At 47.4% G+C, this 70,330-nt stretch overlaps 3 protein-coding genes across 4 annotated transcripts in view; 2 read left to right on the plus strand and 1 right to left on the minus strand.

The window, feature by feature from the left end:
• Window positions 1-2,288: 2,288 nt before the first annotated feature.
• FDXR (ferredoxin reductase) lies at window positions 2,289-12,821 on the plus strand. The gene is made up of 12 exons (XM_027873399.1): window positions 2,289-2,396; window positions 3,375-3,472; window positions 6,919-7,014; window positions 7,256-7,378; window positions 7,762-7,875; window positions 8,440-8,541; window positions 8,912-9,019; window positions 9,189-9,273; window positions 9,436-9,635; window positions 9,886-10,057; window positions 11,446-11,616; window positions 12,217-12,821. The coding sequence occupies exons 1-12, from the start codon at window positions 2,315-2,317 to the stop codon at window positions 12,345-12,347; spliced, it is 1,482 nt and encodes a 493-aa protein (XP_027729200.1). The 5' UTR covers window positions 2,289-2,314; the 3' UTR covers window positions 12,348-12,821.
• A 1,271-nt stretch (window positions 12,822-14,092) lies between these two features.
• On the plus strand, window positions 14,093-43,633 carry GRIN2C (glutamate ionotropic receptor NMDA type subunit 2C). The gene is made up of 13 exons (XM_027873100.1): window positions 14,093-14,214; window positions 19,775-20,204; window positions 21,744-22,342; window positions 24,224-24,338; window positions 24,861-25,072; window positions 26,817-26,982; window positions 27,689-27,842; window positions 33,856-33,981; window positions 37,867-38,096; window positions 38,616-38,776; window positions 39,183-39,370; window positions 41,351-41,583; window positions 41,864-43,633. The coding sequence occupies exons 2-13, from the start codon at window positions 19,791-19,793 to the stop codon at window positions 43,100-43,102; spliced, it is 3,837 nt and encodes a 1,278-aa protein (XP_027728901.1). The 5' UTR covers window positions 14,093-14,214; window positions 19,775-19,790; the 3' UTR covers window positions 43,103-43,633.
• A 5,442-nt stretch (window positions 43,634-49,075) lies between these two features.
• Window positions 49,076-70,330, minus strand: part of TMEM104 (transmembrane protein 104) — an 80,361-nt gene continuing 59,106 nt past the window's right edge. For both annotated transcript variants that reach the window (XM_027873401.1, XM_027873400.1), the window contains exon 10: window positions 49,076-51,719. In XM_027873401.1, the coding sequence (XP_027729202.1) occupies window positions 50,959-51,719 (761 nt within the window). In that variant the 3' untranslated portion in view covers window positions 49,076-50,958. The remainder of the gene's footprint in view (window positions 51,720-70,330) is intronic.

Consider the following 70,330-nt stretch of genomic DNA (forward strand, 5'->3'; position numbering starts at 1 on the left):
TAAGAGATTTAATAAACTGTTTACATCCTACATGGGAAGATGATACTTGTAACTTCTAAGAAATTTTTCTTTATTAGCCCAGTTGGAAGTGTATAGACAGAAAGCATGGGTGTGAGTTGACTATGATGGGATGACAGCAAAAAAAAAAAAAAAATTAAGGGGTGAGAAAAAGGGATGCACTGGGAGAAGGGGAAAGGGAGAGGCACAGTGGGATAAATAATCTGACATAAAAGAGGTGCGAAAGAGCTTTTATAGTGAAGGGAAAGATGGGGGGGGCGCTGGGCAACACTTGAACCTTACTCTCACTGGAATTGGCTCTAAGAGGAAATAACATACATACTCACTTGGTTATAGAAATCTATTTCACCCTACAAGAAAGTAGGAGGGGAGGAGGATAAGAGAAGGTGGGAGGGACTGATAGAAGGGATGGTGATGGGGGAGGCAGCGGTCAGAAGCAAAATACTTTTGAGGAGGAACAGGGGGAAAGGAAAGAGAGAAAAGGATAAACAGTGGGGAGGGAAGGGGGAGCAGGATGGAGGGAAATAAACAATTAGTAATCATAACTGTCCTGCACCCAGGGCTCAGGCCCAAGGGCATATGACTTCCCAGAGCTGAAGAGTACTTAGAAGTACCCATTTTACAGATGAGAAAACTGAGACCCACAGTACTGAAGTGGAATTGTCCAAAGCCACACACAGCTTTTGTCACCTTGGTAGAACTGGCGCTAAACTTCAGGGAATTTTTCTGTCCCCTTCTCAGTGAAACCCTGGAGCCTTTGTTTTTGAAAATAAAAATAACAGCTCCCATTTCTGTAACATCTGATTTATAAAATGCTTTCCTTCCAACAGTCCTGGGAGACAAGTAGCAAATATGCTAATAACTTCCTTTTCTTTGACTCATTCTTTAGGATCAGATTATTTAGTTTCCAATTAATTTTAATCTATGTTTCCATGGCCCTTTATTGAATGTAATTTTTATTGCATTTTGATTTGAAAAGAATGCATTTAATATTTTTGCTTTTCTGCATTTGGTTGTAAGGTTTTTATGCCCTAATACATGGTCAATTTTTGTGTAGGTGTCACATACTGCTGAGAAAAAGGTATATTCCTTTCTATTCCCATTCAACTTTCTCCACAGGTTTATTATATCTAACTTTTCTAAAATTCTATTCATTTCTTTAACTTCTTTCTTATTTGTTGTTGTTGTTGTTAGATTTATCTAGTTCTGAAAGGGGCAAGTTGAGGTCCCCCACTAATATGGTTTTACTGTCTATTTCCTCCTGTAACTCATTTAACTTTTCCTTTAAGAATCTGGATGCTATACCATTTGGTACATATATGTTTCATATCGATATTACTTCATTGTCTATGGTACCTTTTAGCAAAATGTAGTTTCCACGTTTGTCTCCCTTAACTAGAGCTATTTTTGCTTCTCCTTTTTCTGAGATCATGATTGCTATTCCTGATTTTATTTTTCTTTACCTGAAGCATAATATATTTTCCTCCTACCCATTGCCTTTACTCTGTTATGTGTCTTGTAAATTACGTGTTGTAGGATTTTGATTTCTAATACACTGTGCTGTCTGCTTCTATTTTATGGGTGAGTTCATCCCATTCACATTGACAGTTATGATTACTAATTGTTTATTTCCCTCCATCCTGCTCCCCCTTCCCTCCCCACTGTTTATCCTTTTCTCTCTTTCCTTTCCCCCTGTCCCTCGTCAAAAGTATTTTGCTTCTGACCGCTGCCTCCCCCATCACCCTCCCTTCTATCAGTCCCTCCCACCTTCTCTTATCCGCCTCCACAGGGCACTAAGCGCCCTTTTTAGGACTGGCTGGAACTGGGCTCGGTCTAATCCTCACGATGAATCATAAAGAAAAGAGAGGAGAAAAGTCTTTATCTTGCGCCCAATCCCCACCACGTCAAGGAAAGGGCGGGGCAAATCAGAACGCTCTCTTTTCATTGGCTGAAGTCTACGCACAGAGCCGTCTTGGAGACAGGGAAAGAAGTGAAGGGAATACTTGTCCTCATTCCCTTTTCTCCTGATGATTGGCTCAAATGAGCATTAAGGCGGGCCTCTGCCCCGTCAGTACTTTCTTCTTCCGGAAACTTGGCTGGGGGCGGGGCTATGCATGATAGAGGGTGGAGCCCAAGGACGGTCCCGTCCCAGAAGGGGGCGGGGCCGTGATGACCCTGAGATACCGGTGCGGGAGAGGCGGGGCCTGGGTCGTGACGCAAAGGTGGGCGGGGCGGAGCCTCCGGAGGCTCCAGGGTCTCGGTCTCCCAACCCGCAGGTGTTTGGCCCTAGCTCTCCATGGCTCCCCGGGGCTTGGGCTGCTGGCGCTGGGCGGCGCGGCCTCGGGCCCTGCTGCTTCCTGGTGCCGCCTTTCCCTTCGGTACGAGATGGGCACCAATGGGGGGCGGAGGTCTCCGGGGGGGGGGGGGGGGGAAGAGAAGAAGGCCCCTCCCCTTCATCTGCAGGTGAGGAAACTGAGTCCCAGGGAGGTGAAGGGATCTGGCTGCCCGACGTCACCCCCGGCGAGTCAGGGGCCAGGTCCAGGCTGGAGCCCAGCCCCGCTGACCCTCGGCTCAGAGCCCTTTGGAGAAGGGAGGGAGCAGAGGGAGGGAGGCCCACCCCCCCACTTCCCCTCCCCCATTTAGGGGGGAGTATGCAAGATATGGGGGAGGGGCATCGGGCATTTCGAGGGGGGGAATGGAAGTGACACGTGACAGTGTGGGGCATCTGCCTTAGAGAGAGTAGCCTGATGTGGGCACGGGAGGACTGAGAGTGTGTGTGTGTGTGTGTGTGTGTGTGTGTGTGTTTGTGTGTAAATAGAATATGTGTGGAGGTGGGGTATAAGGGCCTTATGGAGGAGGGAGTGAAAGTGAAATAGAGAGAGAGAGAATGTGTGGAGGTGAGATAAGGTCCCTGTGGCAGTGAGGAAGGAGAAAGAGAGAAGAATGAGTGAATGGATGCATGTAAGGGGAGAGAGGGAGAGGATGGGAACAGAAGAGAGAAAGGTGAATGAATATGTGGAGGTGAGATATAAGGGCCCCATGTATATATGTGTGTGAGGGAGAGACAGAGAAACAGAGAGAGAAAATAGGAATGGATGAATGAATGGTGGAGGTGAGGTGTACAGCTTCTCCCTGTATGGGCTGCTGACTTTCCCTGGGCTTTGAGGTCCAGGACTGGCTGGAGATTGGGTACAGATAAAGTGACAAGACAAAGTATATAAGCTACAAGGGAAGGAGAAGGAGGAGAAAACTGTGGTATCTATAGCAGGTTGGTGCTGAAGTTTGCTTCTGCATGTGAGGGGATAACCTGTGCATGAGATGAGGTGTGTCTGACCTTATCCCCTCCCCACACCCAGGGTTCCGCCAACTATTCTGTACCCTAGAGCTGGCCCCTCACATCTGTGTGGTAGGCAGTGGCCCAGCTGGTTTCTATACAGCCCAACACCTGCTGAAGGTATGTGACTCTTCCTTATCTCTTCTCTTCCCTTGGCCCAGCTCTTTCAAGAGTTTAAAGACAGAGAAGCTCTGTAGCATCCTATTCATGGAAGACACTTTAACAGATTTCCCAGATTCTGAAGGGTAAAGGACACTTTTTTTTTTCTCCAAGCTTCAGGCTTCTCATATGGAAAAGTAGGGTTTTGCAGCAGATGAGCTCTCAGGACTCTTCCAGGCTTAATAATCCTGTTTCTGTGGATTCTTCTCACATACCCCCCTCCCATCTTCTCTGCCCATCTTGGAGCACCACAGATTCCCCCAGGGGTCTTTAGGAAGGTATCTGGCCTGGCTAATACTAGTATGGTGGGGTATTCCCATCTGTCCCCTGGTGCTGGCCTGTGTGATGGAGAGGTTTCCTAATTTAGGAATTTCCTAATTCCATCTTTTCTCTTCAACTGTCCCGTTTCTGTAGTCAGCTCCTGTTCTAAGCCTTCTTTATCTCCCCCTCTTCATCTCAGAACTGCCCCAAACCACCCCTCATCCAAGCCCTACTACTGTGTCCTTTCACTACAGTCCCTAACCTTAGGATCACAAACTGTTAAAACTCCCTAAGACCATAAAGACCATCTCATCTAACCCCTTCATTTTACAGATGAACCCAGAGAAGTGAAAGGAATAATTTAGAGTCACAAAGTTAGGTGGTGGTAGAGTTGAGACTAGAACCCAGGTCTCCTGATTCCCAGGCCAGTATGCTTTCTACTAAGACCTTGCTGCTTCATGACTCATCCTCTCCCCCTTCCTCATTACGTTTCTCTGGTTCATCTTTGTAGGTGAAGGCTGAGCTCTTCATGCTGAAGTCACTGGCCTTGGTAGACAAAGCCCCAAGGCTGCCTGTTTCCCTTGAGCCTCAGGGCCAGCTCCCTGCTGGGGGAGGAAGGGAGGACGGTGGGAGGTAGGAGTCAGTAAGGAAGAGTCAATATGGCATAATTAAAGTGTCCAGAAAGAAGCCCATACTGTGCTCTGAGCATCTATGGGCAAAACAGCCAATGTGGTCCCTACCCTTAAGGAGCTTAAAATATATTGGGGGAAATAGGGGAATAGGTGAATCTTGACTGCATCAGAAAGGGCAAACAAAGAAAGAAGCCACAAGAAAAAGGCCAAAGTTTGGGGGAATCAGGTTGAGTCATTCAGACACCAAATCTGCCCCCTGCATTTTGGCTTCCTAATCATGTATGGATTTCTGTTTCTGAGCCCTTATGAGCTCTACTTTGAAGGAGAAAATCATAAACTCAGGGTCGTGGATGGAGAGGGCTTGGTTTGGGGAATCATGAATAGGTATTTACTTAATAACTATTTTATGGAGCATAGTGCTTTCCGAACAAAGAGGTGCAAGACAGGATCCCTGTCCTCAAGGAACTTAGAATCTAGTCAGAAAGACAAGACATGTAAAGGTGGAGTCATCAGTTAAGCAGTTAAGAGAATATCAGTACCACATGCTCAGGTACAGTAAGGAAGAAAGAATACACAGAGTAGGCCTTGTGAGACACAATCTAATAGGAAAGATAGGATATGTTATAAAAGAAAAACATGGATGAAAAATTAAAATTCATTTTATATATTGATTTTCTCTAGTCACTTGCAAAAAGATAATGATGGCTCAAGGCAGCATATATTGTTAGATGAATGGTGCACATAGTAAATGGAATTCAGAGAAAGGAGGAAGAGATTACTGGGGGCTGGGATGACCTGGGAGGAATGTGCAGAGAAGGTGGGGCTTAATGTGGACCTTGAAAGATAGACTGGACTTAGATAAGTGAGGGGATGTTGGGGAGGGCATTCTTGACTGGGGGAATGTCAAAAGCAAAGTTATAAATGGCATACGTGTCCTAGGGTCATGGGAAATAAGAGCTGGAAGAGGCTTCAGAAATCATCCATTCCAACAGATGAGGAAACTGAGGCCCTGAGAGAGAAGTGAAGTCATTCAGCTGATATCTGGATATGACACTTCATGTTGTGTATTTTGTGGGAAGCCCATGAATAGGTCAGTTTGCAGAAAGGGATTCACATGGAGGTGAAGTGGGAGAAAAGGTTGGAGAGTGGGCAGGAGCCAGACGGGGGAAGGTAAGGGTTTGTACTCAATTTTGTAGGACAGTAGTGAGGCCATTGAAGTGACATCAGGTCTATGCATTAGGAACACCAATCTGGCAACCCTGAATAGAGCAGTTGGGGGGTGGGGGTAGCAGCTGAGAGGAGGGAAAATCATGGAGGAAAGGACAACCTTTACCAGACTGTTGTAATCATCTCAGTAGGTAATGTTAAGGGTCATTAACTCTGAACTAGGGTTGTGATAGTGGGAAAGGAAAGGAAGGGGCAGATTTGAGAGATAGTGCCAAGGAAGGATCAAGGAATCTTGGTGACTGGGTGTAAAGTTAGAAGGGAGGGAGGATCATGACTGACTCCATGCCTGGGGGAATGGTGTTCTTAAAGGCCAGAGTCCTTTGCTAAAAGTCATGTTTGAGCACACTGTATATTTCTGTCATGTGATGGGCAGGAGTATTAGAGCTTGGTTCCTGGTGAGGTGATCGGAGTTCATTGTCCATTTCAAAGTAATATTTCAGTTCCTCCATGTGCCTGAGCCGTTATCCAAGCCTTCTTTGTGCTTCAGAACAGGGAAACGCCTACCTCACTGGGCAAACCCCTGTGATTCCCCAAACTCCAATAAAAAAAAAAGAAAAAAGCCTTCCTGACATGCTCATGATAACATCTCAGTTTGTCCTGCTGTCTTTGCTGCCTCTTGGGTAGACCTCAGTGCAGATGAAGATTTGCTGGGCCCCTAGTCCTTCCTGTAGGCCTTAAGGGGCAGTGTGGTGTAGGGCAGAGATATCTAACAACTTTAGAGTGCTGCCTGAAACAGATGAAAATGTAATTGGGAAATGTTTAACAAAATAAATAAAAATACAGTACAGCATAGATATTAATTTGTGGTTTTCTAAGTCGATATGAAGCCCACAGGGATCTGAATTTGACACCACTCCTATAGGAGACAGAGTGCTAGTCTCAGAGCAGTGTGAAGAGCTTGGTTCTGATCACACCTCAGATAGTCCTAGCTGTGTGTGACCCTGGGCAAGTCTCTTAACTTTTCAAAACTACAGTTTCCTACTCTGTAAAAACAAGGATGATAATAATAATACATTTCCTATAGCTGTTGTGAGGATCAAATGCAATAATGTATTAAAGTGCTTTGTAACCCTTGAAGCACTATCTCAATGTGAATTATTATTATTAGAGCCCTTCTAAGACTTAAGACCTGGTTTTTTAATTTTCTGATCTGTTTGAACTGAATTCTCTCAGGAGGGAAATGTAACGACTCATCCCTTTCAGTTCTGCTGATGGTGGGGGAGGGGAGGAGGAGTCTCTGTTCAAAGGTGCTCTCCAGTCGCTGTAGCTGCTGCCATCTCTCCTTAGCACCATCCTCAGGCTCAGGTGGACATCTATGAGAAGCAGCTGGTACCCTTTGGTTTGGTCCGCTTTGGAGTGGCTCCTGATCACCCGGAGGTGAAGGTGGGTTCCTGAGGGCTGAGGGTCCACAAGGACTCAAGTCAAGATGAGAAAGAGGCAGCAGTTCTGGCTGGGCACTGACTCTTTGCCTGGGCAGCCATGCTCCAGGGCACCTCTGGTGCTAAGACCCCCCCCCAAGAGGTTTCCTGACTCTAGAGCCTGCCATGTGTCCATATGATATAGAACTGAGGGTGGCATAAGGATGGCTGGTCCCATGACACTTACTCCTCCTTCCCTCTGGCAGAATGTTATCAATACCTTTACCCAAACTGCTTACTCCCCTCGATGTGCCTTCAGAGGCAATGTGACTGTGGGACGGGATGTGTCCATGTCAGAGCTTCAGGAAGCCTACCATGCTGTTGTGTTAGTAAGTAGAAGGGATGGGTGGCTTGTGAGAGTTTGGGGTGGGGAGATCATAAAAGTGAAGACGTTAGAAATTTGGAGAGGTGGGGCATTTGGGATTCAGTGTGGTTGTGGGGTGAAAGTTGTGGGTATAAAGGAAGGTAGGGGTGAGTTGGGGATGCAAACAGCTTAAGATATATTTGGATGTGAAGGGGTAATACAAACTTCTGGAGAGATGGGCAAATATACAAAGGGCTAGAGTACTCGTGGGAACAGCAGGAGATAGTGGCAGGAGTCGGGGGAGTGGGGTCAGGGAAGAGGAATATGGCCATCAGTTGATCTGACCTTCCTAGTAGCCAGTGGGTATTGTGATTTGTTCAAGGACCTGGGACTTGTTTTCTTTTATAGAGCTATGGGGCAGAGGATCACCGGACCCTGGGCATTCCAGGTGAGGAGCTGCCGGGTGTAATCTCTGCCAGAGATTTTGTGGGCTGGTACAACGGGTTACCTGAGAACCGTAAGGTGAGTGTTGGGGGGAGGAGGCATGCCTGGCTCCTCCAGACTTCTTGGGGAATATAGCTCTCAGGCAAGGGCCAGATGTAGCCAGCGATCATCTCTACTGTGTTCAGACTGGGGAAGGAGTTTGGAAAGAAAAGTAGGGGTGGGGGGGCGAACCTCTCAGTCTAATAGGGAAAACTAGACACATAAGAAAGATAGAAAAAACTCAATACCTAAAGTACAGAGTGGACATCGAGGAAAGGAGCTTGATCAGAAGGAAGTGGTGTTCACAAGGAAGGCCTCTCAGAGGACGGGACAGGTTTTGAAGAAGCATATAAATTGGCAGTGAGGATGGGGTTGATGTTCTAGCAGACAGAGGCAGAGTCACAGAGATGGAAACAAGCAAATGGCTTGTGTAAACAAGTAAACTAGCCTAATCAGAGCATAGAGCTGAGAAAGGGATGGAGGAACTATGGCAGGCAGAGAAAGGGGAATCCAGGACCTTCAGAGAGAGAGGGCTGGGGTGGACATGGAGGGACCAGCTTTGGCCTGTTCAGAGTCCCCTTTTCTGAATCATTTCCTCCTCAGCTGGCACCTAACCTGAACTGTGATACGGCATTGATTCTGGGACAAGGGAACGTGGCCCTGGATGTGGCTCGGATCCTATTGACCCCAACAGAGCTCCTCGAGGTGACTAGTGCTGGGGGGGCAGGGATTGTGGAGGATGGATGATGTGCAGAGGGAATGCTGCCTGGAGAGCTCATGTCTCACAGCTCCACCTTCACCCCCTTCAGCCTAGTCCTGCACTTCCATCTTCTCTTTGTGCAGTGGAGGTCTCCGCCTTCTGTAGGGACAAGAGCAAACTGAAAATTAGCCGCTACCTGCCCTGGGTTTAGTTGAGCTGGACACAGCACTGACTATGGCCACCAGGGGGAAGTGGTGCAGTTTCTGACCAAGCTGTCGTATCTCTAAGACTCTGGGTTTAGGAAGCTGAGTGGAAGGAATTCCTGCCCCTTGTTCCTCAGTGCCAGAAACTTTCAAGGGTCTTCTTATCCTTCAGAAAACAGACATCACTGCCGAAGCGCTGAATGTGCTGGAACAGAGCCAAGTGCAAAGGGTGTGGATTGTGGGCCGCAGGGGCCCCTTGCAGGCAGCCTTTACCATCAAGGTGAGAAGGGTTGGGGAAATGGCAAATAGGGTTCCTCAAAACTGGAATGTTACCTCCCCCCCACCCCAGAATGGGATTGGACTGGTCTCAGGGAATTGAGATCTTGGTCTTTCTCTTCTCTTGATACCTTTCACATTCCTAATCATGTTCCTAATCATGTGGCCTCTAGGAGCTCCGGGAGATGATTAACCTACCTGGGAGCCAGCCCCTTTTGGACCCTGCAGATTTCTCAGGTCTGGAAGAATTGATCAAAGGTAAGAGGCATTGAATCTGGGTTTCTCTGGTGATTGGAGGGAGGAAAGTCCAAGAGAGACATTGAGTTCCAGAAGGAAGTTGCTTGTCCAGGCTGGTCCAGGGCTGAGCACGTGGCCCAGGGGAAAGGGAGCGGTCTCAGAACCATTGGATGTTATTGGCAGTGGCTCCCCGTCCAAGGAAGCGGCTATTGGAGCTTCTGGTACGAACAGCACTGAAGCCACCAGAGGCCAAGGGGATTGATAGGAGAGCTGAGACTCCTCGAGCCTGGGGCCTCCGCTTCTTACGCAGTCCTCAGAAGGTGCTGGCCTCTCCAGATGGGGGTCGAGTTGCTGGGATCCGCCTGGCTGTCATGAAACTAGAGGTAAGTATAGAGCAGGCCCTCTGCTTTCCTTCCCTCCCTGCCTGTAGGAGCTCCTCACGCTTCCCAAGACCTCTAGGGAGTCCTTAATGGGAAGGATAAGGTAGGAAATGCCATGACAGCCAGCACCTTGCATTGATTCTGGTTATGAGGCTCAAGTCCCTGCCTGGTTCTTAGATGGGGTGTGCTGTTGGCATTTTATCTGAATGTACACTCAACCCTTTTCATGGTGTGTCCCCTTTATTTCCTGTAGGGCTCCGGTGAGAATGCCCAAGCAGTGCCCACAGGGGCAGTGGAGGATGTGCCGTGTGGACTGGTGCTGAGCAGTGTTGGTTACAAGAGCCGTCCAATTGACCCCACTGTGCCCTTTGATCCCAAGCTTGGAATTATCCCCAACAGTGAGGGTCGTGTGTTAGGTGCACCAGGTGTGTGTGAAGGTGGTAGTTTAAAAGTGGGAGGGGGAAAGAGATATGAGAAGGTACTGAGGTGGGGGACAATAGGTATGGAGCACTCTAAGGTCAGACTTTTTCAAAGTATTGCTTAGCTTTGCTGAACTGTTTTTTCTCCGTTAAAAAATTATTTGTTACATGGGATGGCTTTCTGGCAAGGGGATGGGGAGGGATACTTTGGAAAATATAGGTGGGGCAGCTAGGTGGTGCAGTGGATAGAGCACTGGCCCTGGAGTCCGGAGGACCTGAGTTCAAATCTGGCCTCAGACCAGACGCTTGACATTTACTAGCTGTGTGACCCTGGGCAAGTCACTTAACCCTAATTGCCTAAAAAAAAAAAAAAAGAAGAAGAAGAAGAAGAAAGAAAAAGAAAAGAAAAATATAGGTGGTATAAAATAAAGATCTATGAAAACTTATTTTTCAAAGGAAAGGAGGAGAGAGGATGGATGACTGTTTCTTAGGGAGAATCACCCTGGAGTGAAATGTGTAGACACGGATGAAGAGGTGGGGTGGATATAAAGGGGAGGAGGAGAAACAGTTGGATATAGGAAGGGAGAACAGCTACAGAGATGGAGATACCTGGAGATAGATTGGGGCAGACAAAATTAAATTCAACAAATATGCACCTACTGTATGCAGAACACAGGTAGGTAACCACTGGCGAGATAGAAGATAGGCTTCCTTTTATGTGCTGTCTTCCCCCATTAGAATGTAACCTCTTTGAGGGCTGGGACTGTCTTTCTGCCTGTATTTGTACTCTGTTCCCAACCCTTAGCACAGTGCCTGCGCATAGGTGCTGAATAAATACTTGTTGATTGATTGACGGACTGACCTCATGGACCTCATGGGGAAGTGGTAGATTGGGGGATATGACACAAATAACAGTAACTATGTAAGACATTTGAGGGAAAGGTGATTACTTCCTCTGAGAATCAGAGGAGTTTTATAGTCTCAGCAGGGCTTCTTAAACCTTTTCCACTTGAGACCCCTTCAGTGCTTGGTTGAGACCTACAGTTTAAGAAGCGATGATCACCATTTGATTTGATCTTTAAAGGATGGGTTATAAATCAACAGGTAGCAGATGCATCATAGGAAAGGTGGTGAGGAAAGCATAAAGGTGGGGAGACAGAGTGTGTATGAGGTACAGGCAGCCATCATTTGGCTAGAGTATCATGTAGGAGCAGGGGAGTGTAAGATGAAGTCGGGTGGAACCAGGTTGCATAGGGCCTTGAATGCCAGAGCAGGCCAGGCTGTCACAGATGTTGTGTGTCTGTGTGGAAGGTAGTGGAGGAAGCAGAATTGTTAGGCATGTGCCCAAACTCATGTTCTCAATTCTGTTTGTTCCATTTCTTGTCTGTCTCTAGGTCTGTACTGTAGTGGCTGGGTTAAGCGAGGTCCCACAGGTGTTATCGCCACCACCATGAATGACAGCTTCCTTACTGGCCAGGCCCTGCTCCAAGACCTTGAGGAAGGAGTGCTGCCTTTAGGCCCCAAGCTTGGCTACGCCATGATAGAGCCCTTACTCAAGAATCGAGGTAGGATGGGTGGCAGCCCCTGGCAGTAGAAATTGGGAGCCTGCCTAATTTGTCGGATCATTGATTTAAAGGCCATGGAGCCAAAAGGCTGGGAAGGACTGTAAAACAATCTATAGGAAATAAAGGAGAATGGGAGAGAAGAGAAACCTAGTCCTGAATCAGTCTCTTGTTTGGAAGTCCTCAGCCCTTTTGAGGTTAGTGGAGATTCTGGGGTGGGGTAAGGAGCAGGAATCGATCAAACAGACTTATATTGTGCATATATTGTGTGCTTGGAGTTACAAAGACAAATCTGAGAGACTCATTGGGAGACCATTGTAAAGTCAGATGTTATAGAGAAGATAATGGCAAAATTTGGCAACTCTTAGATAAGAGGGGCAAGGGAGAGGAAGAAAGAGAGAATATGGCCCAACTTGTGAATATGAGAGAAAGGAAGGGGGGTGATGCCCTAACAGAAATAGGGAAGTTTGCAAGAGAGTGGGTGGGAGATTTGTTCTGCACATATTGTGATGAGGGAGCAAAGGTAGAAAGGTAGAGTGAAAGTGGCTAGTGGGGTAGTTCTGGCAGACTTGACCTGTGTGCCCCTTTTTTTCCCTACTCCAGGGGTCCAGCCTGTCTCCTTTGAGGACTGGGAGAAGCTGGATGAAGAAGAGGTGGCTCAGGGCCAGGTAGCTGGGAAGCCCCGGGAAAAACTGGTGGATCCACAGCAGATGCTACGAATAATAAGACACTGACTCTTCAGATCTGACCTGGGCCAGAGTGTGGCAGGGCCAAATTCAGGGGTGGGAGTGATCCAGCAACATGACTGGCCTGGGCTGGACCAGAGAAGGGACAAGGAGGGACAAAGTACAGTTTGCCCTAGAGCTCTGTGCTCAGTGTACCTGGCCGCCCCCACCCCTCTTTCTCAGGGGTCCCTGGCCTATGCCACTGTCTCCGGTGCCCTTTTGAGCAATTTCTCTGCCTCCCTCCACTGTTTTTTTTTTTTGTTTTTAGCATGTTATGTTTTAGCCACCAGCGTTTGGATCACTTTATGTTGGGGCAGGTCAGAGATTGATCGGAATCCCCAGAAGCCTCAGTTTACATCTGTGCTCTAAACCACAGCATAGATGCCCACTGCTGTCCTAACTCATCCTTCATCTGACATGCCTCAGTGGGCCACAGGTATCAGAAACCAAGGTGGAAGTAAAGAACTGGAATAAAAGTCGTAGTAGAAATAAAGAGCTGTGTGAGATGGGTTCTTTGGATCCTGCCCAGGGTTACCCTGTCAATAGCCCTTGACCCATGGCCACCAGGTGGCGTAGTGTCTCCCTAAGAGGGATGCACTATCATATTTGGCTTGGAGATTCTTGCCAATCCTCGGGAGTGGTCTCAGTGAGGGACCCAGGCGCCTTCTCCCCCCAATTTTTTGCTGCTCCCAGTCTTCTGCCCTTGCCTCCAAACAGCTTTTTTGGTGGCTCGGGTTCCTTTGGCAGTGTGGGTGAAGGCTAGGGACCTCTACTCAGAAGAACGTTTTTAAATAATGGAAAGTCATGCTAGATTTCAGTTAGAGGTTCATGAAAATGAAGATGTAAATGTTTTCCCCTCTGAGTTTTCAGGGGCTGCAGGTGAAGAGCCCTTTCAGTAGAGGAGGCCAAGGAGCCCCGGTCAGCCCCATCTCCCTCAGGTTTTCGTTGGCTTCTCCCAGGCTGTTAACACTGGGATTCAGAGGAGGAGGAGAAGGAGCCAGAGAAAAGGCAGAGCTAGGAGCTGGCCTTTCCCCCTCCCTGTTCCCAAGGGCTTGCTGTGCAACCTTCCTGTCCATGGAGGGCACCCCTCCTCCTGGCTGGGGCTCCAGCCCTTTGCCGTCATTAATCGTGCTTTCCACGTGGGTTTCCAAGCCCCCTTTGAAGTTGGGGGGTCACTCCGAGAGCCTGGGGAATGGTGTGTATTCTAGAAATGAAGAAGAGGTCCAAAGCGCAGAAGAGAAGCCGGGAGTCCTGGCCTGCCATGTCGTTTCCCCCCCTGATTTCCCCCTCCCGGTAGCTTCCCTGCCCGGAGTGAGGTTGGGGAGAGAGCAAGGAGGTGGACTGAAGATATCGGAACATCCGCGTGAAGGCTGCGTGCAAAGTGGCTTGAGAAGCCCAAGCGACCCAACGCTGCCTTCCGGCTGTCTCCGGGCTGACTCTGGGAGCAGAAGGGGGGCTGCGCTCCGAGTGGCGGGCGGGCAGGCGGGAGGGGCGTGGAGGCGGAAGGAGTCGATGCCCCTACAGGACTTGCCGGGGACTAGGCAACAACCGCGGACGACTCAGCCACATTTAAACTGGAGAGCGAAGCGAAGCGAAGCTTGAAGCGGGCAGCCCAGCCTAGCCCCGGGCGCCAGGCACCGAGGGGGCCAAGGGCCAAGAGCATGGAGTCCCGGGGAGGGCCCGGCCCAGCACATCTGGTAGTGGCTCCGGAGCGCCTGGGCTTAGCTCCCAACTGAATGCTCGCGGTGCCCTCCCGGAGCCCCTGGCAGGGCGGCCGCAGTATAAGTCATAGAGTAGCGGGATTCCGTGAGGAGTCGGAGGCAAAGGCGCAGGAGGACAAGCGGGCGGGCGGGCGAAGCGCCCCTTCTCTTCCCGGGTGAGTGCACTGCAGGAGGCGGGGCGGGCCAGCAACCCTAGGTGGGGGGCGGCAACTTCGCCACCAACTTAGGGCTATTGGTGCTGGGATCCGGTCGGAGATGGGGCAAGGACGGCGGAGACCTAGACAGGAGGACACCCAGAGAACTCTGGAGCGCGCGCGGTCCTGCACTGCTCGAGGAGGAAGGGCAGCGAGCTGGAGGTGAGCACCCGGACCGAAGACCCGGGGGGTCTACCGGAGACTGTAAGCCGGTGGAGGGGAGCGCGGTGCAGAGCTGCAGAGAGCGAGGGGACATACAGGAGACAAGCGAGCTGGGAGGGGACGCCCTGGGGACGCGGGGAAGGACGTGAGCAGAGAGGCCCGGAGCAGCGCATAGTCCTGTCGGCCTGCGGGGGCGAGAAGGAATCCGAAAGTCCTTTCACTGGCTTACCCTGGGACAGGTGGTACTGGGAGGGGGCGGCCAGGGACCCAACTGTCCAAACTGCAATACTCGCCTCTTTTCCGCCCCCCATCCCACCCCAGCCAACTGTTGCAGGCAGTGAGGCCACAAGCTGGGAACCATGGCTGGATCTGACTCTAGTCCAGGCGATTGGGCCGAGTGGGAGGCAGAGAGTAGTTGGGGTTCCCTAAATCCATCTGTCTCCACCTTGGAACAGTCTCCTTGGGACGTTGTCGGATCCGTTCTCATCCCCGCCAGTTCGCTGTCTGCCTTTTCCCTCCAGTCTCCGCTTCTTTCCTCTCTCCTTCCTCCATCCCTCGTCCCTCAACGTATTGTATGCTTTCAGAAACCAGGGATTCTGCAACTTAGGGGGTTGGGGGTGGAGCGGAGAGGAGGTGTGAGATCTTCTTCCCCTCCCACCCCTAAAGACTGACCCTCACACTCAGGTATCCGAGGACAGGAAAGGAAGAAGTGAGGGGAAAGTGTGTGCTAGGCAGGCGCTGGGCACAAGGCTAGCTTGGTAGCTGCTGGGAGCTGTGGGTCCCTCTATTTCCTTCTGGCTTTCCCCCATTCCTGGTTTCCGCCAAGAGCCCCAAGGGTCCGTGGTATTGGGATCTAGATAGTGTCCAACTCGTATCGGGAGGGGTCTGGGAGAATTGTGGCTGTTACTGTCTGCTTTGTAATCTCCAAGCGCTAAACTGTTGTAGGACAATTATCGAAGCAAAGAAGAGAGAATCTAGGGTCTCTGGTTCCCGAAAGTAAGCTCCAGTCAAGACGGCTCATTTTCACATACACTCCAAATCTTCCTAGAACGGACTTCCACCCTCTATCTCTCCCCCACCCCACCCCCACTCCATATACTGTTTCCACATCCTAGGCTGATGGCTTACGAAAGGCGGAATTCTAGTAAGGAGAAAGGGCGAAATGGGGCCCCCAGCACCTCGACCCTTGTTCTCCTCTTACTTGATCCTCCAGTGCCCAGTAGGAACTTGTCCTGCCTGGCCTTAGACTCCTAGCCCTCATCCTCGCATTTTGCCTGAATCTGTGACTCAGTCCCTGGGAAGGCAGAGAGCAAGATGAAAGGGGTCTAGGGGCAGGCAAGGAGCCGGGCTCCAGATTTCTTTCCTAAAGTATCTAATCTTTCGGGGCTGGGGACGGGGGTGGAGGGAAAAGCATGGATCTGTAATACGCCTGGGGATCCTTGTTTGGAGAAGCAACCTCTCTGGGAGTGGGGATGTACTGGAGAACAGGGGTGGGGTGTGTGTGTGTGTGTGTGTGTGTGTGTGTGCGCGCGCGCGCGCGCGCACACCTCCCCCCCCCGTCCCCCCCCACCCCGAGGGTCGAGTCCGCAGGTAGCAGTGACGCTACTGTTTGGGCGGTCTTGGATTGACCGCCAGGACGGGCTCAAAGCCACCGCGGCATCGCTTACGTCCTTGAGCCGCCAAGTAGCTGTGGCCCTCCTCGCCTGCGCCCCTTCTTCCCATGGGGGGTGGGAGCAACCTGATGTCTCGTTCCCTATGAATTATTTATCACTGGCCTAAAAATACCCCGAACTTCACAGCCCTAGTGTCAAAGATCCCTGCTGGGGGTGGGTTGGGGAAGGGGTACACAAGAGCGCCTCGGGGGGGGGGGGGGGGATATAAAGAAGAGTTAGTCCTTAAGGGGAAAGACCACTGCCCGAGTACATGAGGACATCCTTCTGGGATGGGATGATAAGGGAGGGACGGGAGGGAGGAAGGAGAAAGGAAGGATACCTGCTTGCCGGGAACTGACTGTGAAACATCTGGATGCGTATTGGGGGTGGTACTCAGGCAGCCCAAAGGAACCTTCAGGGGAAAGCTCCTACTGGTGGGCAAGTGGGAGAGATTCTTGGGTTCTGCCCATTTTCTGTGGGATCCCCTCCTGCTTCCCCTACCCACAACCCAGCCCTTAATTTGCTTCTCTGGGCATCCATAAAATGTGGGAGAATAACTGGGGGGCAACAAAGGTATGGGAAGGGGAAAGTGTCCCACTACATTCCAATATTGGTTCTTTACTCACTGTATGCGATCTAGACAAGCCATTTAAATAACCACCCTAGACCTCAGTTTCCTCTTATGTAAATTGAGAGGGGGGTCAGGGGATTAGGCTAGGTTATCGGTAAGGTTTTAGACTCAATTCTATGATCTTATGATGGGAAGAGAGGGGTACCTGATGGAGAAAGAGTGGGGGGAAAGTCTTGGGGAGCCTCTTGAGATTGGCTAATCTGTGAAAAATAATGCTTACTAATGCATGGGGTGGGGGGGGGGGGAGACAGAGAAAGAGATAGAGAGAATATGAGAATGAGAATAGAGACAAAGAGAAAGATAGAGATCTTCCTGCTCCTTTCATTAGTTTCCAGGCCCCAAAAAACTATTTTCCCTTGCTCAGCTTACTGATGGCTTAAAACACCATCAGTGGGACTTTATTCCTTCAGTTTAAAATTTTGATTGTAATTAAAATACCAGTACCCTAGGAGACAAAAAACTTTAAACTCTATCTTTAAACTTTATCTCTCAGTTCCACCTTAGCATAACTGAGTTTTCTAGTCCTTTCTGGAAAACAACATTTGAAAAAGAATGAGAGCCCCAGGGAACTGAGGGTATGGGGATTGTGGTTTGTCCTTCATTCTCAAAGAGGACCATGCCATCAGGGAGATAATGACATGACTTGCAATTGACTTTGATTTGAGTGAGGCAGGGCTGTGCAAGGTCACCAGCCTCACTTTCTCCTCCAGAGCCATGTGGGTTCGGTGGCCAGATATTGATCAGGAGGACTGGAGATGGCCCCAGATGCAGTGGGAGACCCTGGCCCATTTAAGCTGTTTTTTCAAGTTCTCACTTTGAGAGGGTCTTCCTCTCCTAGTCTGATTTTTTTTAATTAAAAAATTATTTTTTATTTACTCACTCCTTAAAGAGACCTATTCACTGAATGGGCGTTGCCTCACTAGAAGGTTATGGGGAAGAGTGTTACTGAGAGTGACAGAGCTCAATGAGAGTTAAGAATGGTCAGTCAGTCAGTCAGTTGATACAACATTTATCAGGTGAGTGATAAACACCTACTTTCAGTCAGGCACTATGCTAAGTGCTTGATAGTGGAAGGTCATAGAGTGGTAGAGTTCATAGGATTGTAGAATCATGTATTTAGAGCTAGAAGGCCAGTGAGTCCAACACCTTCAATTTACAGATGAGAAAATTGAGGCAGACAGAGATTATGTGACTTGCCCAAGGGTCACACAGCTAGTGTCTGAGGCAAGATTTGAACTCAGGTCTTCCTGACTCCAAGTCCAGTGGTCTATTAACTATGGCACCTTGATCATTTTTGTTTATGTCATAATTTTGCCTGGGGGACAGCCATATTTTACAGTTCAGGGGTCTTAGATTGTCAGTTTTAAGAGCTCAAGAAAATTGTCTTTGTTGGCCCTTCATTCACGCTCAGATTAGGTTTGTTCCCCTGGTTCTTCCAGCAAGAATTAGTTTCAGCAAAGCAGCCAGAGGCATAGGTCTGAAATAAATCAGACTGAGGGCAAAAAGAAGTAGATTAGGTTATAGTAATAATAAGACTCTGGAGGACATTAATGACTCTACCCTAAAACTCCTGCAAACTTCAGAGGCAGCTAAGTGGCAAAGTTGGTAATGATGCTGGGCTTAGAGTCAGAAGGACTGAAATTCAAATACTCCCTCAGACACTTACTAGTTGTGTGACCCTAGGTAAATCGCATTACTCGTCTCAACCTCAGCGTTCCTTATCTGTAAAATGGGATAACAATAATAACTACTTCACTAGTTTGTTGTGAGGATCAAATGAGATGACATATGTATAGTCCTTTGCAAACCTTATAGAAAGAATGACTATGACTATAAATAGATGCCTCCCAGTTTAGACACCAATGACTGGATTGGCTAAGAGGAACACAGGAGATGGCTTCCATTATTTGAAAGGATGCCACATAGAAGCACATCCAGGTGCATTCTACATGTGGCTCTAGAGGGAAGACCTAGGACCAAGGATGGATTTCCACTGTCTAAAATGAAGGCCTTTGTAACAATTGTGGAGTCGTTTCAGTCATGTTCAACCCTTCGTGACACCTTTTTGAAGTTTTCTTGGCCAAGATACTGGAGTAGTTTGCCTTTTCCTTCTCCAGCTCATTTTACAGATGAGGAAACTGAGGCAGACAGAGGTTAAGTGACTTGCCCAGGGTCACACAACTAATAAGTGTCAGAGGCCAGATTTGAATTCAGGAAGATGAGTCTTCCTGATTCCAAGCTCGGTGCTCTATCCACTGTACCACCTAGCTGCCTTTGTAACAATTAGAGCAACCCAAAAGATAAAAGACCTACCTTGTGAGGTAATGAGTTTCCTGTCGCTGTACTCAAACAGAGGCTAGATGACCACCTAGGATGGCCAGTCCAGAAATGGATTCTTGCACTGGGTAGGACATTAATTAGGAGACCTCTAAGATTTCTGCCAACACTAGGAATACATAAGTATTCTGTGTATAAATGATACGTAAACCTCATGGTACATTAGACTCACCATAGTGAGTCAACAGTTCAGAGGCTTTTCCCAGTGTGTTGCAGCTCTTGCCATCCTGCCTAGACCTCTCTCACCTCCAGTACCTACTGGTTGTTCCTGTGTTCCTTGCCCCACCCAACCCTCACCTTGATATGAATCTCCTCAGGACCCAGACCTGACATTTCATCTCCTTGTCTGTCTTTGCACCATCTCTGTCTGGTTTTTTTTCCTCTTTCTCATTTTCTCTTTTTGAGGTGTGTGTATTTTCCTCTTCCTCTCCCTCCTTTCATTCTCTGTCACCTTCTTTCTGTCCTCTATCTGTATTTCTGTCTCCCTCTGTGGCTGTATATCTGTCTGTTTCTCACTGTGTGCCTCTGTCTCTCTGCCTGTCTCTCTCTGTCTCTGTCTTCTCTCTGTTTCTCCTGTTGGTCTTTGTCTCTTCCTTGGCTCTATCTCTGTCTCCTTTGTCCCTGTCTTTTCTTTTATGTGTCTCTCCATCTCTTTGGATGTATCTTTGCTTCCTTTCATCTTTCTATCTCCATCCATCTCTCCATGCTTCCATCTGTCTCTGTTTTTGTATCTCTACAGGATCTCTCCAGTGGACATGGGTAGAGTCTTGGGATTGGCCCTGCTGCTGACCACCCTCCTAGGCACCTGGGCAGGGATGGGGCCTGGCCGGGGGAAACAGGTGGTGACAGTAGCTGTGGTGTTTGCCAGCTCAGCGCCCCCATTGCAGGCCCAGGCTCAGACCCTGGCCCGTGCCCGCCTCACCCCCCAGAACTTCCTGGACCTGCCCCTGGAGATCCAGCCAATCACTCTGGTGGTCAATGACACCAACCCCAGCACCCTTCTCACCCAGATCTGTGGGCTCCTGGGCTCTGCTCGTGTCCATGGCATTGTTTTTGAGGACAACGTGGGCACTGAGGCTGTGGCACAGATTCTTGACTTCATCTCCTCCCAAACCCACGTGCCCATCATCAGCATCAGTGGAGGCTCAGCTGTGGTCCTTACTCCAAAGGTGTCTTGGCATCCCCTCCTGTCTGATTGCTAATATCATAGACGCTTGAGCAGGAAATAGGCCCTCCAGGGATGGGAGGTTTTGAGGGGCAGCAGATTGGGAAATCCAGGGTAGGGTGAGGCTGGGAAGGAGTCACAAGTTGGGAGGCTGAAGTTATATTTTGGGGGAGGTGGGAGGAAAAAGGCTGGAGGAGGGGACTGAGGTCCTTTGGGGTGGTTAGGAGATGTCTGGAGGAGAGGGAGTTGGGGTTGGGGAAACTGAAGGTTTTGGAGAATATTGGACAAAGAAAGCAAAGATCCAATGACTTCTCCATTCCATAAGGAGAAATAAGGATGGTTACCAGTCCAGGTTGGAGGCAAACTGAATTATCTCACTATGTTCTTATTTTTCTAAGAAAAAAATTATTAATGTCTTTTGGTTTTTTATGTCATCATTGTTTTTCCCTAGTGTCTCTCTCCCCATGAACCATCCAATGTTACAAATGATATTTTTAAAGACACGAATAAAAGAAAAAGAGGAAAAAATTAGCAAAACCAATAGGTATATTGAAAACATCTGAAAACATGTTTAATGGGCCATACCTGTGGACCTCCCACCTCTTTGAGGGCATAGGTTGGGAGGGCCTTCTCATACCTCTTCTTTTGAGCCATGTTTGTGTGTTTTTAAAAATAATTTTTCAATATTCACTTTTGGCTTATTGGTGCGTGGATATTCTTTCCATTTACGTTGCCATCCTCATTGTGTATGTGGTTTTTCTTGGCTCTGCTTACTTCACTCCGCATCCATTTATGCAGCTCTTTCCATGCTTCTCTGCATTCATCACATTGGCCATTTCTTACTTCATTGTATTTGTATAAGTAAGCATCTGTTTCTACCTGCTGGGTTCTCATATCACACAGAACTAGCCCAATGTCCCTTGTTGGGCCTTGGATTCAACTTTTATCCCAAACTTTCTCATTCACTACATATCCCCAAACCTCCCTACAATACATATCCTGAATATCCTTCTCTAATAAGAGACCTGTCCTTGATTACTATGCTGTCTGGGACCTGAAGCAGGCTGGGATAGGCTTGTGTCCACTATTTCTTACACTACAGAAGGCTGTGAGAATTGGAGGAGGGGTGGTCTAGAGGCAAGAAGTCAGCGTGTACCTAGGGTAGAGGAACTGGGTTTCCTCGGGCACCAATGTCAAGGGGGTGCACTTCCTCTCATGTGTCTGCCCTAGCTCATGCCTCACAGTCCTGGCTGCGTCCTTGCAGGAGGAGACAGAACCTGAGAGAGGATGAAGAAGTCAAATGGTGGGGTCATAGACTAATTGAATTTGGTAGGGGTGAGGGAGAGACAGAAAAAGACAGGCTGTCCCTTCCGTTCACCGGATGCCTCTCTGGACAGGTGTCCCCTCTTAACTCTTTTTGTCCCAGGTGAAACAATTCCTAGTTCCACCTCTGACCCCAAACTAGCAAGAGAAAAAGGGCGGCCCTGGGTTCTGGGAGCAGAGAGTCTCAGCTCCTTCCCAACGCCCTCTCCCCTCCTGGCAGGAGCCTGGCTCATCCTTCTTGCAGCTGGGGGTATCCATTGAGCAGCAGATCCAGGTGATTTTCAAGGTCTTGGAGGAGTATGATTGGAGCTCCTTTGCAGTTATCACCAGCTTCCACCCTGGCTATGCTGTCTTCCTGGAGGGCATCCGCTCATTCACAGAGGCCAGCTACCTAGGCTGGGAGCTGCAGGACATCCTCACCCTGGAGCTGAGCCCCGGCAGCCCCAGCTCCCGCATCCAGCGCCTCCTCCGCCAGCTGGATTCTCAGGTGCTCGTGGCATACTGCTCCCGGGAAGAGGCAGAATACTTGTTTTCGGTGGCCGAGGAGGAGGGGCTGGTGGGGCCAGGCTATGTGTGGGTGGTGCCTAGCTTGGCATTGGGCAGCACCGAGGCCCCACCCTCGGTCTTCCCTGTGGGCCTTATCAGTGTGGTGACTGAGAGCTGGCGCCTCAGCCTTCGACAGAAAGTCCGCGATGGTGTGGCCATCGTGGCCCTAGGGGCCCATGGCTACTTACGGTACCACGGGGACCTGCCTGCTCCTGCTCGTGACTGCCATGCTCCCGCTGAACCTATCAGCCCTGCGGGAGAAGCCTTCTACAGGTGAGCATCCTTTGCCATGTGTATAACAACAACAAAAAAAAAAGGATGGGGGTGGAGAAGGAATTGTGAGGTATGTATCAGAATTAGGGCTCATTTGCATGTTGCTTTGCATCTCATTTGCATCTGTTATTCCCTAAATACTCAGGAATCTTTCTAGCTCCTCACTCCACCCTTATGAACTCTGCTTTCGAGTCCCCTAATATTTCCCTGTTATGTCAAGGTGAGTTGGTCCAGCTTCAAAAAATGACCAACTGGACCCTCCTCTGAGTTAGAATCATAGGATCTAAGGTTGGAAGGGACCTTCCAGGTCATCTACTCTACCCTTGAAGGTGTCTAGGGAAGGGCAAACCATTCTCCTGAGGCAGGTGTGATTATTAGGAAGTTTTTCTTTACATTAAGCCAAAATCTGCCTTGGTTCTTATGTGTCAACCCTTCAGATACTTGAAGAGGACTATCCTATCCTATCCTGTTAGAGTCTTTCTCCCCCAGGCCAATCATCCCTAGTTTGTTCAATTTCAATATGGCATGTCCTCTAGTTCTCTCATCATCCTTGGTTACCATTTCCTTGATTGAAAAGCTGAAATGTGGGGGCAGCTAGGTGGCGCAGTGGATAGAGCGTCAGCCCTGAAGTCAGGAGGACCTGAGTTCAAATCCTGCCTCAGACCAAACACTTGACACTTACTAGCTGTGTGACCCTGGGCAAGTCACTTAACCCCAATTGCCTAAAAATAAATAAATAAATAAATAAAATTAAAAAAAAGAAAAGCTGAAATGTGGACAGAAGAGCCTGACCATGTCTCTCTGTTGTTCAGTCATGTCAGTCATGTCTGACTTTTTGTGACCCCAAATGGTGGGATTTTCTTGGCCAAGGTACTGGAGTGGTTTGCCATTTCCTTCTCCAGCTCATTTGACAGATGAGGAAACTAAGACCAACAGGAGTAAGTGACTTGCCAATCAGGTCACACAGCTAATAAGTGTCTGAGGCCAGATTTGAACTCAGGTCTTCCTGACTGCAGGCATGGTACTCTATCCACTGTGACACCTAGCTGTCCATGTCTCTTTGAGACCATGCTATGTGAAGATCAATAGCAGAGACTGAAGACGCCGAACCTTAAATAGAGAAACAATAGAGGGTAGATGAGAGTTATCTTCAAGTATTCAAAAGACTGTCAAGTAGAAGACAGATGAGATTTGCTCTACTTGGCTGCAAAGGGAAGAAATAGGTAGGAGAAATGAATGGAAGCTGCTAAAAGATGGATTTCGGCTTCATTTAGAGCTGTCCGAAACTGGAGATCATGGAGGTCTTCAAGCCGGGAATCTATGACCATTTATTGATAGTGTAGCAGAGGGAATAGTTAAGGCTAGATTGCCTTTGACGTCCTTTTAAGAGATTCTCTGATTCTTTCTAGCCATTCCTCCAACCTCTATTCTCTGCAGTTGATTTTTTGAACCCAAAGGTAGGACTTTATATTTAAGCAAGCAGCTTCTGTCATTTAGCAGACTGCGAGGGACAATTTCAATTTTTTTTATTTGTATCTATGGGGCCTTGCACATGGTGCCTGCAATGAATAAATACTCCTTGAATTGAATCTAATCCCTAATAGATTTTCTTCTATTAGATTTCACTCACCATTCTAGCTTGAGTTTTTCGGACACTGAATCAGGAATCCAGACCCACTAGAAGTGCTGGAGATGAAGATAGATGGAGCCCCAAGCTAGGGCTCCTATCATTTTCAGGAGATGAGATGGCAGGGGAGGGAAAATGCTTCAGCCCATGAAAAAATGAGCCATCGCAGACAGATCTGCAGGTATAATGGATAAAAGGTCTTTTGCATCTGCAGAAGATCACCCTATGAGCCGATCCTTCCCTCACCCTGTCAGGCACCTGAAGAACGTGACCTGGGAGCAGCGGGATTTCTCCTTCAGCGATGGCGGGTACTTGGTGCGGCCCACCATGGTGGTGATCTCACTCAACCGGTATCGGCTCTGGGAAATGGTGAGAAGGGCATGGGGAGAGGCTGAGACCTTGAGGCTTCCTCCCTCCACCTCCCCCCTGCCCCTGCCCCAGCCTTTGGCTTCTTCAACCTAACAGAAGTAAGCTAATTTCTGAGATAGCCTTATCTCCAGTTCTTCTGCTTTTCTATTTCCTCAGGTGTTACTCATAAATGCTTTCAGCATTTTCTCAACTCCACCAGCCCATCACTTACATTTTATATGTCCCATAGCTATTTCTGAGGTCCTTTTAGCATAGAATCTCTGCATATTACCCTGCTGCAGATGTAACAGGCAGGGCCAGAGTTCTCCTACGACTGTTGTTCCTTGGGCCCTGGTCTGTGCTTTTCTGGAAGGGGACAATCCGGGGTATGACCAGCCCAATGGTCTGATCTCCTGGGGGAATGCCTTTCCCCTTCTCTTGGGAGAAAGTTGCCCCACCCGGGCATAACTACCTTGCAGGGACTAGGGCGTTAGTGGAGGAAGAAGAAGAAGAGGACCCATGTAGACTCTTGCCCTGTCACAGGTGGGACGCTGGGAGCAGGGCATCATTCACATGAAGTACCCTGTGTGGCCCAGATATGGTGCCTACCTACAACCAGTGGTTGACAACCGGCACCTCACGGTGGCTACCCTGGAGGAGCGACCCTTTGTCATTGTGGAAAGTCCTGACTCCAGTACAGGTGGTTGCATCCCCAACACTGTGCCCTGCCGAAAACAAAGCAACCGCACGGACAGGTTTGGCAGGTCTGTGTGTGTGTGTGTGTGTGTGTGTGTGTGTGTGTGTACACATGAAAAATGAGGGGATTCTCCCTCTCTCTCAGAGAGCCATGGAGCACATGCCAGAGTCCTCTGGGGACTTTTCAAAAGACCAAGTTAGGGTGAACCCAAATGCTTGAACTCCACGTCCTAGGAGAACTCTGGCCCTGCCTGTTACATCTACCCCAGAGAAAATGAAAACAGAGAGATCCACATACTGGGGAAGTTGAGAGGAGACAGTTTCCCTTCAGTTGAGTTCAGGCAGAGAAAGAAAGGTTAGGACTATGGGAGGGGATTCTGAGGAAGGCCTCAACTATGGTCTAGTGAGTATCCTTCCTCTTCCTCAATGTTCCCTGAAATGAGCTCCCTTACCCTCACACTGGCAGGGCTGTTTATACCTGAGCCTGTGGTAGGGTATCATTTCTCCTTGTCTTCACCAGTGCTTAGGTTCCCTATTCCCAACTCCTGTATTTATCCCCTTCCCTGGGTCCAGAGGCATCTTAAACAGGAGCAAAGGAGGAGGTTGGTGCAGAAGAAAGCTTTGAATATGTGAAGATAATTTCAAAGACCAGAACTTATTCTCTGGACATGAGTTTGGCAAAGAGCAACTAGGTGGCACAGTAGATAGAGCATAGGAGTCAGGAGGACCTGAGTTCAAATCTGGCCTCCAACACTTGACACTAGCTGTGTGACCCTGGGCAAGTCGCTTAACCCTGATTGCCTCGACAAAAAAAAAAAAAAAAAAAGAATTTGGCAGTGACCACTCTAGCTACACTGACATAGGCCCTGTGGGTATGGAGGGGTGACCCACCTGCTTTCCATATTCCATACTATGTGTATGTATCTGTGAGTCACCCATGGTAGTTAGAACTCATGTAGTGTAACGCCTTCATTTACTTTATTTTTAAAATGTTTTATTGCTGCCCCTTTCATACATTGCCATCATTTCCAAATATTCCTGGACCTCCCTTCACATTGGTCACATCTGGAAGTGTATGCCTCATTCTGCACTGATTAGTGCACCACCTCTCTTCTCATCGGAGGCATCTTTGACGTGTAACAGTCCTCTGAAAGTTACTTCATTGATCAGGGAGCTGATGTTTACCAATGATGTTTTTACATTATTAGGGTCATTATGTAGATTATCCCCATGGATCAATTTATTTTCAGCATTGGTTTTTAACACTTCTAATACATTTTAACACTTCCCAAGTTTATCTAAATTTTTCATATTCATCATTTCTTTGTGGCATAATAATCTTCCATTAAATCATATACCACAGTTTAATCAGCAGTTTCCCAAATGATGGTCACCCATTTCTTTCCAGTTTTCTAGTACTATGAAAAAAAGTGCTGTTATGAATATCTTGGTTATATGGGACCTTTCCTTGGGGTATTTGCCTAGTGGTGGGTCAAAGAGTATGTACATTTTAACTTTCCTGGTATAGTTCAATTCACAACTCCACCAAAACAGTATTAGAGGGCCTATCATTTTTTTGCCAACAACATTCTCATTTTATAAAGGAGAAAACTGAGTCTCTGAAAGAGGAGTGTGTGTGTGTGTGTGTGTGTGTGTGTGTGTGTGTGTGTGCACGTGCTTATGAGCATGCCTGAGCTCAATCAGGAGGGACAAGAGCCAGGTGGTTGGGCTGGCTGGGGGAAGGGCCTGAGCCAGAGAATGGGGCTGACCTTCTGGCTGGGTCTGTACTGGGGGTGGCAGCAGCGATGGCCCCGGGGACTCCTACACCAAACTGTGCTGTAAGGGCTTTTGCATCGACATCCTGAAGAAGCTGTCCAAGGGGGTCAAGTTCTCCTACGACCTGTACCTGGTGACCAACGGTAAACATGGGAAGAAGGTGCGGGGCATCTGGAACGGGATGATCGGTGAGGTAGGTGAGGCCCCCTCAGCAAGGGCCCTCGCATTTCCCTGCCACAGTCAACTTGCTTCCATTTAACGTTTCCTTATTGAATACCTACGATGCGTTTAAAAAAAAATAAGTTTTGTGGATTCTTTTCCTCCCTCCAATCCACATTTTTCAGATGCACAGATCTGCCCATGTCTCTTCTCAGCTTAAAATCCATTGTTACCTCCTTCTATCCAGCCTCAGACACTACCTATTCGACCTGGGCAAATCACTTAACTGCTATTTGCCTCAGTTCCCTCAACTATAAAATGGGGGAAATAATAGCACTATGCCTGGCACATAGTAGACACTATATGTATATGCTATTATTATTAATTATTATTGCCTATTGAGTACTTCAAAGGACTTTCCAGGCCCTTGAGCTCCATTCTTCCCATGACTCTTGCTGGCCCCTTGAATCCTGTCTCCTAGGGTCAGGGAGACAAGAGGGCTACCCACCCCACAAAATACGGAGCCTGAGTGGCTGAGGCTGGGCTGGGTGGCGGGTCTCCTGTGTGTCCTTGTGATTTCTTCCTAGCTTCCTCCTCATTTTGTTGTTGTTTTTTTTTTTTTTTTTTTTTTTTGAGGAGGGGCCCAGGCGAAACTATTGGGATGGGGTTGAGGATACAGCTGAGGTGAGCTGGGTCTGTGAGGTGCCTGACTCCTTCCATTCACCACTCCCCTCTCCCAGGTGTACTACAAGCGGGCAGACATGGCCATCGGCTCCCTGACCATCAACGAGGAGCGCTCGGAGATTGTTGACTTCTCCGTGCCCTTCGTGGAGACGGGCATCAGCGTCATGGTGGCCCGGAGCAATGGCACCGTCTCGCCCTCTGCCTTCCTGGGTGAGCTGGGAGTGGGGAGGGAGGGAATCAGGGCTGCCATGTGGGTGCCTGGGGTGGGATTAGAGCTGGGGGAGGGATCCTCAGCTGCTGATGTCCCTCATCATGGCATAGTGTAAAGAGCATTGGAGTTGGAATCAGAGCTTGAGTTCTGATCCTGCTGTTTCTACTTGTGTGGCCTTGCCTAAAGTCACCGTAACTCTCTGAGCCCTGGTTTTCTCATCCATAAAATGAGAGCGTTGGACAACACCCAGGAGTCCTTAGCGTGGGAGTCCATGAATACTTTCAAGGGTCTGTGAAGCTAAATGTAAAAAACATCCCAGATCTTTATTTTCACCAACCTCTAACTGAAATTTAGCATTTCCCAGAATTATTCCAAAACTTTTTTCTGAGAATGGATCCATAGGTTTCCCCAGACTGCCAAAGAAGGCACGTGCCACAAAATGGTTAATAGCCCTTGGAGTAGAGGATCTCTGAGGGGCCTTCTAGCTCTGTTATTACTTTACTCTCCCTGAGTGGTGAGGGGAGAATTGGGTCCTTTTCTCAACTCTTCAGGTTTCTTTCCTCCTCCCCTACTACCAGAGCTAGGCACTTTCCTCAGAGTAATCCAGGGCCCTACTAGGTCCTGGAGACCCATTCTTCCCATGGCTCCCATAGGCCCCTTGAATCTTGTCTACTGAGGTCAAAGAGAGCAGAGTGGACAGTGTTCCTTTCAGCCATTGGGCAGCAGAGGGTCTAGGGGTCAAGAAGATACTGCTCTCTATCTCCCCAGGCTCACCAGGCAAAATTGGAAATAGGGCAAGTTCTCTCTCGGGCGTCTGGCATGCTCAAGTTAACAAACCTTTCGGGAACAGCTTCTCTGCACAAGGGACTGAGGAGGAGCTTCTCTTCCCCATCCAATCCATCTTTCATGTCACGGCCAGACCAACAACACTTATGCAAGTGTTATAGGAGACTATCCAGCTCTGAAAACAGTCAGGATGCCGGTGCGTGCTCCGAGTCACAGGAAGGGCCATGCCGACACGCACCCCCTTTCAGTGGCCCCCTTTCTGCCTCCTGAATCCTTTTTTCAACTCCGTTGTCTGGTATCCTTAGAGCAGGCACAGCATATTCTGCCTGGCACCAAACCACGCGGAGGATAGGTGAGCTTGTTTTCTGGAACGTATATTGGAGGAGCCCTTCCTATGACTGGAGCATGTACAAGTAACCTGGCTCCTCATTAGGGGCTTGGCTTCAGCGGCTTCTGGTTGACTGCTGTAGACGCCAGCAGCTAGTCCTCTGGTGACCCTTCCAACCTTCCAAAGCTCATAAGGGGGTAATCTGGTCCGTTTTCTCTCTGATACTCATTCTCTTAAGTTTGGGAGAGAAGAGACACCACCGAGTCAGCAGAAACATAGGTGGCATGTGCTCACGTAAGGCAGCTTCGGCAGTGCCTGTCCCTGTTGCTGCCTCTCTTCTCACTTGGAGGTTTTATAGAAGTTCTTGCCTTGCTTGTCACCAGGGAAGAGAGGTCAATCTTGACTGGACCTTCCTTTACCTTTTGTATTTGTATTCTGCTCCAGTAGGCAGCCAATTAAAAGGCCCTTTGTCACTAATTGGAAACAGGATATCTTTGCTCTGAATTGGAGGAAGAGTGCCTCCAATACTCATTCCTGAAAGCAAGCTCACCCACCTTCCCCGTGGGCTGTTACCAGACAGAGCATACTATGAATGCTCTAAGGTCTGTACCCTTATTGGGCATTACCCCATTACACATAAATCTGACTGCATCATTCCTCTGTTCAAAACCTTTCAATGGCTCTCTACCACTTACTAATGTTCAGACTCCTTGGGCTGGTGTCCTTCGTCTCAGCCCTCCGCAATCTGGCACCACCCCAACTTTCCAGCCTTCTCTCCCCTCCCGATCTTGATACTCCAGCCAAATTGAATTGCTTTCTGTTCCCAGGTCACCTTGTGCTTGCCTATCTCCACACTTTTGCTCAGGCCTGGAATATCCCCGCTCCCTCGCTTGACCTGATGAACTCCTACCCATCCCTTAAAGTCCAATTGCAAATCTGCTTCCACCATACAAAGCCTTCCTTGTTCAGTAATGTACTTTTCCTGCTTAGACTCTGTACTTTTTTTTTTATTACTCTTCTAGTACATTTATTATGCATTCTAGCTAGCTATACAAGGTGTTTGTGTGATATCCCACTATTGGACTAAGCTCCTTGAGGGCATCTGTCTTCAGGTCAAACAAACCTGATGAGTTCAAACCTTAGCCTTTACAATTAGTATCATGAACGTATGTTTAAACTCTCTGTGCCTCAGTTTCCTTACCTGTCAAATGGGATTAATAAGGCTCACTATGCCTACTTCAGGGGGTTGTTGTGAGAAAAGTACTTTATAAGCTTTAAAATTCTATAAAAATGTGTAATTATTATTATCAATTTTTGCGGCGCTCTGTCCACAGTACACACTTAATAAATGCTTGTTGGGTTGACTGACTGGAACAACACCAGCATTCATTCATTCAGCCAACAATCATTCCTTCAGCCACCATTTATTAAGCCTTATTTGCAGGCTGGGCACTGTGGAAGGCGCCAATGGACACAAAAACAACAGAAAACACAGGGACCTCGGTGGCCATCCAGTGCCAACCCTTCCTGAAGAAATTTCCACTATAACCCAACAGACAAGTGGGCACCCGGCCTCTGCTAAGGCTTTCACTTTTGAACAGCTCTAATTATTAGAGAGTTTCTCTTGACTAGGAAACCGAGTTAGGCTTCTGGGTTAAATCTGCCTCTTGGCAACTTCCGCTCACTGACCCCTGGCGCCGGACAGAACGAGTCTTCCTGTTTCCTCTGCTGGACCCTTACCTGTAAGTGAACCACATGTCTCTGTCTTTGCCTTCTCTCTTGGGGCTCTTATTAACTCACATTGGTTTAATTATCATCGCTATGCCAAGGAGGCTCACACTTATATGTGTAGTCCTAATCTACCTCCTGGATTATGGTCCTATGTGGACAGCTGCCTATTGGTCATTTCAAGCTGGTTCTCCTATAGGCCTCTCAAACTCAACACATCAAAAGCAAAATTCATTATCTTTCCTCCCAAACCCACTGCTCTTCCAAACTTCCATATTTCTATTGAAGGTACCACCACCCTTTTAGTCTCCCAGGCTTTCAATCTTAATGTCATTTTCAACTCCTCACTCCTTCCATATAATAACTGGCATTTATATAGCCCTTTAAGATTGCATCTCATTTTAGAACCCTGAAAGGTTGTTGCTATTCTTATCCCCATTTTACAGATGAGAAAACTGAAGCAGACAGAGGTTGTGACTTGTCCAGGTTCACCCAGCTAGCAAGTGTCTAAGGCAAGATTTGAACTCGGGTCTTAAGGTCTTAACTCCGATCTTAACTCCACGTCCAGGACTTGATCACCAAGCTGCCTTGAGTAAATCCAATCAGTTGCCAGATCTTGCCAATTCTACCCCTTCTCTCTACTCACACAGCCATTACCTCATCATGTGTCATATAGACTATTTTAGCAGGCTTCTTATGGGTTTCCCTGCTTCAAGCGTCTCTACTCCAATCTGTCTTCCACATAACTACCAAAGAGATTTTACTAAAGCACAGGGCTGACCATGTCACTGCCCTATCCAATAAATTCTAATGACTCCCTATTATCTCTGTGATTAAATATAGACTTCTCTGGCATTTACAGTCCTTCACAACCTGGCCCTAGCCTACCCTTTCAACCTTATTCAACATTGTTCCCCTTTGTGCTCGCTACAGTCTAGCCAAATGGGCTTTCTTACTGTTCCCCATACATGTCATTCCATCTCCCATTATCAGACCTTTGCATTGGCTGGCTCCCATGCCCATACTCCCTCCTTATCTCTGCCTCTTAGAATCATCAGTTTCCTTCAAAGCTCAGCTCAAGTACCACCTTTTACATGAAGCCCTTCCCAATCCCCCTCCCCCCAGCTTCTTGTGCTGACCCCTTACCCCTAATTATGTTTATTTTGTTGTCTCTCTGGCTAGACCATAAAGTCTTCAAGGTCAGGAGTTATTTCTCTATTGCCTAAAAACACACCCAGATCACCCCGTTCTTTAAATGAAAACCTTTGCTTGATCTGACTTCTCCCTGATCCTCTTGTGTTTATCCTCCCTTTTCCCACCAAACTCCTAGAAAAGGTTTCCTGTAGGTGTTGTCTCTAATCTCTTGACTTGGCCCCTTGCAATCTGACTTCAGATCTTACCATTCAACTGAAACTGCCCTCTCCGAGGTTACCAATGACTTCTTAATTGCACACAGCAGGCACTTAATAAATGCTTGTTGGGTTGGATTGGATTGGCATGGTGATTCTCTGAAGGATATGCCAGGAGAAGACAAGCTCTGGTAGGTACTACCGAGGCAGAAAGGCTTCCAGCTCAGGTCTGGTGAAGAACTGTGTGCCGCTTTTTAATTCAAGGACCAGACTAAGCCTGCAGAGGACGATCAACAGGGGGTTGGGCACTGGCTGATGACTTTTTCCCATAATGATGACACTGTCTACCAAGGTGTGGAGGGCTCTTGGGCTTTGGGGGTGGGGACTGTACTTTCTGGACAGACTGGAGTGCAGAAGGTTGAGGAAGAATTTGAGGTAATGGTGATATATCAAAGGGCTGGATCTGAAGTTAGAGGACCTGGGTTCAAACCTTGGCTCTCCACTTTTATTACCCAGGTGACTTCTGTCATTCAGGCCTCACTTTTCTCACCTGTAAAAGGAATGGGTTGGACTAAATAACTTCTAAGATACCTTCCGGTTCTAAATCTATAATCTTATGCTAAATGAAAATATCTAGAAAATATTCAGGCTATTTGGAGATAGCTAAAGTATTACAAAAGAGGTCGGGGCTTGAAGTGCATATCTGGGAGTCATAGAAGCCATGGAGTCCAACCCCTTGATTTTACTAATTGGGAAACTGAGGCACAGTGAGGCTAAATGACTCAGGATCACTCGGCTAATAAACATCTGAAGTGGGATTCGAACTCGGGTCTTCTTGATTCCAAGTCCAATGTTCTATGCACTATGCCATGTATCTACCGTAAGGTGGCAGTTGATGCTCTGAGAATGGAAAAGCCTTAATTCCTTATTGGGGTGGGATGGACCTGGAGGAAAAACCTGAGGTTTTGTCCTCCCAGCAGAGGGGGAAGGAACAGTCAGAGAGGTAGGAGGAGAGCAAAGAGGGGAGTCAACAGTGTTGGTTGGCAACGTGTCTCTGGGACACATGTCACAAAGTGGTTTAAGAGGATGAGGAAAAGGCTTTTTCACCTGGTGATTAGGCAGTCACTGGGGTTGCTGGAGAGAAAATGGAGAAAGATTTAATTGAGTAGTGGTAGGGATGGTGGTAATCTGGAGTGGTCTGAGGAGGCAGGCCAGATTGCAAGGGGTTCAAGAGAGATCAATGGAGGCAACTGAGGATAGATTACTCTTTCAAGAAATCTTGCTATGAAAAGATACTGGAAGGGGATGGTAGCTCCAGAGCACAATGAAGTCAAATGCAGGTTTTTGGGGTGTGTGTGTACACATGTTTGAATGCGGGCAATCTGTATATTTAAAGGTAGAAGGGAAGGGACCTGTTCTTGGGGAGAGAGTGAAAGTGCACAGAGGTCCAGAGGGTGCATTACTCCAGCTCTGTCTCTGGGGGAAATCCCCCCAGAGACCTCCAAATTCTTGGCATCCTCTATAGCCCTGCTTCTGATACCAGGCTGTTCACCAGCCCTTCCTCCGAGCCTGGAGGGGTCCCTGCATTCTGGGTGCCTTCTCCCCTAGCTTCCTGGTGTTGGGGTGGAGTTCAGGCCTGGATGAACAGTCTCCCTGCCTGCTGCTGGTGAGGAGGGCCACGAGGACCCTGCTCCCTCATCGGGTGGAGAGTGAGCGTGTGGTAGTGGTTGTGGTGGTGGTGGTGGAGTTTGGGTGAAGGAGGGAGTCACAGCTAAGGATGCTCTGATGACCTTCTCTGAGCTCTGCCCTTCTCCTTTTCAGAGCCCTATAGCCCAGCTGTGTGGGTCATGATGTTTGTCATGTGTCTCACCGTGGTGGCCATCACTGTCTTCATGTTCGAGTACTTCAGCCCAGTCAGTTACAACCAGAACCTCACCAGCGGCAAGAGTAAGTGACAAGGGGAAGCCAATGGGGGGGGGGGGGAGGAAGAATCAGTGAAGATGGTAGATCCAATGAAGAAGTGGCCAGTGGTGTGTGCGTGTGGGGTGGCACCAGTAGAAGGGCAGGCTGGTGAATAGGTTAGTGATAGAAGAGCCAGTGAGGGAGGGGCCAATGCAAGTAGGACCTAGTTAAAAGAGAAGTGAGGGTCAGTTACACGGTGGAACCAATGAAAGGGCAGCTGTGGTTCGGGGGAGGGGATAGGCTGCAAATAGGAGGCTAGCTTGGGAGGAGAGCCAGTGGAGGATCTGTATAGGAGAGGCTAATGAAAAAGAAGCACTGCTTCGCACCATTGAGGTGAAGGGAAGCTGATGAATACGGGCCCAGTAAAGGAGGCTCCAAGAGGGGAGAGCGAAGGAGCCAAAATGAGATGGGCTAGGGGAAGCTAGGTAGTGCAGTGGATAGAGCACTAGCCCTGGAGTCAGGAGAACCTGAGTTCAAATGTGACCTCAGACACTTGACATTTACCAGCTGTGTGACCCCAGGCAAGTCACTTAATCCCGATTGCCTTGCCAAAAAAAAAAAAAAGTGAGGTGGGTTAGTGAATAAGGCTGGTGGTGATGGGAGTGGGCAAGGCTAATGAATGAGGTTGTCAATTGGTGGAAGGGAACCAGTGAAGGAGGGAGCTGGGAAGATGGGGGCAATAAAGGGGGACAGTGAGGGAAAGGGCCAGATACTATTGGAAACACTAACGGAGGAGAAAACAGGGACTGAACAGAAGACACATGGGGGGAAGGTGTAATGGTGAATGCACGGCTGTGGTGAGGGAGAACCTGAATGTAGATGTTTGAATATCCTGCCTAAAAGTGAATAACATAGAAATGAGACCCTAGGGGGCAGCTAGGTGGCACACTGGCTAGAGCACCGGCCCTGAAGTCAGGAGGACCTGAGTTCAAATCCAGCCTCAGACCAAACACTTGACACTTACTAGCTGTGTGACCATGGGCAAGTCACTTAACCCCAATTGCCTAAAAATAAAAAAAATTAAAATAAAAAAAATGAGACCCTAGATCATATGTCTGAATCCTTTTGCATGAGGTGGCTGAGGATGGAGGGGGACAGGGAAGGAGGGAAGGCGGGCAGGGCCAAGGGTGAAGGCTGTACCTAGGGTGGGGAGAGTCTAAGCAAAGGTGTCTTTTGTGAACTTCAGGGTTCACAAGGCTGTGCCTTGGGTTGAATTATTCTGATTCTTCAGGGGTGTTGGGGAATAGGAACATTCTCTCTTCTCCCTCGAGTTGGAAGGAGAGGGATTTGGAGGTAAGGTTCACTAGTCCAATAAAAGAAGGGCAGATGTTCATGTAGCACTTTACATACTTTATATCATGTGTGCCCCCCAACAACCCTTGGGGTTGTAGAGGATGCCCAGAATTTAGAGGTCTCTGGGAGGATTTTGGGAGGTAGGCATTGGAGGTATTATCATGCCCATTTTTACAGAAGAGGACATTGAGGCTTACGTAGGCGAATCCAGGACTTTATACACTAGAGCAGCCACAAACTAGCCCTGTAAGAGAAAGTATTTGCTGATTGGCTAAGAAGGAGGTGTGGCATTGTAGAATGCTATAATGGCTGATCTTCTACAGCCCTGCTTCTGATACCAGACCGTTCACAAGCCCTTCCTCAGAGTCTGGAAGGGTCCCCACACTCTGGACGCCTTCTCCCCCTCCCCTAGCTTCCTGGTGGGGGGAGGGTTCAGGCCTGGCTGGGCTTCCACAGCAGTCGTCTCCCTGACTGCTATTAGTGAGTAGGGCCAGGAGGACCACCTTTTGTTATTTTTTGCAACTTTCTCCATCACTGACTCCATCTCTAGGCACCAAGCCTCCTGGACATCTTCAGTCTCTGAGTTCAGAGATATAGGATATCTATATTCAACCCCTAACTAATTTTCAGCTACTGCCATGGAACTGATGCCTTAAACTGGGTCTGCTGCTATGTTCTCTGGCCCACAAGAGCATATCTCTAAGTCTTAGAGAAAGAGGCAGGGTGCTATAATGGATAGTGAGACTGCCTCAAAGTCAGTTAGATCTGGGTTCAAGCTCTGCCTCTGGAATACACTGTGTGAACCCTGGGCAAATCACTCACTGATTTGCTCTCAGTGAGAGCTCTTAACCTGTCAATGCTTTCTCTCTGTCTCTCTCTGTGTCACACACACACACATACTATATATATATATATATGTATATATATATACATATATATATATGTATATATATGTATATATATATACATATATATATATGTATATATATATGTTGCAAAGAGCACTGGTGAAGGTAGTTTACTCACCTGAGAGGTCATATCCCTGTCCATAGGGAAGAGGGAAGATATAAATTCAGAAACAATACACCAGAGCAAAATGATTAGAAAAGAAAGACACCCAGCTTCAGTGTAGGGAGTGCCTGGCTTCCAATATATTCTCAGACTTCCCTTGTTTGGCATGGCTGTGACTCCAGATTGGCTCTTGTCTGGAGTTTCCTTTATACCCTCCCCCAACGTCTCCCCTTTCCCCTCTCCCATCCTCCCTGCCCCTTCCCCCCTTGAGAATTCTTCTTTGGTGGTGAAAATACTCTAAGCCAATTCTGAATTAATTCTTTTATTTGGATTAATTAGATCAAGCTCATTCTTAGGAAGCTTCTCTATTGCCATGGAGGGTTTGTGGGTACTCTACCAATATTACTAATAATTACTCAGTTAACTATTGGATATGGGGAGGGATGTGTGTGTGTGTGTGTGTTGGAGAAAACTGAATCTGTATAGGGAATTCCCAGTGTTGAAACTTCCCCAGACATAGATAAGCACCTAATTTGCAATTTGTAGTCTTTGATCATTACTTGAGGGGCATTCAGAGAGAGGTTAAGTGACCTGACCATAATCACAAAGTATATGTCATAGGCAGCACTTAAACCCAGGCCTTCCTGACTCCAGGACTTTGACCTCCTCATTCCAGGACTGGCCCTCTATCCATCATGCCAAGCTGTCTCTCTAACAGATAATAATAGCTTTCATTTCTATAAGGTTTAAAAGCTTTAAGAATTTAAAAGTTTTTTTTTTCACTTCAACCTTGCAAGGTAGAAAGTGCAAGTAATAATTACTCCCATGTTAGACATGAGATCCGAGACTCAAAGAGATTAAGTGATTTATCCATGGTCACACATGGACTGTAAGAGTGGGAACAGGTGTATCTCCCCTCCCTCTGTCCAAAGTGGAGAAGGGGACAGAAAGAAAAGTCACATAAAAATTTTCCTAACATTTAAAAAAGAAAATCAGAAATTGTTACTTTTTTTCTCTTCTGTTGAGTTTTGTTTCCTCTTTCTGATGGTTCCCCCTATTGATTTTAATTTCTACTTACAACATCACTAATGTGCAAATATGTTTAATAGAAATGTGTATGTATAGCCTATATCAGATTGTGTACCAACTTGGGGAGGGTGGTGGGGAGGAAGGGGGAGAAAAATTTTAAACTCAAAAGCATATGGAAGTAATTATTGATAAATCAAAAAAAAATTAATAAAAAATAAATTAATTAAAAAAGAAAATCAGAATAATTTAACTCAATGTACTGGCCATGCCCCAAAATGTATCTGCAAATTGTGGGGGTTGATCTTACAGTCTCTCCCAGCTCTAAATCCCATAATTCTATGAATCTGTTTTCTGCCACCCCCCCCCCCAAACAACAAACAAAACAGCCCAGAGCTATAATTCTTGAGGTTTTCTGGTTTGGGGGGGTGGGGTAAGGATGCAGGGGAGGGGACAGGAGAAGTGAAGTCACTTCCATAGGAGGTGGAGTTTGGTCTCCCATCCCATTCACTTCTCACCCTTTTCCCCTCCCTCACACAGAGTCTGGTGGTCCCTCCTTCACTATTGGCAAATCTATTTGGCTGCTGTGGGCTTTGGTCTTCAATAACTCAGTGCCTATTGAGAACCCCCGGGGCACCACCAGCAAGATCATGGTACTGGTTTGGGCCTTCTTTGCTGTCATCTTCCTCGCCAGCTACACGGCCAACCTGGCCGCCTTTATGATTCAGGAGCAGTACATTGATACTGTGTCTGGCCTCAGTGACAAGAAGGTGGGAGACCTGCACAGGGCAGAGGGGAATATAGGGTGTGGGGCGAAACAGGGACGAAAAAGGGGAAAAGAGAGGAGAGGTGGGTTAGGGCAAAAGACAAGAAAGACTAGGAATGGAACATTTTGGGAATCAGATGAAGCGAGAGCTGAGCTGCCCATCTCCACCCCATCCCACCCCCAACTTGTGCCCTCTCCTCATTGGTAGGCAGGCTTCTTGCCAGGATGTCCAGCCACCTGGGAGACAGATCCAGACAGGGGCAGTTCAGACAACAGAGCACAGGCAAGAGGGCTGTGGAGCCTTTTGTACCAGTAGGACCCTAGCCCCATGTGACTCGCCCCGGCCTGAGTGACTAGATTTTTGACCCTCTCGCCCTAATTCGGGAACCTCGGAGGCGGTATAGAGGAGAAGAGATGATAGAAAGAGGGAGCTGCAGCTGGTGGGCAAGAGCTTTGGGTGGGGTGGTCTACAGGAAACATTCCTTAGGAGGACTGCATGGATGTGGTGGCTTCTCCCTTGAAGTTCCAGCGGCCCCAGGAGCAGTACCCTCCATTCCGCTTTGGCACTGTGCCCAATGGCAGCACAGAGCGCAACATACGTAGCAACTACCGAGATATGCATAGCCACATGGTCAAGTTTAACCAGCGCTCGGTGGAAGATGCGCTCACCAGCCTCAAGATGGGGTAGGTCGCCTCGGCTTTCTGGGTCCGCCAAGCCTCGGCCCCCATCTTCTTCCCCGAGGCTTGGCATCTGACCCTCCGCTCTTCTGTCTCCATTGGGAATCTGTTTCCCATCCAGTGAGCCTTAGTTCTTTCCCCCTTTTTGGTCATTGAGGTACCCCAGTGTGGGAGGGCTGAGGAACACCCACCTGAGTTGCCTGTGGGACCTCCAGGGAGGGGGGATGCAGAATCTTATTCCCTCGGGGGAGGGAAAGAAAGAACTGTGAGGATGGGGGTAGGGGAAGGAACATGTCCTATTTGTACTAGGGCCTGCTCCTTTCCTGGCATTATCTAGCCAATGTCCACCTGGCTGAGATCCCTTCACCCTCTGGTGCCTATTTCTGGCACCGAGGGTTTTGCCTGGCTCTAGGAAGCTGGATGCCTTTATCTATGATGCTGCTGTTCTCAACTATATGGCGGGCAAAGATGAGGGCTGCAAGCTGGTGACCATTGGGTCAGGCAAGGTCTTTGCTACCACGGGCTACGGCATCGCTTTGCAGAAGGACTCCCGCTGGAAACGGGCCATTGATCTGGCGCTCCTACAGTTCCTGGGGGACGGTGGGTTGTGCTGGGGGCCTTTAGCACCCAGGGTGGGGCCTATCGCTAGGAGGTAGTTGCCTAGCAGGCTGACACTGATGGCTTGAGGCTCCTTGGGCACCAGCTAAGAAGCCTGTGCCCAGCTGGCTACATCACGCTTCCTTTTGCTTAGCTAACTTTTCTGATCTAGGTCCCTCCTCTCTCCCTGTTATGTATTGGGCTGCAAGGGAGGGTGGAGCACGAGTACTCTTAATCTTTTTGTGGTTATGGGGAAAATAGTTTGGTCAGGGGGTACCCATGAAGAAACTTAAGTGAAGATCATGGAGCTAATGGCTGAGGTCTACTTCCTCACAGAATAAGCCATGAGGTTCTAGAGGCCATGGGAGACTGCTTAGGGTCAAGGGCGGGGAACAAGGGTGGTTGGGTGGAGAGGTCAGGATGAAGACAGGGAAGGGGCTGAAGAGACATCTAGGGCAAGGGTCCTTAACCCCTAAAAGGGTCCCTGCCACAAAGGTCTATTGATAGATTTCAGGGGACCAGTGAACTTGAATGAGAAAAAATTTACAATTTTTTGCAACCTCTGAAATTTAGTCCTTCAATTATGAATAATTTAAAATTTTTTAAAATTAAATTTAAATTAAAAAAATTTTTAATTCTGAGAAGGGGTCCATAAGCTTTCCTGTACTGCCAAAGAAGTCCATAACACAAAGAAAGCCTAAGATGCCCTGTCTGCAAGGCAAAGTGTGTGAGGCAGTAAGGGAGCCTGCTTCAGAAGGGCCTGAGGAGGGCTGTGAGCTATATGGCCCTGGACACCTACTCCACCATCCAGTTTCAACTTCATTGCTCCTGTCCTCTATCTGTGAGGTCGACTTCTCTAGGAAGACATGGCGGCTTCATATTAGGGCTCTTGGTTCTTCACTTTTATGAAGACCTCCTCCGAGTCATAGAGTAGGGTCCCGGGCCCAGGGGAAGCTGTGTCAGGCATAAAAAAGGCCGGGAAGTCTCAGACTGCCTTTCTAGGTCAATCAAAGTTTTAGACATGGGAATCATCCACTGTTTCTGTATGATCAGATGATCCATTTCTAGGGGATGATTAAATGCTATTTCTTGAACCACAGAGTGCTTCTGGGGATGTTTTCTTAGGCCCTGTTCCTCTCTTCTGCTGAAGTTCATTTGATTTTGAGAACTGGTCTCCCTGTCTCACCCAGGCTAGAAGTATATTGATCACTCAAATCCCCATGCAGATTGGCACGGGAATTTTAATCTGCTCAGTCTCTGACTTGGGTGAGTTTGTCCCTCTTTAGGATGCCTCATGGACCCCCACGACTGGGGGCTCACCCAACTGGTGCCAGGATTAGTGCAGACACCAATCAGCTTTAGCTCTGCTGTAGCTCAGAACTCCTGAGCTCAAGAGGTCCACCATCCCAGCAGCAAGGACTCCAGGCAGGCACCACCATGCCAAATTCCCTTCCCAAGGATTGTGAAAGGGCTTAAATTTATAGCAACTGAGGACTGGTCAAATTTAACTGGGGGATGTTTATCCTGGAAAAGAGGAGACAGGGTAGATGTGATGACTGCCTTCAAGTCCTTGAAGGAATGTTACCATAAACTAGAGATTAGATGTGCTTTGTTTGGCCCCAGAAGGCAGAAAGGCCAGGATCTAAATGGGTGGAAATTGTAAAGAGGCAAATTTAAAATTTTGACTCTCTATCAGGAATGCCTTCCTAACAATGAAGAGCTGTTCAAAGAGGAATGGCCACCTTTGTAGGGAGTGGGCAGGTGCTTGGTGGCCCCTCATAGGTGTGCTGTAGAGGGGATTCTTGTTCAGGCCCAGGTTGTACAATATGGCCTCTGGACTCCTTTCTAGCTCTGAGATTTCAGGATTCCTAATTCACTGCTTCCTTTTCTCTGCCCCACTCCTCCGGTGTTGGGTTGGGTACACAAGTGGGAGAAGAGGGGGTGGTTGAGGAAGCCTTACCCTAGCTTTGATCTGTCCTTCAGGGGAGACCCAAAAGCTGGAAACGGTGTGGCTATCAGGGATCTGCCAGAATGAGAAGAACGAGGCCGTGAGCAGCAAACTGGACATTGACAACATGGCGGGGGTCTTCTACATGCTCCTGGTAGCCATGGGGCTGGCCCTGTTTGTCTTCGCCTGGGAGCACTTGGTCTTTTGGAAACTCCGACATGCTGTGCCACATACTCCAAGGCTGGACTTCCTACTGGCCTTTAGCAGGGTAGGTACTTGTGTAGATCAGTTCAGCCTTGGCCTCATCCCTGCACCCCTGTCCTGACTTTTCCCATCACCCCCATGCTTGCAGAAAGGAACCTATCCTACTGGGCAGGTGCTTAGAGATCCCCAGGGCTGGAGGGAAAGGCTGAGGGCTGACGACTCAGGAGGTGTGATCCCTGGTGTGTGGTCATTTCCTTTCTACTACATCTTGGAACCCAGAGTTCTCTGTGGCTACTGCTGCCCATCAAGCATTCTCACCACCTTCTTCCTCCTTTCTGGCTCAGGGGATCTACAGCTGCTTCAGTGGGGTACAGAACCTCAGCAGCCCCACAAGGTCCCCCAGCCCAGACTTGACAGCAGGCTCTGCCCAGGCCAACGTGCTGAAGATGCTCCAAGCAGCAAAGAAAATGGTGAATACGGCAGGTGTGGGAAGTTCCCTGGACTGTGCCACTCGCACCATTGAGAGTTGGGGCAACCGCTGTGAGCCTCCACCCTCCACCTTCTCCCTTCGAAACCCCCAAATGCTGCTGCAAAGTGGGACGCTGAGCTTGCCTGGCAAAGCCACCAGAGCCCCAACCACATGGCCCCCAATCCCAAAAGGAGGTGCCCAAGACCCTGGTCACAAAGGCCAGGGTGGGGCTGGGGACCTGATGGTTCGAAGGGTCCTTCAGCCCCTTGCCCATGTTGTTTCACCTAATCTGCCCCTGCCTGACATCTCTCAGGCACCTGGGTGTCCTGGCAAGGGGTCTCCCCGACGAATGGGTTCAGGACATGGAGGCAGGCTGTTCTCAGCCTCAGGTGGGTGCCAGCCCCTTGAGTGCCCACTCTCACCTGCTCCCTGTGCCCATGGATCCTACCTCTGGGCAGACCAGACAGGCCGCCCCTTTCTCCCACTTTTCCCAGAGCCCTCAGAACCGGAGGACCTGCCTCTCCTGGGACCTGATCAGCTGGCACGACGGGAGGCACTCCTGCGCTCAGCTTGGTCCCGAGGGCAATGCCTGCGCCAGGGCTCCTGGCCAAGGTCAATGCCTGAGTATTGCTCTCCACCTGGCCTGACCCCACCGGCAGCCTCAATGCCTGCCCTGTGCCCCTCCCAGGCTGTTCAGGCTAGGGAGAGCCCTTCTTGTTCTGGCACTGATGCCCGAGTGGCGTGGAAGCGCTTGGCCCAGGCCCAGTCCCTTCGGCTGCCCTCCTACAGGGAGGCATGCCAAGAAGGGGCACCTCCTGGTGCTCCCACCATGCTGCAGAGACAATACTGCTTCAGCCCCTGTGCCCCTCTGCCACTGTACTGGGGCTCTTTATGTCCACATTCCCCATCTTGTGCCAACCAGGCCCCCTGGCTCACTGAGACCTGGGGATCTCGAAAGTGCAGGGGCAGGACTCTGGGGGGTCTAGGCTCCGGCTACAGGGATAGTGGATTGTGGGGGGATTCGAAGGAAGCAGAGATTATAGCCTGCAGAACACACAGTCCCCTGAGGCCCTGCACTTGGAGACGGGTCTCCAGCTTGGAATCAGAGGTGTGAGATAGGTGTGTGCTCCCTCACTGCTCACTACCTGGTGGGTACTGTTGGAGGAGACCTCAGCTAAAGAGCTGGCAGGAGGCAGGATGGATTCTCCTCTGGGAGCTGTCCCAGTCAGAGGGCAAGTAGGCCCTTAATTCTGGATCTTACAAGGTGTAGACAAGTACTCATCCCAGACTCTGCCCTGAGTAGTGTTATACAGACTGAATATCCACGTCTTCCATGGTCATTCCTTGACCTTACTGATCTCTGACCCCGAGGAGAGGGTCAGGGAGGAGTTGCCTTCTCCTTGTCTTAGCGTGTATCTTCTATCTTCCCATTCTCTGCCCCCAAGAACGGAAGTGTGGGAGTGTCAGAGTCACAGGGACACCTGGGTCTACCCAGAAGGGCTTCTGGGTTTCCTATTACTAGGCAGCTGGGCCTGGTCTGCCTCCTTAACTGCTTTGGACTTGGGAATGAGAGAGCCTGGAGGCAAAGAGAGGACTGTGGGAAGAGTTTTCTCTCCCATCCAGATGAAGTTTTCTCTCCATCAGACTCTGGGTTATTAAACATAGTTTGAGAAAGACTGGCCCCTGGCTGCCTTCTGTATCTTTCAGAGGTAGATACCATAAAGCCTTTTCTGAAGCTTTGGGACATGCGTATCCTCATGGCATCATGACGGAGTCCAGGTATGCCACCAGGCAGTGTCCAAGGCCTTAGACAACTACTTTTTCCCCTTGTGTTCCTGTCCCTTTTCTGTGGAAAGGCACCCTGGGCCTTCACCAAGACCTACAGGGATGCTAAGGAAGTAGGGTTTGATGGGCTCTGAGAAGGCCCCACTAGCCTGCCACCATGCCTGAAATCCTGTCTTTAGAGATCCCTCCCTTTGGGTTAGAAAGCAGGCATCCTAAAATGGAATGCCTTGGGACATTAGGGGTTTGCCCAAATAAAAGCGGTCTTAGTTATACCAGCTTAGTGGACAAGGCACTCGGGGATAAGAGGAGAAATAGAATGTGGAAACTGGTCATGCTGAAGACAAAGCTTGCCCAGTGCTAGGACCTGGGGACCGCCCTGCAGGGAAAAAGTGCCCCTTAGTGTTTGAGGAGCTTCTTGCTATGGACATCGATGGAACCTGACTCTCTTGCTTTACTTTTCTTCCAGCTGGCTCTGGCAACTGGTGGCAGTGGTGGGGAGAGGGAGAAAGAAAGAGAGAGAGAGAGAAGGAGAGGGAGGGAGGAAGGGAGAGAGGGAGAATGGGTGAGAGGAGAAGGGGAGAGAAGACAGGGAGAGAGGAGGAGAGGGAGAGTGGGTGAGAGGGAGGGAGGAAGGAAGGGGAGGAGTAGGGGGTGTGTGTGTGTGTGTGTGTGTGTGTGTGTGTGTGTGTGTGTGTGTGTGTGTGTGTGTGTGTGTGTGCAGGTGCAGGCTGGGATGTTAAGCTATTTGCCCAGGGTCACACAGCTAGGTAGTGTCTAAGGAAGAACTTGACTTCTGGTCTTCCTGAATCCAAGCCCAGAACTTGAACCATTATATTATGGTGCCTCTAACACAGCAAGTACTTTGTGTATCACACAATGATATGGAATATAATCGCTGCGGAGCAGAGGGGTTCTGGGTTTTTAAGGGAAGGTTTTGGCTTCCTCCTCCAGGTACGGCACACGGGCATGGGGGAAAGAGGGAGGCTAGTTGGAAAGAGCAGAGGCTGGAAGCTACCTTTGCTTACCTAAGGCTTCCTTTCTGTTCATGAGGGTAGGCTACCACAGCCTAGGAAAATGAGGGATTAGGCTCTGCAAAGACATTCCTAGTGGCCTGCTGCATAGTCTTCATCTTTTCTCCCCATCTTCTCCCTGGCCACCCCCACTCTCAGCCCTTGGGCCATCCCTCTGCCTCTGATCCTGGTGCTGCAGGGACCAGACAGGCATAGGGCTATGTTGCCTAGGTTCTGTAGGAGTTATGGGTGCCAGAAAATCACTGCCCAACCTCACAGGCCCTTCTCACAGGGGCCATGTTCCTACCTCCCCACCTAAATCTTATAGGGAGTGAAGCAGATTGGGGAACTGGCCTAAAAGCACTAAATTATACCCCAACCAGTCATTTCTTTAGGCTGAGCTGGCTTTGCCTATTCTATAGTGGGTTAGTTGGGAGAAAACAAGGAACGGATTTAGGAACAGAGATTTAGAACTGGAGGGTCATCTGCTTCTTTTTACAGAAAAGGAAACTGAAACCAGGAGAGAGCTGAAGTGATTGTCCCAAGGCTATAAATGGCAAAGCTAGGATTTGAATCCAGATCTGCTGACTCCAAAGCCACCCCTCTTTCCATGGCATCATGCCCGCTCTCCAGAGTCAACAGTTTAGGAAATCTGCACGAAGAGACCTTGGGAGCAGGGCCTGAGGGCCGGCCAGAGGACAAGAGTTCTTCAAAGGCTCAGACCACTTCTGGTTTCTCTAACTGCCCCCTCAAAAGTAGAAACAGTGTGGATTCCCCACTAGAACATTTGGAACCCCACTGGGGGTGGTGGTGCTTGTGGCTACCTTAGATAGCCATCTGGAAGAGACTTTAGAAGTCATCTAGGCCTTTTACATGGGGCCTCCGTTTTGCATTGAAGGAAACTGAAGCCCAGAGAAGGGTAATGAATTATCCAACATCACACAGCTGCCTAATGGGAAGTGCTGCGACAAGAACCCAGCTCTCCTTACTTCCAGCCCAGTACTGTTTCAACAGTGCCATGCTTGTGCCATGCCGTTTGGGGAGTGTAAGGAGAAGAGAGGGTGTATTGATTGGGAAGGTTGGGGAAAAGGAACTGGCAGAAACCTGGAGCTGAAGATTTTAAGGCAAATTTTTGGGAACAAGAATCTGAACAGCTGTGGTCTGAGCATCAAGGGAGAAATCTCTTGGTATTCAGCCCCTACTCTGGCCTGCCTCTGGTGTCTGACATGACAAATGGTGCTGAGCACAGGAGCTGGTTGTGGTGATGGATGGATGGTTCTAGGGAAGGAAGGAAGGAAGCAGTGAGGGAGGAGCCGGTGCTTGTCCAAGGTCCCCAAGATAGTCCTTAAATCCCTCCCTATTGAAAAGAGGGCTGGATTTGGAGGCAGGGGGCATGAGATCAGATGCTGGCTCTGCTACTTTACCTGGGTGACCTTGGTCAATTCACTCTTGGGGCCTGTTTTCTTGCCAGTAAAACGACGGTGCTGATCTAGATCACCCCTAAGGTTCTCCTGGCGCTTTAATTCTACCCCCAAAACAGTGGTATGGGAGACTGGCCCACTGTCTCCATTCTAGGTTCCACTGCTGGGGGCAGGGTCGGAAGCTGTCAGAGAGGTTGAGGGGAAATAGAGAGCTCTTTATATCTCTCCTCTATGACTCTCTGTCCAAGTTCATTAACATTAATTGGAAAAATAATTAAAAGCCAATACCAAGCTCTGAGTGATTGGCTCCTATTGCTAGGGATAGGGCCTCTGGTATGTAGGGGAGGTGGTTTGTCCCAGGATCACACAGTCACAGGACCCTTTCCCTTACACCACAAGGGTGCAGTACCTCTCCAGGCCTCTCCAAGAGAAGACCAAGGTCAAGGCCTCACTCTGTCAGAGCAGAGGATAGAAAAGCTATTCCAGAGTGTGAAGTCTGGAGGTAGAGACAGTGCCATGGAGTTGATAGTGGACAGATCATTAAACCAATCCACCCACCGCAAAATAAGTTCCCATCTGCAGAGAGGCTGGCTGAACCCTTGCTTCCAGTCAGGACTTCCCATCAAGTTTAGATAGGAGCTGATGGCATTTTTAAAGACCTTCAAGGAAAGCTTGTCCTCAAGTTGCCTCCCCTCAGATGCCACAGGAGCAGCGACGGCTTTCCTTATATCCCCGAGGGGAGCAAGGGAGACCCTAAAGGGACTTTCAGACCTTAAGAGAATCTGAAGTGAGCCAGAGGACAGGGGAAGAAAGTAGATGATAAGATCAAGATTCTAGCAGGTCTGTGTATCTCCCGGAGCTGCATTAAATTAATTCAGTCTTGGGGAGAGATCTCTGGCTCCAGGGCTATGACATTAATTTGATCTCAATCAACAAGCATTTATTAAGTCCTCATATGCCAGGCACCATGCTAAGAGCTAGAGCTGTAAAGGGAAAAAAACGGTTCATAGGGGCAGCTGGTATAGTGGATAGAGCACTGCCACTGGAGTTGGGGAGACCCTACTTCAAATCCAGCCTCAGTCACTTACAAGCTGTATGACCTTGGGCAAGTCACTTAACCTCTGTACACCTCATTTTCCTCAACTGTAAAAATGATGATAATGACAGCACCTACTTCCCACCACGGTTGATGGGATGATCAAATGAGATCTATTTATGAAGTGTTTAGCACAGTGTATAACACATAGTAGATGTGTTACATGCAAGGAGTGTCCAGAGAAGCATTATTTCAAGTCAACCCCCTATTACATACAGTTGGGGAAGCTGGGAGATAATGGGCACAGGCTGACCTTTGCTGGAATGTAGGCCACATGCATTGTCCATTCTACGAGCAGGGATTCCTTTCTATGGCTGTGGACATTGCCTAAGCATCAGTCTTTCAGTCCCCAAAGGGCAACCTTGTCCAAGGAACTGGGACCCCAGCAGCCTAGGGAAGGGACACAGCATGGTCACAGCAGTTTCTCCTTGTAAGCTCAGGTTTCTTCCCCCCCCCCCCTTTTTAGGCAATTGGGGTTAAGTGACTTGCCCAGGGTCACACAGCTAGTAAGTATCAAGTGTTTGGTCTGAGGCTGGATTTGAACTCGGGTCCTCTCGACTTCAGAGCCAGTGCTCTATCCACTCCACCATCTAGCTGCCCTGAGCTCAGGTTTCTCTGCCTCAGTTTCTGCAATACTTCAGAGAAGAATCCTCATCCTTGCATACCCTGATGCTCTGTCTTCAGCTCTTGACTGGTGCTGAGGTTCTTGTTGGGTTGGGGAGAAGAAACTCTGTCCTCAATTCCACTCTGACTTTGGTCTTTGCCTGTTGCTAAGGCTGCTCTTGGCTTCCATACTGTGAGAACAGCTGTGGGGCTGTGGGCCTGGCAAGGTGCCCTTTGCTCACCTTCCGTCACTCAGCAGTGTCTATCCTACTCTGTTACCAACCATCTGTCCTATCCAATAAACCTGAAGCTGCCCCTGTAGCCCTGGAATTATTGGTAAAAGGAGCTCATGCCTCACAACGTTGGGCACCAAAGTGCAGCAGGAGGAGATAATTGCTTTGATGCCTGAATCCCTCATGCCAAGATCACTCTAGTCCCAGGGATGAAGGTGGGCATGAGACAAAGCTCACTCCATTCTGATGCAGCCCCAGGAAGCTGGGTCCAAATTCACAACAAGGCATTTGTACGGAGTGAGATCACTTTCTGCCTTGGCAACTCACTTGGCTCCCAAACACCAGTCAGGCCATCCTCTGAAAACCCCAGTAGGGGCCCATGGTTCTCACGGACTTCAGGAAAAGACCAGCCTTGAGCTCCTTCGGACGGTACCCTAGGAAATGGGGTGGATGCTCGTGTTTCAGTTTTTGCTCTAGAAGAGCAAAAGGAAAGGAATCAGACAACTGAGGATTAGGCAGCTTCCCAGCCCTAGCTTCTGTCACATCTATGCCAAGCCCTTTCACACCTGGAGATGATGGTGTCTGAGTCACTGACGTGAAGTAGGACATTACATGGCAGCTATGCAATACCTCATAGTTTCATGTACTAGACCCTGCCTCATGGCGTTACTCAATTTGCTAGTACCAACTTTGGAACCTGAAACAGTGAGATGGATTAATTTTCTTTGTCCTTTGTGAGGGAATATAATTGGAAAAGGGTCAGTACAGAGGTTTTAATCGAGTTTTCAGCAAACAGCTAGGGAGACATGAGGACAGCCCAGACGGCAGGACAAGCCAGCACCTCATTATTTTTGTCATTGAAGGCACAGATCTCTCCCTGTCCCACCCCATTCTCGAGTGGCAGCCAGAGACAGCATAGGAAGTCACCACACAAGCAGATGGGGAAGGGGCATTTATTTTTCATTTGGCTGGAAAATAATTACATGTAGTGATGAGCTATGAGACAAAACACAAGATGATGGACTGGAAGAAGATAACGTCCAGTTAAGACAATCTAATTCTCAAAAGCACCCCACTGGGCTCAGGCAGCCTGAGACCTGACAGCAGGGGCATATCCACTTCCGGATGGCCCAGTCTTCTTGCTTAAGGCAATTCTCCTTCCCTCACCCTATGCTCCCACAGTCCTCTGGCAGAAGTCTTCTTTCGATCATCTCTACCCTCAAGGACTGGATTTTTTTTTTCCTGACAGGGAGATGTGTGGGATGCAGGTGAGGAGAAATAAAGGGTGCTGAGCAAGGCACTGAAATTAGGTGTGTTGTAGGGAGGGGATCAGGATCCAGCTTGAAGAGAAGCCTCCCCCCCCCCCCCCCCCAACAGAACCCCATTTTCTACATTTGACTGCTTTTGACCCCAGACTACAGGGGTACATAGAACATGAAAATAATCTAGGCCCTACTGTACCTCAGCAGAAAGGACCCAGGCCCTGATGCTGGAGAAGGCACATTTGATGCAAAGTTCATTACAGTCCATATGAAAATGACAGGGCAGCAGCAGTTGTGAATGTGGTGAGTAGAGAAGAGAGGGAAACAACAGTGAGAAGGGGCTGGAATCATGGATGGGGTTAGGCCTCCTTCCAGAAGAGCTTGGCCTTCAGCAAAGGGATGGTACGTGATACAGAATTCTTGTGTCTAGGTGGAGGTGATGGGGCTCCCTCCCATCACCCTGCGTGTTTTTTCCAGTGTTAGCAAAATGGCGAAGGGTGCATCCTCCCTGCTGTGAATCAGCTCAATCCTGGCCTCCCGCAGGACCACCACTGTCCTCCTGGAAGCTGTGATTTCAGCTGCCAGACGTTTCAAGAGTCACCCCAAAGGTGACCAAAGGCACCAAGTGTGTCTGAGATGATTGTCCTTCAGGTGGTCCCAACTTACTCCCCTTCCCAATGCCACACTTAACTTGCTTCAGAGAAACAAGCTCAGGATGCTGGCATGAGGATGCTGGCATGGGGCTGCCGCCAGAACACCCTTGCCCTGCAGGGGGGTACGGCATCTCCTTAACCTGGCATACCTCCAAACCGAAGACTCAGAGATTCCCTTGTCTTTCTTGCCCTTCCTCATTAACCCCGAGGACTTAACAGAGGACTTAAGTCCTATGGGATGTGGGAAAAGATGAAAGGACCCTTTTATTTTCCCTCCCAGGGAACACTAAGGCCCCAGTCAAGGCAGGAGCTCTGGACCTGACTCTAGAACTAGGTCAGTATTTTAGTGACCTCATCTCTACTCAGCATCCACAGCAGAGGTGCCCACAGCTCTGCTCCAGGGACCCTGAGGCTAATCAGCCCTCCTTGTCCTTGTGGCTCCAGGCCCTGCTTGCTTCCCATTATGCTAAGGCAAAAGTGACGTGTGCTTTCACTATATTGGTTTCTTAGCAGTTCAGGAAGCAACACACGTTCTGGGTGAAGGTGAAGCAGGTAGGAGGGGTTAGGGTTGAGGGTTAGCCTCTGCAACAGATCTCTTAAAACAAACACCTGGGTCATCCCACAGCCTAGGTCGGGGTGAATGAGTAGGGAAGCCCCCATTGGGTCTAGTATAAATAAGATGTCACAGTGCCAGCACTGCTTCTAAATTCCACCCAGGGTACCACGCAGGGGACCCAGCAGTCCATGGGGTCTTGGGAGTAGAGAGAGGTAATGGGCATTGTAACAACCATCAGGCTTGGTCACCAGCAATGCCAGTATCTGCCCTGTGGTGGAAGGATAGTGGGCATGGAGGTGGAGGACAGGGGAGGGCCTGCAATCCTGCAGGTGTTGGGAAACGTTCCCACAGTTAAAGCTTTGTCTCACTGAGGATTATGTTGGCCGTGACAAAAAGGAAGCAAGAGAAAGCCCAGACGAGTACGAAGCCCACCCAGAAGGTGCTTCGGAAAGGGGATCTGTGCTTGTTGACGGTACCAGGGCCAAATACGAGCTTCGTGTCTCTCCGGCTGCAGTACACCAGGAAGGCAGGGATGACATACTGAATTCCGTTGCCGGCGTAGGCTCCCGTGATGCCCACGAGGGACTCCAGGTCATGGGTGCAGAAAGCCACAAGGATGGGAGGCACCAGAGTGATGATGGGGAACACAACTCGGTCGACCACCCACGGGTACATCTCCCCCTCGCGGTGGAAGAGCGTCTTCCAGTTGTTGCGCAGAGTCACAGCGATGATGGGGAAATTGGTGCTGATGGTGAAGACGGGGAAGAGACCCAGGAAGAAGCGAACCACCGCCAGGCGCACCACGTCACAGCCGGTGAAGTTGAGGGTGTACATGTCCAAGAGACTGTCACTGTGGAAGCAGAAGATGGCAGTGAAGGAGAGGAGGCTGTAGAAGGCCAGGATCAGCACGTAGTCCAGCAGCACCAGCCGCGTGATGTGCTTCTTGGAGGAGATGGGCGTGACGAGGGATGGCAGCGAATGCTGGCACATGAAAGAGTAGACGCATACCCCAAACAGGTTGCGGATCCCAGAGAAGTCTGCTATGGGGGGATGCCCTTCTCCTTGCCCGTGTCCAATGCGGATCAGTGCCAGGATGATCATGATGGCAAAGGCTGGGGAATGAGAGACACCAGTCAGTCATGACTGAACACCCACTGTGTGCAAACACAGAGCATGGCGCTCCTATTGGGCACGCTGAGGACAGAGGGAAGAGAGCAGGGGCTTGTGCTTGGGCCAGCTCCCACGCACAGAGGGTGGAACCTCGGGACTGGAAGGGACCTCAGAGGCCATTTTATACAACTTCTACCTGAGAAGAATCTCTTCTACAACATTCAGCCTCTGCCAAATGTGGGAGACAGAAAGAGAAAAACGACCAATGTGGAATTAAAATTCATGTAGCTGAGACTCTACCAAAGTGCCGAGTCTCAGCCAGGAGTGGCAGCCTGGGTTCACACATGTCTTCTACCTGGGGCATGGAATCTTTGCTTCAACCAACACCTCAACAAGGATTTAAGTGCCCACTTAGCGGGTGCAGGTGAGGACACACAACATGCACATAAATACGTTTATACAAAACACACCAAAAGCTGGGGGTCGGGGTAAGGGGAGGGGAGGCACCAACAGCACAGCTATGGGGACTAGGAAAGGCTTTGGGTAGAAGCCGAAGGAAACCAAGGATTCCAAGGGTAGAGGGAACCGGAGATTAGCAAAAGGCCAGGATGGCTTGTTCCTAGACCCTGCAGGGGAGACATCACTCCTCTTTGGAGAATGGCAGTAACACAGAGATAGGATGAGCTGAGAGGCGAGAGCAGGCTGCCTCTCACAGGAGGGGGCAGGGAACTCAGATGGGGAGGGGCTGCAGGCTTCCTGTTTACCCTTTAGCAGAGGATCACCAAGCTCACCTATCTCCCCTCCAGGAGCTTTCTTGGTGCTTGGTATTTTAGCCTGCTTAACAAGGAATTACCAGAAATCAAGGTGTATATTCTCCTTTCTCCTGTCTTGGGCTTCTTGATTTTATCTGAGACAGTCCCTGGAGGGCAGAGTTTACTGTCCTTTAGTTAATAATAACAGCTAGCATTCACACAGCACTTCAAGGTTTGCAAAGCTCTTTACATGTTACCTCATTTGGTCCTCAGACGACCCTGTGAGGTAGATGCTACTATTACCCCCATTTTACAAATGAAGAAACTGAGGCAAAAAGAGGTTAAATGACTGGTGCAGGGTCACCCAGCTGGATGAGCCTGAGGGCTAGATTTGAATTCAGCTCTTCTTGCCTCCAAGTCCAGCACCTTATTCACTGTGCTGCCTACCTGCCCACAACAGTTCAGAGGGCACAAGCCACAAACTGATCTAGAAACACGCGGCTGGGAAAGGATGAGGTTGAGGCTCGGACAACGGGGTGCGGACTTACCAAGAATGATGAGGGGCTATCCTAACAACAGAGAGGGGCAGCTGACAGCACAAGCACTTGAACCTCAGCTACTCGCTCTGAGAGTGCAGGGATCTGGGACTTCGGGGACTGCTACCAAATACCAAAGGGAGCACTCCCGGTACTGGGACGGCTAAGGCAAGGGCACAGAGAGGGGAGATGGAGTGTAGCATATGAAGAATGTCAATAAGGTCTGTATGGCTTGTTTCCAAACCCTCCTGGGAAAATGAGAAACGTAGGGGAGGGATTCCTGGAACATCTGCTATTCCCAGGACAAACTGGGTTCAATCTTCATCCAAGAGTTGGCTGACTCCCTTTAGTTACCCCCAGCTTTGATCCTTTAACCCAATCCCCACTAGAAGAAGCTATAGTTGTTAAGATTCATGGGTATTATGGGGCAGCTAGGTTGCACAGTGGATAGAGCTCTGGCCTTGGAGTCAGGAGGACCTAAGTTCCAATGCGACCTCAGACACTTGACATTTACTAGCTATGTAACCCTGGGCAAGTCACTTAACCCCATCACCTCATGAAAAAGCCAAAAAAAAAAAAAAAAAAAATTCATGGGTATTAGATCTAGCCCATGCTATTGTTTAAACAGATTCTTGGCATCTGCAGTCAAATCATTTGGACCCCTCAGAGCACCCTTCTCTGGAAGAAATGTCTACAGTGGCACTGATCAAAATACTTTACAGCAGTGCTCCCTCAACTTTTCAGCTTATGATCCCCTTTCTTTCTATATGAGATCAAACATCCCCTCCTGAATGGGTACCAATTCCTCAAATAATGACAACAATAAAGTTTTCAAAAAACGGAAAGGTTGTTCATGAGAACTGGGCTGAAAATGCCTTCAAGTCTTAGTCGTACTGCCATTGAGAGCTCATGATAGGAGGTTCCCACAGGAAAGACTTAAGAGTCCAACTCCCTGGAAGCACATGTGCCTGGTCCACAGCAGCTGTCTGCATACTCTCATTTCTATCCATGTAATCTTTCTCCAGGAACCAAAAAAACCCCAAGATAAAATTTTCAAAGAGGATCATGGAAGCTTCCCTTATTACTTTCATTATAATTTTTTTTAAATTGGAAGATTGAATTCTTTGTTACAAAAAGTTTTAAATGAATTTTTTTTTGTTTTTATATTTCATTCATTTATATGTATATTTTAGGGTATAATTTATATATACCCCTCCTCTCACACTACCTAATAATAAAGCTTTCCCTTATAATAAAGGTTTCAGTTCACCAAACCTGACACATCCACCAAGTCGGCCTCCCCCTCCCCAACAGAGAAAGAACAAAGGAGATGCTTATCAGCTGGGGAGCAGCTAAACAAACTGCAGTGTGTGCGTGTAAGCAATGATGAATATGAGGAGTACAAGGCGGCGTGAGGACTCGCATGAATTAATGCAGAGGAAAGGAAGGAAAGCCTAGAAAACAACACACGCGATGACTACAAGAGCGTAAGTGGAAAAGCCACCACGCAACAATCGAGGCCAAGAATGTGGCAAAATTCCAACAAAGGAGGGAGGTGCATTTTCTCATCCTCTCCCTGGGCCCAGGCTCTGTCATTCAGTTTCATTTTGTTGTTTTGGTTTATATTGCTGTAATTTCTGGGCATAATGTTTCCTTGGTTCTGCATACTTCATTCTACACACCAGTTTACAGAAGTCGTTCTACGAATCCTCCATCTGCCTCACTTTTTACAGCACAGTATCATTCCACTGCATCTCTGGAGCACAATTTGTCTAGCCATGCCCCAATCGATGGGCACCTACTTCTCTATGACTTTTCATCAAAGGCATCCCAAGTTTCCAATCTCACTTTGTCTATCACTGACAAAGCTAGAAGAAAGAAATGAAGGTGAAGAAGACATTGTGTTGCTGGCGCGCGCGCACGCACACACACACACACACACACACACACTTTTTTCTTCCTCTTGAATTCTGCTCTACCTTCTCTCCCCCCCCACTCATTCTTGGCTCTCCAGAAAAGCAAGCCAGAATACCGGTAACTCTCCCTTGCTCTAAAGAAAACATAAATCTTTACAGTTACTATTCAGTGGAGGGGAAAGAACTGACCTATTTCCTTCCCTTTGACTCTTGGTCGAGGTAGCTGGCTCTAATTTAACCCTTTGCTTAATTCTCCATGGGAGGGTGAGAAACTTCCTGATCTATGAGAAGTCACTCAGTCCTAAACGGTGCACTATGAACATTTTAGTGCAAGGCTTTTTAACCTGGGGTCTGTGAACTCTGCTTTTTAAATTAAAAAAAAAATTTAATTTAATTTAAATAATTATTAACAAACAAGTATTTTTAATTTAGATAATCAAATTATAATTGTTTATTAAATAGAATTATTAAAATTTTATATTATAAAAACATAAGTTGGTTTCCTTTATAATGCTATGTATATTTTATGCATTTAAAAATGTTATTCTGAGGAGGGCTCCATAGGCTTCAAGACACTGCCAAAAGGGTCCAAGACACAAAAAAGAGTTAATCACCCTGGTTCTGGTACAACGACGTCCTCGGTATGTTGGGGTAATCACAATGGAAGGGAGAGGACAGCTGGCATATGTCTTTATGTGATATGATAGGCATGGGATGTGGAAGAAGGTGAGAGTGGACAGATGGCACAGGTGGCTGTATGGACAAAGGAGGAGAAAAGGACTCCACAGCATATGCCCTCAGGTATATCACAGCTTAGAAAACCTTTGGCAAAAATTGGACATATGGGGATAAATGGGCTCCCTGGCCCCTACTGAAACAGACTGTAAAACTCTGGATTGGTTTTAAACACTTGGAACTTTGAGTCTTGCAAATCTCTCCATGTTTAGTTTCAAATAAGTTTCTGTCGAGTTATGAGACATTGAGGGGAAAATAAGGGCAGTTGAATATGGCTGGTCTGTAACAACAATAAACAAAAATTTTCAGGTGTACAAAATACTTTCTTCACAACCACCCTATCAGGTTGGTAGCCAAAGTATTATCATTCCCATTTTACATGAGGCTTCTGGAGGTGAAAGGACATGTCTAGAATAGCAGTCAATCAACAAGCATTTAAGTGTTTCCCAGGTGCCAGGCACAGGGTTTCAGGATACAAAAAATCCAAAAAGGGCAAAAACAGTCCCTGGTCTTCAAGGGGCTCACATTCTAATGGGAGAGACACTCTATAAATAATGGGGCACACACAAGAAGTGCAAAGAGCAAACTGAAGGTGCTCTTCCAGGGGAAGGGGCAGACTGAATGAGGTCCTCTGCCAAAGGCAGGACCTGAGATGATCCTGAAAGGGGCCGGGGAAGCAGAAAGGAAGCAGTGCCTCCGAGGCACAGGAAGAGAGCTAGCTGCAGAAGAGGCCTGCCCAGCTGCACTGCAGAGCCCACGGGAGGAAGGGTAAAAAGAAGGGGAAGGTGGGGAAGGGCGAGGTTACAAAGGGCTTTAAACGTGAAGCAGAGTAGTTTCTGTTTGTTCCTGGAGGTAAGTGGGAATCACCGGGGCTTGCCGAGTAGGGGAAGATGTGGTCACAAAAGCCACTTTGGCAGCTAAGCAGAGGATGGACTGGAGTGGGAGGAGATAAGTCAGGGAGATGAGGGCCTGAAGGGGTGGAGTGACTGTGCAAGTAGAGGGAACGGGTGGAGTACAGGAGAGATGTTGTGAAGACCTGGCTGTGGAGGGGACATGTGGGGTGACCGAGGGAAGGAAGACAGCAAAACTGTGAGCCTGGGTGACTGCCAGGATCCTCATGGTGCCCAAAAGTAACCTGGAAGTTGAGAAGAGGTTTTGGGGGAAAGGATAACGAGTTTGGTTGTGGACATGAGTTTGAGGTGCCAAAGGAACATCCCATTCAAGATGTCCAGGAGGCAGTTGGTAATTCAGGCCTGTAGCTTAGATGAGAGACTAGGGTTTAGATATACAGATATGGGAATTATCTGCATAGGTCGTAACTGAACCCATGGGAGCTGATGAGATCACCATGGTAGACAGTATAGATCAGAATAAGAAGAGGGCCTAGATTAGAGCCTCAGGAGACACTCACGATTGGCAGGCAAGACCTGGATGAAGAATCAGTAAAGGAGTCTGAGGAGAGGTTGGACAGTTAGGAGGAGAATTGGGAAGGGCAGAGTTCCCAAAGCTGGCATTTATACAGCACTTTAAAATATCTCCTTTTATCATCATAACAATCCTTAGAGTTAGATGTAACTGAAGGGAGAGAAATTGTTTTTCGCAACTCTCAATAGCACCTCTTCAGTGCCTCTTCTCTACCCTATGTTCACTGAGCTGGATTAATGAGCAGAAAGTTGCACCAATGAGTAGAAGGGGCCAGGTACTTTTACTCTGCTTCAAACTCACTTTAGATTTTTTTAATTAATTGCCCTCTTTAAGGGTCTCAGTTGCCTGGTGATGGAATAACTTGATACAGGAGGCAAATAAGAGAATAGGCGTTACACCTAGAGCCAAATATGTCTGAGGGCTGGTACATATTATATGGATCCTACTTTTTTGGGTGAAAAAAAGGAAAATGACTCCAGCTCTCCTCTTCTTCAAAGGGTTAGTAGGGAGGACTTGACAGAGCTCAGTAATTAGCTTGTGCTCCACTTTCCAGGAGCCGACCATTGGAAAAATCAAGGGGGCCTTATAAATGTCATGTGTTGGTTCCTACTAGAGAGACAAAACCCATGGGAAGAAGCAAGCACTCTTTATGTCTCTCCATGTCAGCAGAAGCTGTCTCTCAAGATGGTATCATCTATTTTTGAGCAGAAGTGACTACAGCCCTCCTACCCTTCTGAGCAGTGCCAATGGGGCATGCTCAGAGTCAGCTCCTGTCCTTCTCTTGCAGCCCTGGGGTTTGCTTCAGGGTGGCCTGCCTCCTCAAAACACTTCCAAAGCAAAGCAGGTAGTTTTATTAGCCAGGGCTAAAACAAGGCTTGGCTTGTCTAGTAAATTCACTCAGCTGCTGTTCAACAGCCAGATTTCCCAAGAACTATTATTCTTTCTCCATTAAACTCTTATCATAACCTTCTTATAATGCAGTAGAAAGTCACAGGTTTGGGCACTTGGAAATTTTTGCCATTTTGCTGTTTTAAAACTGTTTGAGGGCAGCTAGATGGCGCAATGGATACAGCTCAAATGGAACAATGGAAAGAGTTCAAATCCAGCCTCAGACATATAACACTCACTAGCTGTGTGACTCTGGGCAAGTCACTTAACCCCAACTGCCTCACCAAAAAAACAAACAAAAAAAACCTGTGTGCTTTGAATTTTAATAAAAATCACTGCTTAGACATGCCTGTAGCCTTTCCCAAGACTCCTCTATAGCATGATGGCCATAGAAATGTTTGGCAAAGAGGCATACCCATCTACCATGAACAAGTACTTTCTCCAGGTTCCTGTTGTTAGGTCTACGTCTTCTGACTCGGACCTCTGGTTACTTTTCTCTGACACACAGGGCACTCAAAGGCTGGGGGTAGTGAGCTTCACTTTTTTAAATGAAAGACTCCAGGTCCCTTCATGCTTTGGTATTGTTTGTGGTAGACTAGAATGTGGAAGAGATCATTAGCCCTAGTGATGCTCTGGGCTCTCAAAGTAGTCATGCTAGGGGGCTGCCAGCTGGTAATACCTGCTGGAAGTAAGAGTGAGAGAAAGAGCCTGGGAACAATATCTAATAGAGCAGAGCTTCTGTGAAAGCATGTGACTCTTCTCGGTCTTGGAAATGTGGACTTTGGGGATTGCTGAGGAGAGAAGACAAGTCGCTTATGCATCTGAAGCAAGGTTTTAAAATCATACCACCTGGGTAACTGCCCACAAGAGACTCTGTGCCTTTACTAAAATATATGTGACTTATCACAAAATAAATACCTACATGCTACAGGGAGAGGAATTTTCTAGCATTAAAAAGTCTCATTTTAAGAAGTAATTCTAAAAAGTAACCCTCGTTGAGTCTCACTATCTGTTGTGTCCAAGGCAGCTATGTTCCTTGTCTATCCCCAGTTCAGGGCATTTGAAGGAGTCAGCAGCAAAATAATGATGATAAGTAGAATGGAAGCAAGCTAAGGCTGTAATATGCTCTGCTTTCCCATCTATCTTAGTTCCCAAGATACATGAAGGGTATCTAATATACGGAATCATAATTCTTAAAAAGTCAAGACACAAGTATAGCTTCTGCTGTCCCCATGCAACAGTCCCCCAGCTCTGGGAAGTCAAAGTCAGGGAAGATAAACTGGGTCTTGTGGAGAGATCATTTGGACATGGGAGTCAGGAAACCTGGGGTCAAATCTTAGCTCTGAAAGTGACCAGCTGTGTGATCCTGGGCAAATCAATTCAAAACACAGACACACAGACACAGACACACAGACACACACACACTTATCATGTGCTAAGTACAAGGCATTCTACCAGGCATTGAAGATCGAAACACTATAATGAAACTCTGACCTCAAGGATGTACTTCTTTGAGCCTCAGTTTCCTCCTCTGTAAAATAGAGATAATACTTGCATAACCTGCCCCACAGTGATGATGAAAGTGCACTACACACCTTAAACTATACAAACCGGAGTTATTATTATTTGCAATTTGCTCCCACAACACTTTCACAATTCTAGCTGCTTTGCAATCATTCACCTCAGGGCCATTTTCTGAATAGCAATCCTCCTCAGGTTTGCTGATCTCAGATGATGACTCCTGACAGCTTTTCAAGGTATTTAAGGTGGGGTAAGGTCCAATTCTATGCCCCCACCTGGACTGCCCCAGGGGGACACTTTCAAGTCCAATGCTAAACTGTTGTTAATGTTAAACCGATGTGGCCATGTTACAGTTTTGACATATCCAAGACAGGCTCATTCTTCAAGGTGGCTGTCAGGATGACAGAGCTCTCCTCTCCCAGCAAAGAATCAATATGCCAGGGGCTAATGATAATGAAGCATTGGGTGGTGTGCCTGCCATCAGCTTGGTTGCTAAGGCACTCCAGACAGTGAGATGAATTCGGTCTTTTGGTGGGGAGAAGGGGAATAAGAAAATTTGGCCCAAGTTGTCTCCCTTTTTATACTATGCTTTCTTTCTCCTATACCTCCCTTAGAGAAGGCATGTGGGAATATATGTACTTACTTATTTTTGTGCTCATAAATGTACTTCCATGAACTAGATGGCCAGAAAAGAGCTGAGACATGAGATCAGGGATTGCAGGTTTGGGGGTGGGGAGGGAGATGTTACAAAGGCAGAAGTGTCACAGTAATGTCCTAAGAAAAGAACTCACTGAAATTTCAAAAGCATCCCTTGCTCTTAAAAACAGGATGAATTTTTATTTCATATTTGCCGACTAAGGAATATAATATAACCCCCCAATATAGACACTAAATTGGCAGGGGAAGAGATACGGGAAAGGCACATCTAAAGTAGCTCTGGTGAGAAGGGGGTCATTGCCTTGGGGTTGCTGGGGAGGGGTGACTGAGAAGCAAGGTCAGAATCATTGGCAAGAGGCTCCCAGACAAAAGGGTAGCCTTCATTATCGTTCTGAACCAGATGGTCCATCCTGCAGAACTCAATGAATTAGAGACCAAGTTAGGGAAATCTCCTGTGGCTCAAGGGCCAAATCCAGCCACCACCTATTTTTGTACAATCCCAGGAGTTAAGAACGGCTTTTACATTTTTAAATAAAACTTTAAAAATGTAAAAACCTAGGGGCAGCTAGGTGGTGCAGTGGATAGAGCTCTGGCCTTGAAGTCAGGGGGACCTCTGAGTTCAAATCCGGCCTCTGATACTTAACACTTACCAGCTGTGTGACCCTGGACAAGTCACTTAACCCCAATTGCCTCACCAAAAAGAAAAAAAAAAAATGTAAAAACCATTCTTAGCTGGGAGCATACAGAAACAGGTTAAGGCTGGATTTGACCCATGGGCTGTAGTAGACCCCTAGTCTAGCTGTTCTTCCTTCTTCACTTTTACTCTAGAGCTGCCCTGGCTGAGACAATCTTATATACTAAAAACGAACAGTTTTTAGACTTCTGAAAAATACAGTGTCTGGCTCCTGAAAAGAACAATGATTTCTAGGCTTTGATCAGACCTTTTCTTTCTATCCATCCAAGCAGAGGAATTAGGTTATTATATCAGTTTTACTTTAGCCACCAATGTCTACTAATCATACTGTCACAAATCCCACAGAAATATGTAGGCATTGTTCTGACAGTTTGGGTAGAATTTTACCTAGGTGACACTAGTGGGGAAGGTCCTATAAAACCTGATCCATTCTTTGGTCCCCCATCTGTGTTTGTTTATCTAAATCCAACCTGTTTCACAATACTTTGTCTTCTTGGGTACATGCAGGCCTTACTGATCTCATAAACCCATCAGAGACTTGCAAGAAAGTAGAAAATTACTCTTACAGGAACACTTTCTTTCTTTCTTTTTGTTTGTTTTTGCTAGGCAATGGGGTTAAGTGACTTGCCCAGAGTCACACAGCTAGTAAGTGTCAAGTGTCTGAGGCCGGATTTGACCTCAGGTCCTCCTGACTCCAGGGCTGGTGCTCTATCCATGCACCACCTAGCTGCCCCTAGGAACATTTTCTTGTCCAGTCTTTTCGACAGTGATTCCTCCTAGGACACTGACTTGTACAGGGTCTGTGGGAACTCAGGTGGAATTTCTTTCACAGGATCAAAAATATTCTCTGTTTCTAGATGGGAACAAGTTTCCTTTTGGAAAACATGGGTAACTTTCCAAAAGATACCACTGGTCTCTTAGTCCCAAAAAGACTCTGGTTTCAGTCCAATCTGCATCTGAAGTGATCACGGACTTTGGGCTTGTGCTGATGATAACTTCACCTAGTATCACTTTAATTTAAACTGACCTGAGATAGTCTGAAGTCAATCTATCTTCCCATGCTCACTATTCATTGTGACTTTTGAAAAAAGCCTGGCTCAATCCATTCACCACCAAAGCAGAAGAGAAGGTTCTTTTAAATAGCTCATCAGAACCAGGACTCTGGCCTGTAGCTACATTATTTGTCCCCAAGGACTCTGACAGTCTCTCCAACTATAAAAGTAACACAGGAAAGTAGCACTTGATAAAAGAGGTATGTCTCTGCAGCAATCAAGATAAAATACGAAATCATAAGTTCTGGCCCATTTTCTCTCATCTTACAACTTCTTTATCCCCTAAAGGATATTGCAAACAGAACAAAAGAGGGCAAAGGTCTATTTACTTCATTCTAATCCTGGTAAGGGTAAGTCAGTTTTTAATCATTGTGAAACAGCAGCTGAGAGTAGCAGGACCAATTAGTAGAATTATCTTCTTTTAGGAGATTGAAAATGTACAAGTTCAGGTATTGTCAGTTATCTTTAAGGGTGCCTGCACCTACCTGCCTTTTCCATTTCTCACGTAACGAGTTAAGTCAAAAAGTAGGGGACAGGACAAGGTAGGAGAGTAGATGAGGAGAGATGAAGTATATCAAGAAAGTAAACAACCTAGCTTTTTTGGGGGGAGGAGGATAGTGACAAGTAAAGACAACTGCCTTGGGAAAAAATTGTGGGGTTAGTGATAAGGAGTAATTCCTGGTGATTTTTTGTTTTGTTTTTTTGAGACTGGGTTTCCCCATTTTGCTTGGATTGGAAGTGCAGTGGCCACTCAAGGGATCAATCTCACTACTGATTGGCAAGGAATATTTGACCTGCTTTTCAACCTGGGCCAGTCTGCCCCTCCTTAGTCAACCCGATGCTTCCCCTTCCTCCCCTCCCACCCTTATCCCCAGTGGGTCACCATATTGGTGCCAAACCTAGGGTGGATACTCAATTGGCTTTAGCCCAGTTGTAGCTCAGCATTCCTGAGCAAGTGATTCACCAGCCTCAGCCTCCTCAGGGGCAGGGATTACAGCTGTATACCACTCTGCCTGGCCTGGAGCTCCAGCGTTCCTAATCTTAAAAGGGTTACATTGGCTCTACAGGGGCATATGACTATCTGAATTTGTTTCAAGTTCAAAAATTCAATCTGTAATATATCACAGCTGTTAGTTATCATTTGACAGATACAATACATCATATCAAACACACTGTCTTATGCTTGTCTTCCTTAGTCTTACATACATCTCACAGCCTGGCAAGTCAAGGCACCTCAGAATAAAAATATTTGTACCCTAATGGTTTGAATCTGGGACATGAATATCACATTTCAATAGCACAAGAGTCAGAGATGCTCACATTTAAAGCTATCCAGAGAAGAATTAAAGCTGAAATAGTAATGGTTTTTTGCTGAGGAGCAGTCTATAAACATAAATTAAGTGCTTACTATGTGCTGGGCATCATGCTCAGTGCTGGGGACACAAAAAGAGGCAAAACATAGTCCCTGCCCTCAGGAGTTCACAATTTAATGGGGGAGATGAGCAAATACATACAAGCATGCTATATATAGGATAAAAAGGAAATAATTAATGGAGGGAAAGTACTGGAATTAAAAGGGGTTGGGAAAGGCTTCCTGTAGAAGATGAGATTTTAGTTGGGCCTTAAAAAGGAAGCCAGGGAGCTCAGTAGTCAGAATGGAGAAGCGAGAGCGTTCCAGGTCTGGAGGACAACCAGAGAGAATGCCTGCAGCTGAGAGATGGAGGGTCTTATTTGTGGAACAGTCAGGAGGCCAGTGTTCCTGGAATAAAGTCTAAGAAGAATGGAAAGCCTGAGGGGTGGGAGGAGATAGGTTATGAAGGGCTTTGAATGCCAAACACAGGATTTTGTATTTGATTCTGGAAGTGATACAGAGCCACTGGAGTTTATTGGGGGAAGGGGAATGGGGGGGGGTTCCATCGCACAGCAGGGAGAAGAAGACATGTTTGGACTTGTACTTCAGGAAAAGCATTTTAGGGGGCAGCTAAGTGGCACAGTGGATAGAGTCAGGAGGACCTGAGTTCAAATTTGGCCTCAGACACATAACACTTACCCTGATTGCCTTGCCAAAAAGCAAAAAACAAACAAACAAAAAACAAACAAACAAACCAAACAAACAAAAGGAAAATCATTTTAGTGGTTGAACAGAGGATGGCGTGGAGCAAGCAGGGAGACACTTGGGAGAATTCTTGAGATTAGCTCTGATGCTAATGTAGTATAGAGAATTTGAATAAAGAGCTACTTTGTAGTTAACTTGTGATTAAATACCTACACCATTTGGGAACTGCAGGTATACAGATGCGGTCTCTGATCTCATAGAGATAATAAATTAAAAACAGAATTAAGATGAAGATAAAGCCAAAACAGGCATAAAAGGGAAAGTGGATTTTCCTGCTTCATCCCACTTTGTTGTGTACATACAATAAAGGCAAAAAAAAAAAAAAAAAAAGCTGTGGAGTAGTTAGGGTGAAGCCCTTAAGAAACAATACATATGAACAACAAAAATGAAAAAAAAATGTCTGCTAAGTGTAGGGAAAGGTTATGAGCACAGTTGTCACATTTAGACCATGTCAGATATTTAGGGTACCCAAGGCTATTACCACGCATTATTCAGTCAAAGCAGGTCTGAAGTGAAGGTGATGGCTTATCTAGCATCCTAAATACACTCCCCTGCTTGCAAAAAGTGGAAACCATAAAAAGGTCTATGGGAAGAAATTTAGACTCATTGGAATGTTGAGGAACTGCCCTGGTACCAATCTGAAGTTCTTTTCCCTTATGAGGGAAACCCAAAACATAGGGTGGTGCTGTAAGTTCTGAGGTCATTGTAGTCTTAGGGGAAGGTGGTATTCACTGTACAGGGAGAAGAAAACTATCAATTGTTTGTGGGCCAATATGAGTCTGCTGCATATGTCTTCTGCATTTTCTGTGGGAGAGCAACAACAGTTGACTTATACTCAGTATGCACATTGTCACCTTGATTATTGTAGGGCAGGGGTGGGGAACTTGTGGCCTCAAAGTCACAAATCCTAGGGGATTTGTTCTGTGAAGCCTGGATTCAGTTAAAGGGCCGCACTTGAGGACCTAGAGGGCCACATGTGGCCTTGAGGCAGCAGGTTTCCCACCCCTGTTGCAAGGGATTTGGGAATGTTCTTACCCAAATGTGAGCCATTTTATGAGATTTCCCAGAGGCTACTCCGGATGGGGGCATAATGAGCCAAAGAATAATGTGATAATTTGGGGTAGCTCCCAAGATTTAACTTGGCCCATGTAAGCCCTGTGGTTGGGGTTCTGGACTATGGATTCTATACCAACCTACTGGCTGCATTTCAAATTATCCCCCTCCATGTAGTCCATGTTTTCCATCGAATGGACTACTAGTTATTCTTGAATTTGACATATTTTCTGACTGTATATTTATACATTCTGTCCCTGTTTGTGTCCCCTACACATTTCTAGTGCCTAGAATGTACTTTCTCCTCATCTCTGCCTGCCAAAATCCTTTTCTTCCTTAAAAGCTAAGTTCAGGTCTCCAGCTCCTCTGGACGGACTTTACTGATTCCTCAGCTGAAAAAAAAATTTTTTTTCCCATTCACATTTTCCTAGAGTAATTTGTCCAGATCCGTTCTTTGTCCCACCACACCCAAGCCTGTATTATACTTATCTTGAACATACTGTTCCCCACTAACAGATCATACATTCTTTGAGGGTAAGACCGGTGATATTTTTTATCTTTATATTCCCAGTGCTTAGCACATTGTCTTGCCCTCTTGTACATGGCAGATGTTTAAAAAACATTTGCAGAAGTGAATTAAAAACCGAACAACTCTCCTGGAATTGAAGCTATCCCAGACAAATAAAGGATCTAAGTAAACATTTAATGCCCTTTACAATCTAGCTCCAGCCTATCCTTCTCAACTTATTGCATATCATTCCCTTTCACATACTTGATAGTCTATTTATTTAGTGTCCCTTGAATTAGGCCTTCGTATCGCACCTCCAAGCCTTTGTCTAAGCTGTCCTCCATGCCTGGAATGCACCCCCTCCTCATCTTGGACTCTCTGAATCCCTGGCTTTCCTCAAGGCTCAGCTCATGGCATGCCTTGCCTCATCCCCCTCATTAGTTCTCTTTTTCCTCAAATCATCATTATATGTGTGTGCATGTGTGTTTTTACATTTTGTATCCTTCTAGGAGAATGGAATTTTCTTAAGAACAAGGACTGTTTCCTTTTGTGCTTGTAACGTTAATCGTACAGTACACAGGAGGTGCTTAATAAATGCTTGTTAGGTCAGGAGACCTGTTAATTAATTTCATGAGGGTTACCTTGAGGTTTAAATGGTCTTCCCTGAACTTCTAAGAAACATCAAAGACCAGGGGTTTGACCTTTCTTGCCAGCATCCAAGCTGGGTACTGAGAGCCCACAAGAAATGAATCTCACCAGGAAATTGTAACAACAGGGCTTAGAATGGGAAAGATGTGAAATGGCAGCCCCAGACACACAGCCCTTTTTTTTTTACACACTGGCCCATTCTCCTCAGAACCAATGAATGATTTGAGAACAGACCAGAGAGCCCTATCTTTAAGTATGAGAGAAACAGCTGAGAAAGTCTGATTCTGGGGCTGGGGAATACAGGTGTGAAAAATTTCCTGTGTTCAATTGTTTCCAGGGAGACTTCCAGTCTTATTTTAACCAGTCAGTCCCACTAACAAATATCTATCCAGTCTGGAAAACAAATATGGGGCATCTGTCAGTCGAAGTGGATAAAGTGGAGCAAGGAAACTCTGTGAAATAAGCTTAAGTCTGTCTATGAAAACTGAGGAAGGAAAGCATCTGACCCATCATAAAGGGAAAAGAGACAAGGAATAATGTTAGAAGTGTTTGCTCAAAGTACACAAATGACAGAAGGGAGCCCTATAGGCCCATAGCCATAGGAACTGAGGGAGGGGTAGCACTATCCAGAATGGTCTTTATCAGAAAGACTATTATTTTTATTAATGTCAAATCTGTACCCTCAGAAGCTGTTTGTGGCAGTCTGTCAGTAGATGAGTTAAAAATTGGAGCTCAGTACTCATACTGTCATAATCTCTTCAAGCTGGAGAGTTTGAACAGTATATTGGAAGTCTTAGGCAGTAACCAATTCCAATTAGTTATCTTTTCCACATCATGACTTTCCCCATTATGATTTTGATATATTATAGGTTGGCATAAGAAATTAAATGGGAATTTTTTGGGAATTTTGTGGAAGCTACAGACGACACAGAAAAAGTTTAGAAATTCAGAAATGCATAAAATATATGTATAGTATTGTATTGGATAATATCAACATATTTTACCTTTTAATACCATAATAATTCAGATTTCTTCTTTGATACAAAGAGAGGGCTGAAAAATTTTATGCAGATATTCCAGATTGTGGAGGCAGGAGGTGCTGTGCCCCTACCCCCACGATGTGAAAGGGATAACTAGTTGGTTTCTTTGACTGATGAGCAATACTCTAAAGCAGTGTCACCCTCAAAAAGAAACAGATCCTGGGTATATATTGATTTAGAAAAACACAAATTAACATTATCTATGTGGCATTATGTATTTTCATTTATTTTGTTAAACATTTCTCAATTCTCTTTTAATATGGTTCAGGCAGGGGTCCCCAACTTTGACATCTCCACTCTAAAGCATCTGTTGCTGGGCCATCGATCACCTCCTGTGGTAGTTTCTCTCCTCTGTTCCCTGAGTGTGCCACTGATGGATATAGATGACTCTAGATCTAAAGCAAGGGTCCACAGGCTTTTTGTTAGCGGAAGCCACTTTTCATTTTCCTCAGGCTTTTAATCAGCAGAAAGGAAAGGGTATGGATTAATAGTGAAGTTCCTAAATAAAGGTGGATGGAGAAGGCGATAGCATGTATATTTTCCTCCCTGTTAACCTTCTCTTTGAAAAAATTATGGCTAGGAGAGGTATGGCGGACAGTGAAATACAGAAGTGGCAATAGGCGTGAAGACCTAACAGGTAAGGCTTTGAGGTTTGGCTGGTTAATCCTTCTCCTCTTAAAAAGGTAGAGACTGCTCTACATGTCTCCCCTGAGGCAAACGTAGCCACCTCTCTGACCTCTCTCCCATCAACAAAGGGACTCTGAAGATCTCAGAATCATGGATCTCTTGAACTGGAGTTTCTGCTAAAACACATGGGGATTACAAAAAGGGATCTGCTAAGACCCTGTACTCACACTTTTTAAAAATGGGACCTCTCCTGCCTACACAAGAGATGTTCTTCATATAAATAAATTTAAGAGTTTGTAATTTTTTTTTTTTTGGTGAGGCATTTGGGGTTAAGTGACTTGCCCAGAGTCACACAGCTAGTGAGTGTTATGTGTCTGAGGCTGGATTTGAACTTAGGTCCTCCTGTCTCCAGGACCGGTGCTCTATCCACTGTGCCACCTAGCTGCCCCTAAGAGTTTGTAATTCTAACTTTTGTTTAAATACAGAATTGTAGATAATTATTCCAAGTCCATCAACCTTGCTTTATCACAAAGTATCTGGTGAATAAACTAGCATCATTTACCACTTGCTCTACTTATACTGTAATTTGTTTTGGATAACTGGTTATGTGTAAGAATGCTTGGTCTTAGAATTCCAGTTCAGCAGCTGGTAAGAAGCAACTGCGGTCAGTGAACAGACTAATTCCCTCACAAGCAACATAGTATCTTGAGATCCTGTGGCCCTGCTTTCTGGGCAGGGGCTCCTGGAATCTTCCCCAGCCACATTTCAACAGATGGCAGAACAAATTCTTAATTAAGCACAAAAAAAACCTTTACAATTCAGCACATTTATTTATGATTTTCCAGTCCCTTTGGTGTTCATTTTCCCCTTTGTCCTTCTGGAGGCCAACCCCAAGAGTTGTGAAAGGAGCAGCCCCAGTCAGAGTCAGGGTAGAACAGGGTACCATTGTGTGGGAAGACAGGAGAGATTGTGGAAGGTACAATGTAACACAGCTACTTTCCAAAGACAAAAAAGTCAGATATATTAAAGGCAAACTGGCAATTTTGCATCAACTTGGGTGAATAAACCCAATTAGAACTCAGAAAGGGGACAAACTAGGTTTTCATGTTCATCATTTGTGGAGGTAGACATTTCTTGGGGTGGGCTTAGGCCAGAGGAAATTACTTAGGAAGTTTTCAGCACCTTGACAACAGATGAGTCGGTAGGGAAAGGAAGGTCCTCCCTCTATCAGAGTTAACTAGTCTGTCATATTTGGCTGCTTCAGAGTTTGAAAAGCTTCCATCTTTCTTCAGCTGACCTGACACTGCCACCTTAGGGTGGCGATATGGAAGAAAGTTTTCTGCCAGATCCAAAATGAAAAATAACCCAGTGGCTCCAAAAATCCCAGGCAGAAACTGACCCTTTAGGCTTAGCTGCATTTTACAGTTTACTTAATGGGACCAATTCTTCTTTGGGCCTGGAGAGGCTCTGTGTCACTGAAGTTTATTTTTTAAGCCCCAAGAGAGGTCTGGATACCTCATGGAGAAAAATCAGTCTACAAGTATTTGTTATGTACCTAATATATGTCAGGTATTATGTTGGCATTGGAAATATAAACACAAAAATGGAAGAGCCCTTGAACCCAAATGGAGTGTGGAGAGGTATTTAGAATCCTGGGCTTTGAAGAAAACAGGGGATTCAAAGAGGTGGAGGTAAGGAGGGACAGTATTCCAAGCATGGGGGCGGGAGCGCAACCTGTGCAAAGCCAGGGAGATGGCAGATATAAAACCAGGTGTGAGGAACAGCAGGTAGGCCAGTTTGGTTGGCACACAGAGCACATGAAGGAGAGTAATGTGTAATACATCAGATTATGTACCGAAGTAGGGGAAAGCCTGATTGTGAAGGGCTAAGTTTGCATCTCATCTTGTAGTTGTTGGGGCTTTTGGAGTAGGGGAGTGACAGGGTCAGACTTGTGCTTTAGAAATATTACTTTGGCAGCTATGTGGAAGATGGATTGGAAAGAAGACACTGGAGGCAGAGAGAACAACCAGGAGGTTTTTGCAATGGTTCAGGCAAGAAGGAATGATGGCCTGAGCTAGGGTGGTATGCATGTGAATGCAGAGAATGAAACAGATTTAAGAGACGCTGCAGAAGCAGAAATAACGAGTCCTGGCAACCGAGTGGATGTGAGGAGTAAAGAGTTAAGGCTATCTCTGAGGTTGTAGACCTAGGTGATGGGAGGGACAGTCCGGCTTTCAACCAAAAGAAGTAAGAGTTTTTGAGGCTTATGACTGCTTGTGACTATTACATACAGCAGCAATCTTGAAAAAAGTACAAGCACTGGACAGAGAACTGACTTTGATTACCACTTGGATCAAGGAAAAAAAAAAACCCCAAAGTAAAAACAAATGTCAAAAACAGTGATGTCACCACCAAAACAAAAGGGCAAATGACCTTCTTAGGTTG

Source organism: Vombatus ursinus, unplaced genomic scaffold, assembly GCF_900497805.2.
Source record: "Vombatus ursinus unplaced genomic scaffold, bare-nosed wombat genome assembly UNPS02014801.1, whole genome shotgun sequence".
Lineage (NCBI taxonomy): Eukaryota > Metazoa > Chordata > Mammalia > Diprotodontia > Vombatidae > Vombatus > Vombatus ursinus.

Bases quoted from the DNA above. Each gene is read 5' to 3' on its own strand.
- FDXR (XM_027873399.1), top strand. From the start codon at position 2,315: ATGGCTCCCCGGGGCTTGGGCTGCTGGCGCTGGGCGGCGCGGCCTCGG. The intron at 10,058-11,445 runs GTGTGTGTGAAG...GTCTGTCTCTAG, and splicing joins TCGTGTGTTAGGTGCACCAG to GTCTGTACTGTAGTGGCTGG. The intron at 11,617-12,216 runs GTAGGATGGGTG...TCCCTACTCCAG, and splicing joins GCCCTTACTCAAGAATCGAG to GGGTCCAGCCTGTCTCCTTT.
- GRIN2C (XM_027873100.1), top strand. From the start codon at position 19,791: ATGGGTAGAGTCTTGGGATTGGCCCTGCTGCTGACCACCCTCCTAGGC. The intron at 24,339-24,860 runs GTGAGAAGGGCA...GCCCTGTCACAG, and splicing joins GGTATCGGCTCTGGGAAATG to GTGGGACGCTGGGAGCAGGG. The intron at 38,777-39,182 runs GTAGGTCGCCTC...GCCTGGCTCTAG, and splicing joins CTCACCAGCCTCAAGATGGG to GAAGCTGGATGCCTTTATCT.